This window comes from Hydractinia symbiolongicarpus, chromosome 7 (genome assembly GCF_029227915.1).
Source record: "Hydractinia symbiolongicarpus strain clone_291-10 chromosome 7, HSymV2.1, whole genome shotgun sequence".
Taxonomy (NCBI): domain Eukaryota; kingdom Metazoa; phylum Cnidaria; class Hydrozoa; order Anthoathecata; family Hydractiniidae; genus Hydractinia; species Hydractinia symbiolongicarpus.
In genome coordinates this window covers 9,463,278-9,519,089 of record NC_079881.1, presented here as the reverse complement: position 1 = coordinate 9,519,089, position 55,812 = coordinate 9,463,278, and the positions used below count along the sequence as shown (strand labels likewise).

The following is a 55,812-nucleotide window of genomic DNA, read 5'->3' as shown; positions in this document are numbered from 1 at the left end:
TCTGAAATCACTTCTTAGTTTCCTTGAAGTGACAAATTACCTCAAGAAATTCATTCCACAATACAGCACAATCACTCACCCACTTAGATGTATGACACAAAAAGATGCGAAATACGAATTGAGCCCAGAGTGTGAGACTGCATTCCAAACCCTGAAAACGTCACTGTCAGAACATTCATGCATTTCCGACTTAATGAGAATAAAGAAACATTGATTTATTGTGATGCCAGTCCAGTAGGCATTTCCGCTATCTTGTTTCAGAGAACGAAAGGAAAATCTGACACAAAAGTTGTAGCTTATTCCTCAAGATCGCTAACCAAAACAGAAATGAGATATTCCCAAACAGAAAGAGAAACATTAGCAGAAATATATGCATGTGAGAAAAAACACCTTCACTTATTAAGAAGACCTTTCGTACTTTACAATGACAATAAAGCTTTGACAAACATTCTTAACAACCCTAAATCAGTATCGCCTCCATGTATAGAAAGGATGTTACTCCGATTACAAGGATACAACTTCACTACCGAATACATAAAATCAGGAGAAAACGTCGCAGATTACTTAAGCCGACACCCAACTTCAAATATCAAAAACTTAAAATACATTGAAAATCATGTCAACTTTGGATCCGCCTACGCAAGCCTCAGAGAAATAACATTAGACTATATAAAGCTTGCTACACAACTAGACCTGTTCTTACAAAAACTCATCGACATCGCTATATTGAACAGCTGGCGCAGGTTAGATTAATTACCAGATTCAAATGAAACAAAAATGTTAAAGCATTACAGAAAATTTAAAGATACATTTATTGTAAACGAAGAGAACAACATTAGCTTTAAGGATAAACGCATTTACTACCTAGAATTGACCATCGAATATCGGTAAAACTTGGTCATATCGGACATCAAGGAGTTGCTAAAACAAAAGTAACAACTTTTGCGAAGCGAATTATGCTTCATAGGTATGGACAAACTAATAGAGGAACAAATCCAAAACTGTATACCGTGTCAAGCAACAGTAAAGACAAACAGTAAAACACCCTTACAACCAACTGAGATTCCAGAACATGCATGGCAAACAATCAACACTGATTATCTTGGACAACTACCAGATAACAAATTTGCTCTAGTCATGATCGATCAAAGATCTTGATATCCTATCGTCATATTTACAAATAATACAACAGCGATAAAATTTTGCAATAAGATATTGCACATTTTAGCTTTCCAGAAAAGATGATTTCTGATAATGGACCGCCATCTCGTTTAAGAGAGGTGAAAAAGTACACCATTGAAAAAGGAATCAAGCATCAACGAATAACTCAATTGTGGCCACAAGCCAACGGAGAGGTTGAAAGGTTTATGCTCCCTCTCAAAAAGTTATTTGCACTGCACACATTGAAAATAAAAAATTATATTGACGAAGTTAAAAAATTCCTAATGGCCTATCGTATCACACCACACACATCCACCAACGTACCACCATCAGACCTAATGTACCGCAGAAAAGTCAGATACACTTTTCCTGACCATACAAAGCACATTGACGAATTCATAGATCATAAACTAAAATACAACGACAAGAATTCAAAGATTAAAGCACAGATACGCCATGATCGGCATGCTAAAGGTCCAACTTTAGAAGTTGGAAACAAAGTACTTGTAAAACAAAAGAAAGTAAACAAACTCACACCACCATTTAATCCAAACCCGTGTCGTGTAACAGACCGATCACCGCATTAGACGCAATGTAACCCATGTTAAAAAAAATACCAGAGACAGCACTAGAGAAACATTTAAAAATAGACAATAAGGAGGAGGATGACATAGGAACCCAAGAATGATCCACCTAAACCCTGAAGTTGAAAATTCTCAGAACTTACCACCACCGTCATCGTCACAAGAACAAGAAGGAACCGCAGCACTATTACAACCGTGCAAGACTTACTCACGACGCACCCGACGCCCACTCGAACATTGGAGAAAATATTAACATAGCTAAACAGATACTTGTAGACAGACAGTTACTATGCTAACACCAGATTCTTTGATTTGTATCTTTTATTGTTTCAGGGAAAGATGTTACGACATACAGAACATCTACGATAGAGATCACTACCTATATTTTACCTTGGAGGAAAGAATACGGATCCGTATTCTTTCCTCCAAAATTTTACCTTGTACAGAAGATTTGAGTTTAGAAAATATAGGGACTAAAAGGATAAACACGTGTCTTATATGACTATCACACCTGTATACAAAGGATGTTCACCATCTAGAATACCGGCATCATCACAGAGGCTTTGTAAGGTATGTGTTACAAATTTAATATTTCCACATCTGGTGAACTCGGTGGGTTTATCACAATGGGATACTCGAAAAAAAAGAAGAGCATATGTGTATATATGGATGTAAATGCTAATGTCCATAGACAATGCTAAAGAGCATTTTCTATTTTCACTGCAGTGGCAATATAACCGTTAAACTCAGAATGTTTTATATAAATTGATGAGCAATACAAGAGTTCCAACGCATTTCCATTTTCTTTTGTATTAATAAATTTAGTATTAATTATCCATATTTTCTTGCTATTACTAGCAGATGGGATGCATGAAATAGCAACCTCACCGTTATTTCGGCATCCCTTTGATATCCATGCGTGATGTGCAGTTTACAGGATTTTTACAAAAAAACATAAGGTAATCCTTCAGCAGATCGTTCGTTTATATACAAGGAGAAAAAATGTGGCGACATGTAATAAGTATTTGGAAGTATGATGTGAAGTTGAAATAACACCAGAGAATGCTGCTGATATATTTAGCAAAATTTTGAAGTAGTGGAACCATACATGTGTATAGATAGCTATAATTTTAAATTGTAGATAGCTATAGTTTTGGTTTACATCTTCTTTTTTGCGCTTACTCAGTTATTCACCGGGCGGGAAATTTCACGTGATACTTTTAATCCAATTTTTCACGGTAGGCAATATGATTTGAGGGAAAACACACCGTTCACCCCAGTCACCTCTTTATAAATAGAGGCAAAAAATTTTCACAGATTCTTTGTTTCCTAACTTTAAACCTGTCATATTGTGTAGTTTAAGGTGAGTTTTTGCTAGTTTAGCTTTACTTTAATTCAGATACTTGTAGTTTTTGTTTAATCAAAGCTTCTCTTGTGAGAGTTTGACCGTGAAACGTGTGTGTTTTCTCTCAACCGAAAATTGTACCATGTGACAATCCCACCGGGAAAATTTTTGTAAAAGAAGGACCATGTAGTGTAAATTCCTTATTTATAGATTATTTTTTTATTATAACACTGAGATTGACTTTTTAACTTTTTTTAACTGGATTTTTCTAATCTATTGATCTGTTGTTTATATTTTCTTCTTGTGCTAATATACGCAAATGGTATATACCTATCAATTCATTAATATATATAATGCTTGAGTAGTTCTTATACAGTGATGTTGAAGTAATGTGACCTTTACTATAAATTTAGAAGTTAAATTTTGTCGTTTTATAAACTATTTGATTATTTTACAATATGAACCTTTTAAAATTTAGCCATAACGCCCAATGCAAGAATGCATGGAATGAACAGAAGTTTTTGCTGCTCATTTATTTATAATATAACATTAGTTACAATGAGAGAAAATGCTGCATTTGTTATAGTATATTAATAATTGTTTATCTTATGAAGTCTATTCCATATTTCTGCACGTTTTCTTTTTCTTGCATCCGCAGATTTTCATGACAATATTTTTGTTGATTTAAAAAAATTGATTGTGTGCTCAAACCGACTGGTTTTCTTGTTATTGTTATAAATGATATCTTCTTAAAAATGTTAACTAAATAATAACAACCTCGTCTCCATGGATATTGTGCACTGTTGTTTTTTAAATACTTCTTGGATCAGCAGTTTCTGATCAAGCATACAGTATGTTCCTTTGTGGCGGCTGTCGTATTTATATTATCTATCTTACAATTAATTGTACATTAAAAAAGTTTACGTTATTTTATTCTACCACGTGTAATATTCGACTGTTTTGTTTTCCTACTTTGTAAAGTCGTGCACCTGTGTCTCTATAGCCTAGTTAACTAAGCTTTCTTCTTCGAGTTGATATCAATATAGAAAGAGTTGCGGAGAGGTTGCCAAGGCAAAGGCATTAAGCACGGCAAGGAAAGGGCAAAGGCAGGCAAGGAAACAGGAAGAGGAATCAGGAAGGCAGGGGTGGGTAAGGCATGGTAGGCACAGGCATGGGAGGCACAGGCAAGGACATAGTAGGCAGGCACCAGAAAAGGCATAGGAAGGGTAGGCAAAGAAAGGCACGGTCATTGCTGGCAAGGAAATGGAACGGCAAGGCAGGGGTGCATGACTTTAATAGAAAATATCCACCTTACAACTCAAAGATTGTGTATACTCAATATATCTAAGATAAGTATCATATTAGTCCAGGAGTATAGAAAGTATTGAGGTGCAAATATTTCAAATTCAATATCTCAAAAAAAAGTCTCAAATTTATCTTAGGTCAATATACAGTGAATCATGTTAGCAGAATTATGTGCCATTACAAGTATTTAAACAATCGGTCATAACGCCATATGATTTTTTGATAAATCTGAGATTAACTTGATTCCAATGACAACAACATTAAAAAGTCAAGATATGGAAATAATCAGAGAAGTCCACGAGAAAGGCAAAAAAAATTTAAAAAACGCCTTTTTTAGTTTCTTGTGCCTACCAGGTATGTCAACACAAAACTTTTTACCATAAAGTGATAGATCTATTACAAAAAACAAAGCACTTTTGGGCTCTATAAATGAAAGTGATAAATGTATGCAACTCCCCCCCCCCCTCTACAACTCAAAGATTATCTATTATATGAAAGCCTGGTTGTTGTAGGTGCAAGATAATTATGTTTTTCCTAGCCCTGTCCAGGATTCGAACCTGGATTTCTCATTTGCATGAGTGTCATAGCCATTAGACCAGCAGGGCATAAATATATATATATACAAAACTTTACAGGTGAACATTATATACACTTAGGAACTTACAGCACACAGCCTAGTTAATTAACCTTTTGAGAAATGCTGGTTAAGCCACAAGTAACTGTGTTACCTGGCGTAAAACGCTTGGTGGAACAGTTAATACAAATTGAAAACTGTACCACACATTCAGGTGGAGCGCCTTAGTACAGATGTGCAGTATATCGTAAATCGAGTGAAACACACAACATTTAAGGTGTTTCGGGTGTAATTATATTTATCCTTTAGCTTGAATAAAAACACAATTTACATATTGTGCCATGTCATAGCGAAAACAGTCAGCAAACCTTTTTTATTTTTCACAAAATGTTCCCGGTAAAACTTAAAATATATGTACTTTAATCTGTGGTGCGCCATTAGTATAGGTAAAAAAACCCTTTCAAAAAAACTTTAGCACAACTTCTGTTAAATAGAAACACAGGTAATAGCTTGTCGTTAACACTAGGCTGAGTGATTAGTACAGATATACTGTGGCGCACATATACGTTTCGACATAATATCCCTTTCCGAAAAATATCCTAACTTTGGTTCAAATAAACAGACAGTAAACACCCTGTTGTTATCCTACACAGCTAAAACAGTCATTTACGTCGCTGTTCATTTGTTCATTGTCAAAAAGTGGTTCTCAGAATGGACAATCATTTAAGAGAATTCCATCATCTAGTCGGTGACATGTTTAAAACAAAGTTACAGGAATCGGTATTAGTAAATGTGGATGAACCGGGACAGGAGACAGGAGTAAACAATGAGAAGGAAAATGCGCCTGTTTGTCGAGAAGAAGAAGAAACACCTTGTCAGACGGAAGAGAAGGAAAATGCACCTATTTTTCAAGAAGAAACGCCTTGTCAGACTGAAAAGGATCTTGACCAAGCGGACGAAACTCCTCAGAGGGAAGACAATTCCCGCGGAGAGAAAATTTTAGCGGAAATAGAAAATTTGGAGGAAACAACCGAATTACGGTAAGTGTTTATCACTTAGCACGGTAGTAGATTAGTAAGATTTTTTATTTTGAATTTCGTAGTCCAAATTTCAATTGTTTAACTGCCTCCAATCTTTACTCGATACAGTTTTTTGCTAAACTGAGGTTATATTTCTACTATATTACTATTATAGTGACCAGTCATTGTCTGACGACATTGACGATGAAATTGACGTCGACTACGAGGATTATGACGAGAAAGTCATCATGACATCTAAGGAAGAGCAGGACCACATGAACGAATTCTATGAGTGGTTAAAAAGCGTGGATGGTGGATTAAGGCACCATAAAAAACAAATTTGGGCTCTGTGAAGATATTTTACGACTATGTAATGATAACTCAGCCTGAATTTGTTAAGGTGTCCACGAGCATAGTTACTTCCATGAGAAGTGTGATTAATCAGTGGTGTCGCAACTATCACAAAAAAATCATGATTGAAAAACATGGCAAACAGCTTGAAGACCTTACGAAGTTGCCCACTCCGCAGGAAATTGTCAATTCAGACCACAAGAAAGAATCAATTAAGATCTTATCGAGTGCGGCTTGTAGCAAGTTACCTCCAAGTCGCAGGTCATATTGTCATGTGCGTGATTATCTTATAACGTACATTGTGTTGGGAAATGCGAGCAGAGCAGGAGCCATCAGCAACATGACAATGAAAGAGTTTGATGCACAGGAAGTACAACCAGATGGTTCATACATTATCTCCGTTAAGGACCATAAAACTGCAGCGACTGCTGGGCCTGCAATGTTATCCATAGAGGAAGTAGTCATGCGTCATCTGCGCTTGTTTGTCCACCACATGCGAAATCGCTTAAGTGGCATGATTCTTCATGCTGAGTGTCCAGTTTTTGTGAGCTGTAGTTGCAAGAAAATGGCTGGATCAATGGTCAGCACGCAAATAAACAAGTTTTGGAAGGCCAGCGTTGGTGTTGACCTGGAAAGAAACATCACTACCACTCTGTTAAGAAAGATGACGGCAACCACAGTGCACCAGAACGCACCAGAGTTGAGACAGCCTGTCGCCGATTTGATGAATCACGACATCAAAACGACTAGAAAAGAATATTTTCTTGTTGAAAAAAAGAAGTCAGTGGCGGAAACAGGTGCAAGACTGCGAAACATAATTCGAACACATTTCCAACCCGAGCAAGAGCGTTTAGCTGAAGCGTTTGTTCAGGAAATAAGAAGTGGATCGGTCACCATAGACGATGTTAGAAAAAAAATGGATAGTCACGCTTTCTTGAAAGATTGGGACGAAATTAAGCTTCGTGACAAGGTACGTAGATGTCTCCAACTAATTTTATCAACCATGTCTCTTTTTGCTGTGACAATAATGTAATGAGGTAAAGTTAAACTAATTTTTTCTAAATGTGCATTAAGCGTATCACAAACTCCCCCACTTAAACATTTTAATACCGTATTTTCGCTACGAGGCGTCCACTTTTTAATAAGCGTACACCCATACAGGTAACATGCATATACCGCAATTTGAATTTGTTTTAGCAAACCTGTTTTTTTTTATAGGTTCGGTACATTATAATAACGGGGAAAGAGAAAACTAAAGGAGCTGACGAAAACGATGCCCAAAAAGATAAAGTTATGGATGAAGTGGTTCCTTATAACAACGACCCAGACTTCGAGCCAGATGTTGAGACCGAGTCAACGATTGAACCGCCTTCTACAATTGAACCGTCGTCTGACTTATTTAGTGAATGTTCCACAACGGGCCGTAGTCGGAAATGGTATACGGATCAAGATCTAGCGGTTATTCGAGAGGAGTGTTATCATGTTATCAACTCTACAAAGCCAATATGTTCTGCAGAGTTGAAGCAACTGTTTTCAACCAACGTAAGATTAAAGCCATTACTGCAACGTTTTGGTTTTAATTCTTTAAAAATTAAAATGAGGACAGAGAGGAACGCGAAGCTAGGTAAATAGTTTTATTTAAGCCTCTCCAGCATTATAATTCTTTTTTCTGCTTACAAAGAACGTAATTTACGAGATGTTTATAAATTAACGTTGCGAGTCATTTGTATGTAATGCTTGTAATAGGAAAGACATATTTCATACACGATACTTTTGCGGGATTTTCTACAATCGAAGATTGTCGGAAATCATGTTTCTTGAGGATTCTGCACGAATGTTTATCGCTTTCGCTACGCATGCGCAATAACTCTCATATATATTTGTAAATATTTTTATATATAACGATTTGTTGTATTATCAATTAAATTACGTGTAACTTTCAGCAATCAAAAACGAACAGGCAATCAAAAACGAAAGATATGCCATTATGCTACTACACTATTGTTATTTATTCTATCCCTAGATGATACTTGTGGAAGATTAGGCAAGAAGTATTTTATATTTTTAAAATGTCAAACTAAACATTCTTCTACTCCATCGTACCAAGTGTTTAATCAACTTTCTTGTCTAGTAAAACTTGCTGTGTCACGACTTCGCTTAAAGTTCTTAACAAGAGGTTTTGAAAAATCGCCTGGGAAATACTTAAACCCAGTTGCTACTTTAACACTGGTACTTGCACCCTGTTTCCCAATCTCTAAATATTGAATATTTACCTACACTGTTTTAGGTGCAATAAATTCTGAACCACAAAAGCTATATATATGAAACTTGGTCCATTTGTTACTCAATATTTATACATTACAAAAAAAAAGAAAAGAAAAAATGACGTCCTACTGAGACCACGAAGACATTTAGCCGCGATTGTATAACTGCGCAATTGCTAACAAGTTATTTTTATCTAAAGAATGATATCTAAGATCAACCTTGTATGTATTCCATCGCAAAATTAAAGTTTTCCTTTATTGATTCTATACTATTTCATAGATTTTCTGCTGTTCTCTGTTTACTTGAGAACGGGATATGAAATAATATGCGGGTTTTTGGCCTCACCACGCAAATTTATCTATTTTCAAGTAACTGAAACCACAATGTTATTGGTATTCCTGATTCAGGGCAAATTGGCTAATCACCTTCAACCACATTCAAACTGGATGGTTGGAACTAAATTAGAGAAACTTTCGAGTTTTTTTGGCCTAAATCGCGAAAGTTAGCCCCGCGAAAAATCTAAAAAGGTTCTGAAATTTCTCTCGTAAGATAAAAAAAATCCCCTACACCACTCTCATCCGTATTGTGTAAGGCTTTGTAATACTCGTTAACCGAGTCTTTTAATCAATTCATAATTATGCGGGTTTTTAAATCGGTGATGGTATTATGATGCTTTTACACGCTATTTCCAGACAGTTGCCTGTTGCGAAAGTTAATTATCGCAAAAAATCGTTGAAATGATCATTCGCAAAAATTATTTTTTGAAATCGCGAAAGTTTCTTACTTTAAAGCAATTAAAATATTAGTTTGTTCATGACAAACCCGGAAATAAGCATAATTCCCATAGCCTCTTGCGCCTGAAGCTATGATCAGGGGCGGATCTAGGGTTAGGCAGCCTAGGCAATTGCCTAAGCCTAAGCTTGGGCAAAAAAAAGGAAAATATGCCATATAGCATAACTTGTGAAAGTAATAAATATTTTTGTAAATTTGTCTTGTAGTGCTAACTTTGCTTCGCCAACCTGGATGCGCGTTGTTAGGAACTTTTTTTTTTTAAAAATTCAATAAGAAGTAAACCCGGGGCGATTTTAGGCAAGATACCGATTCGCCTAAAACGTCCGTGGGTTTCCAAGTTTTAAATGAATGAAAATCACGGGTGGAAGAAAAAACGCCTAAAACGTCCGTGGGTTTTCAACTTCAAATGAATGGAATTCTTAAATCGGAAGAAAAAACGCCTAAAACGTCCGTGGGTCTTCAACTTCAAATGAATAGAATTCTAAAACCGAGAAGACAAACGCCTAAAACGACCGCGGGTAAGTTTTACATAAATCTCTGTGCGGCCAAGGGTGTGTCCTTCTTTTTCAACATGGATTCCCTTGATCAGGAGTACACTGTTGAAGAAGCTTTCAAGTCAAATGATTTGAATAAATTGAATGAGTTGTATGCAAAATTGAAAAAAGAAATTCTGGATTCAGCTACCTTTTCGGATAATGAGAGGATTAATAATGTTGGAAAGAAGTATTTTCGCGATCTAGTTGCTGAAACCTTTATTCCAACCTTTGCTAAAGACAAATTTATTGCTTTGAAGTAAGTAGCTAGATAATTTTTGTAGCTTTTTCTGTCTTGAGTATTAGGTACCTCTTTGTGAAAAACATTAAAAGTTATTAAGCACCAGCACTGATTGTTATGAAATAATTAACCCCCACCTCCACAGATGTTCTTACAAAACGTGTTATTAAATCTTTCTTATCAAAACAAAAGCTTCAATTAATAACCTCGATCATATGAATAGTTTGTTTTTTTAAAAACAAGATAACTGAGACAAGTGTAATCTTGTTTTATGTTTTGATGAGTTTGTTAAGTTTAGTATGGAGTATAGCTAGCCAGCAGCTGCTTGTGTGATAGTTGGGAATTTTGTTTAATTTTTAACTTTTACTTTCTTTAGGTCACAAGCCTCAGGTAACTGTTTATACAGCTCTGTATCTTTGTTTTTGTGTGGAGATAACTCTCTTGTTCGAAAACTAAGAACTTTGACATCGTTAGAACTGTATTTAAATAGTGGCTTTTATATAAAGCATCCCACTATAATTTCGGCATATGAGAAAGGCAAAGGAGTTTATTTTAACAATTTCAGAAACATTTTAGGTGGTCTCTTAGTTTCACATGCTGCTTTAGATTCAGGTAAAACTGCTGATGCTTTAATTAAAGTAGAGGCAATGCATAATATAAAAAACTTTGAGTGGTGTAGTTTTGTTTGTGTTCTTGCACTGTCCTCAGCAATTTCGAGGAACATCATTACACTATATCCAGACTGTGGTCACGCAAAATTGAAACTTCTTTACAGTCAAAATATTGAACCTAGAGATTCTGCAGTTTCTTCTACAAGTCTTCACATTTTACTTTGTTATTGTGGTACTTTACCGACACAAATTGAATTTAAACATAATCATTTTGTGCCTCTATTATGTGGTGTACATCCAAAAAGAAAAATCAAGCAACCATTGCCAAAACCTGTGATTAAAAAAAATAAGCAGTCAAAATTGCCTTTCTGGGTAAATAGACATGGCATGAATGACCTAGGTATTGCTTCTGACAGACCTACAGTAACATTTCCTGCTGTCAATATGTCAACCAAAACAAAAAATATTCCAATGTCATCAAGTTCTACTGTTAAATCAGTGACTAGTATTAGTCCTGTAACTAAGCAATCCTCTGGAGGTGCAATAAGTTCTATTATTTCTGTGTCAACCGAAATAACCTTAGCCAACGATATAGCTTCGTATATGAATAAAGTTCAAAACATGGAATATTCAGAAATAATTAAATTAATAAACGAAGTTTTCATCCCTGATAATAACTATAAATTTCCTGTTAAAGATGGTCGTTCCTTTAAATTTGATTGGTTAAAACAATACACCTGGCTTTGTTATTCACCTGCTTATGATGGTGGTTACTGTTTGCCATGTGTTCTTTTTGGAAATAAGTTTCCTAATTTGTTAAAAAACATAAGAAATCTGGTAACACAGCCTGTTAATGCAAAACGTTGTGCTACAACGTTGTTCAAAAACCATGAAAAAACATCTAGCTCTGTAAAAAGTCTTCACCAGGCAACATTTTCACTGTTTACAACATATTTGAGCCAGCATTCTGGTAAAAGCAAACCAATTTCTGAACTTGTTGATCAGCAAATAAGTAAACAGATTTCTGAAAATAAAGCCAAACTTGAGCCAATCATCGATACAATTTTGTTGTGTGGAAGACTAAATATCCCTTTAAGAGGTCATAGAGATGATAGCAGTTATCATCCTGAAGTAGGCAGTTACTCATCTGGGGGAGTAGGTAATTTCATAGAAATTTTAAATTATAGAGCTCGTGCAAACCCTGTTTTCAAAGAAACTCTTGACAACAGTGCAAAAAATGCTACCTACATTTCAAAAACAGCTCAGAATGAGTTGATTAATTGTATTGGTGAAGTCATCACTGAAAAAATTGTTCTTGAAATAAAAGGCAGTAAATTTTTTTCTATTCTTAGTGATGAATGCATGGACAGTTCATGCAAAGAGCAATTTTCTCTTTGTATAAGGTTTGTTGACCAAAATTGTGATGTTAGGGAAGAATTTTTAAGACTGGTTCATTGTGGGGAAGGTTTGTCAGGTGATGGTTTATGTAAAATTGTCCTAAAATGTCTCGCAGAAGATCTTCAGCTAAATATAATGGATTGTAGAGGTCAAGGTTACGATGGTGCAGGTTCAGTGGCAGGTTTTAGAAATGGTTTGGCAGCAAGAATCCTACGCATAAACCGAAAAGCCTTGTATACGCATTGCCATAGCCATCGATTAAATTTAGCAATCTGTAAAACCTGTGGCATTCAAGCAGTTGAGAATGTTATGGGACAGATTAGAGACATTTCATTTTTTTTTAATTACTCTGAAACTAGGCGGTTGATTTTAGAACGTAATATCAAGGAACACTGTCCATCAGCTACAAAATATAAATTATTTAATGTTTGTGCAACAAGGTGGGTTGAGAGAATTAAAGGTATGGAGGTATTTAATGACCTTTATGTAGCTATTGTAAACACATTAGATGAAATGAATTTAAATTTAAATCATGTTTGTAATGCTGACACATCCTCTAAAGCTCTTCCTTTTTTAAAAGTCCTAACCTCATTTGATTTCATGGCTACATTTATGATCACTAAAAATATTTTTTTGATGACTTTACAAGTAACTGAGCTTTTACAAAGCAGAGCAAATGATATCATGGATGGTATACACATGATAGATGCTCTCAAGTCTCGTACTACCATGGTTAGAAACAACATTGACTACTACCATGAAAAGTGGTACAAAGAAGCTTCTGATCTTGCTAAGGAACTACATGTTACTGAGGCAAGTCCTCGAACCTCGGGTATAACACTTTTTAGATCCAACACACCATCAGAAAATCCTTCTGATCATTATAAAAGGAATATTACAATACCTATGTTGGATCATTTACATTCCGAACTTACTGGCAGGTTTGAAGAAAAAGCATTGTCTTGCTATAGTGGGCTAGCTATTCTCCCAGAAAAAATGCTGAGTCTTATCAAAGAAAATGTAGATTGGAAAAAAAGGTTCAATGCTTTCTTTCAATTCTATCTAGAAGACTTGCCCAATGTTCAATCTATCGAACATGAATTGGAACTTTGGGAAATTTACTGGAAATCATATGAAGGGCCTATACCTAACAACATTTCCTCCACATTGAAATCTGTCAATTTTACTGGGTTTGAAAATGTAAAAGTGGCCTTGAGAATTTTAGCCACTTTACCTGTGACTTCTTGCGAGTGTGAAAGGACATTTTCAGCCATGAAGAGGTTAAAAACATTTACTCGCACAACCATGGACTCAGATAGACTAAATGGCTTAGCCTTAATGCATGTACATCAAAACATCATTCCTAATATTTCTGATGTTATTGAGAAATTTTCATTGAAAAATAGACGATTAAACTTTAAGTGAATTACATTATTACCTTCTTCATAAAACCTTACTTCAAGTTATTGTAGAACACTTCTTTTATTATATATACATATGTACCTCTTATTTTACCATACCTATTCTTTTGCCTAAATTATACTTATATTAGTATATGCCTTATCATTGCCTAAATTATACTTACATTTTTATGTACTTATCTTACCTATTTTTGACAAAAATGTTTTCTGTAACTTTAATTCTCGAGTTGCCTTTGTGGCCTCTCCTGGAAGCAATTGACTGTAACAAAGCACCTCCAGAGTAAGGTCCAAATTTCACAATCAATTTACGTAATTACTTAAGTTCTGTTTTTCCTAAATTTTGTGTGTTTTTTATTATGATTGTTTTTACCTTTAGCCTTTTACCCTATCATTTTGACTGGTCTTGATGCAAATAATTGTATCTGTTGAGTGGCGCTCCATTCACTTCATGGTTTGTTGTTTGACAATTGATCATTTATTTTGATTTCAATGCTAGATTCATTCGTCCATTGGTATTACTTCTGTTTCTGCTTATATACAAGTGAAGAAGAAAGAAGAAAGAAGAAAAATTGTTTGCCTGGTTATTAGATTAACCTCAAATTTATAAAAAACATTATTCTGGCATATACAAAACGTCGGAAGATAGTAAAAAGACGGGAGTAGTTATCGCATTATGTATCAAAACTTTTATTTGTATTTTATATTATTATATAGCCTTAGTAGCCGAAAAGCACTTGTTACCACCTCGAAAACCTCTTTCTGGTCTTATGGTATCTCGTAAAAAAAATTGAAAAAAAAACAAAATTTGCCTAACCATAAAAAAATCCTAGATCCGCCCCTGATGATAAAGTTAATATAAATGAAACAAAATGCCGTAAGAACAAAGTTGATTTTTAGCTGAAATCTCGTTTCTCCGTCTTCGCGAAACAGACCTGCTCTAGCAAAGATCTTGTTGCAGAACAGATATATACAAAACCTCCTTATGCGATAAAATGCAACCTTACTTCATTTACTGCGAAATATTTTGCTTTTCGATCTACTACAATACCTTTTTTTGGTGACATTAATTTTGATTGGGTTCTAGTAAAGGGTGAGCAAATGTTGTTGAACAGAGCACTGTACTCAAGTGTCAAGAACAGAAACATCGAGAATCGTAAGTTCAGAGGTTGTGATTAAGCGCCTGGCGTACATTGAAACTGCAATTATTGACGGCGTTATTTAAAAACTTCAGATTTTTTGTCAAACTGATTCGTGTCATGAAATTTTGATAAGTAGATTTTATATGCTGATGTATAATTTCGTAAATTTTTAATGATGGGGCTAAACGCGTTATAAATGTTAACAAGAATCTTTTTGTTTAAAAGGCGAATTATTAATTCATATCACAGTATGAAGAGGTCTCGGAAAATAAACTTCGGTAGGTTCAACATTTTAAGAGAAAAATTGGATAGAAATTGTGTCCCGTTTGGGTATGCAGTCAAACTTTCGAAATAACTTTATCAAAATCAATTCAACAATGTCAAAAGTGTCACAAAAAATCCATAGTTGTCAAAAAGTCAATCTTTTACCTTAAATCAAGCAAAGAAAAACTGAATGTTTATCTCGTCCTAAGGGCCACAACACTTCAGTAATAATATATTGCCAATATGTTTCGATTTTTTCCGCGTCTAAAGGATTTCTAGGCCTAGAGTTGTTTTAAGTTATTTTTTACCATTTCACAGAGAAAAAAAACTAAAAAAAAAGTAAAAAAATGTAACAAGAGACCTGAAAGATTGAAAACACGACAAAATTTTCTCCGTGTAGCAAATATTTTGTCCGTCGAACAAAACAATTACCGAAGAGGCGGATAAGAATTGTAAGTCCTTCTTGTATTGTTTGCTTTGGAGGGAAAAAGAAGCTAATGTTCTAAACAAACATACAACTGCTGTAAAAAAATGTTGTAAAAATGAATGAATTATGCGATAGAGGAATTAGTCCCGGACAAATTAAACTGTGTGTCTCATGGTAGTGTCTGCTTTAGAAGTGGCCGCTTTAGGGAAACTTATTATTAGATTTATAAGAATATTTTTAAACGCATGCGTAATAATCACAACTTTCATGCAAGTCCTAGATAGAATAAATGACATTTCTCAGTGCATCTACTGAAAATGACGCTTTTGTGCGCAGGGTGACTCCTTTTACAAATTAATTTTTAGATTATCCTCTGAATTACGATTAATTAAAACTAAACAAACAAGCTTACTTCTTACATAGGTGATTTTTTTATCATTGCAGCACGTAGTGTAGTGGGTTTGTCTGCGACTACAAGTTCTGGGGACCGCGGATCCAATCCTCCTCGCTGCCAGGCAGTATGTTAGTGATGAATAAAGTAGTTCTTCTTCAATATAAGCTTATTTCTCCTTTCACTAGAACTCATTTTAAGAGGTGCAACACATATAGAAATGAGCTAATTCTAACTACCTCAAACCATTTTACATTAGCAATACGGCTGTAAGGTGAAGAACACTGCTACTTTGTACATCGTTGCCAGAAGAAAGTCTTTAAACAGCACCAGAACAGACGGTCGCCAATATTCAATATGAACCTCTTTTCTAAAGTCTTTCCATTTATGCTTTGAAACAAGAGGAACATTATTATCACGAAGTTTTAAATGTATAATGATATCGATTAGCAAATTACTTTTTATAGACGTGGGCTTTCGCGGATTTTACTTTTGATCGAAAATACAAGAAGAATTAAACAGTCTGTTACTGCCAACGTAATCAATTTGTACAATTATCTGGCGTTACTCTAAAAGTAGCAAAATTTTAGCAATTTGACAACTCGCTTTCAGGAATGTTTGCCCCTATTTAATTGCTCTCTGATAGAAAAGGCGAATAAGGCCCATGTGACCAGGTTAAGCAATTCACATATTCTTTGAAAACAACACGTTCATGGAGCAAATAAATGTGTTTTTTGGAATCAGAACATCAAAATTGACTTAAAAACATTAAATAATTTATAAAATATTTTTACATCCAAAATAGTCAAATTTTGCTCCTTTATGCGTCTTAATAGTAACATTTGTACCTGCAAAAATAAAAATCACAAAGATTTTTGTACTACCTTAAATTGTTCACTTTCCTACTAGGGAAATAGACCACTACCACATTTGTAATAAAAGTAATGCATTCTGGGTTTTTTGATTTCTTGTTTTTGCGCCTTTATGCTTCCTTTGTTAATTTTGAAATAATGACGTCACCAAAGCAGTATAGTGAGTTTGTGTAACATCACTAGTTACAACAATTTCAGGTGAGAACTTTTGCATTATTACGCATTTTAAAAAAAGTCTATACCAGCGCCTATTAAAAATAATAAAAATTTCGAGAAAACACGAAAATGCTCCTTTGAGCTTCCTTTAACTCCTAACTTACCTCTACTTCTATTTCCAGACTCCTTGGGCAATAAATTTTATTTTATGTGCAATGATAACATATGTTAAGAAGAATTAAATTCCACAAGACAATTTTCTGTAATGGTACATATGACTCCTCAAAATTGCTTGTTATAATTGGCCTTCATGCTTCCTTAAAAAGCCAATCTAAGCGCATGCGCTTTGACAGCCTTGCAGAAAACTTCTCAGCATGAAAATTTGTCTCCAAATCACATTTAGCGTCTATTTTTCAGATTCGTAAATGTTTATTGCAAATTATTTAAATTTCTTGTATACTTGTCATTTGTTCAGCGTGTTTCGACATATCGCGAGTTGGAGCCAGTTGGGTACAACAACTATAGATTATGACAAGATCTTGCGCGAGCCAATTTTTTGCAAAAAACAGTAGTAACAAGTTTTAACTTAAATGAAAAGTGATGTCTATAGGCTATTTTTGGAGGGAATTAAAAGGTCTTTCCAAGAAAATTTAGGCCGAGTCTCCAAATTCTCCCATTTGGTCAATTTTACCCTTGCGCCTTTATGCTTCTCAAAACACTTCATTAATACTATAAAACCAAATGTCAACAACTGAAAATTATTTTTTTCATTAGGTCACGTTAATTTATACAAAAAAAGTTAAGAAAAATGTTTAGAATGTATTTTTTGTTAAAAATTTACTTATAAGTCTGCCAGTGCTACGGGAAGCATAAAGAGCGCAGAGCGCTACAATACGGTTACTGTAGTAGTAGTAATTACTTAGTAGTAAAATTACGCTGGGTCTCCTGGCTACTGTGTCTATTGAAAAAGATGTTTTTCTCGCCATTTGTACTTTCTTTAAACATTCAGCAAATGTTAGTCGATTTGCTGGTGAATCCAAGTAAATAATTGCTCACTTTATCACAACAACTATTCAGTATAGGTTTTTTGGCGCTCATTGTAAAGAAAGGAAGTCGTTTGGTGGATACACAACAGTATTTCTGGTGAGTTGGATTGTAAATACGTTTTTGACTTTAATAAAAGTTTTTTTTTTGCTTTTTGAACGTTGCTGGTCATGGTTATATGGTTGAGAATGATTTAAATTTTATAAAACAAAATAAGAGCAGTGGCTGAAATTGTACTGACTTTTTCTTTTTACATATATAAAATGCAACTATATTAAAAAGATTTGACACCAAGTTCTCTTGAGTCCATGTCCAAAAAGTTGTTCGTAGAAAGTGAGAAAAGGAGAAAGATAGAAATAAATGAGATAGAAATGAAAGAGATACTTCAAAGCATATTAAGCTTGATTTTCACTTGCGTCAATAATTTGATTTCATTTTATCCTGCCTTTAGCAGGATAAAATGAAATCAAATTATTTTTTCTTTGAAGGAAGGCAAAAATGAGACAATTATCTTTGTTGTCCATGACATAAACAATAGGAATCTTATTTTAAATCTAAATTATTAGTATTAGTTTAGACCTTTTGCGTTTTTTTTTTTTTTTTTTTTTTTGGAATAAAAAATTTCTGGAAAAACTTTTATGAAGATTATCCTTAGAAAATCCCAAAATAACTTCATTTTATCAAGGAAAATCATTCTGTCAGGGAATCTAATTCTCAAAGAAATTTCACTATATTAGATTTTTAATCTAAATGAAAGATAATTTTTGTGAATATGGCTGTATTTTCTTTTAAGAAAATTAATTCGATACTTTCTTGTGATCCGAAGAATTCAAAATAAATTTATAGCATTTTAATCTAGAAGTTCTAAGAACAAATAAGATTCTTCTCGTTACATCACTTCAACAAATTACCGCATGTGTTCATTACGGAATATGTTAATTTGAACTATCCAGTTAATTTTGTGGTTGTTCAAACATATCCTAAGGCGCCATAGTGTCTCAGGATTAAAAACAACTATGCTTAATCCGTGATTAAGTGTGTAACTTTAATAAAGTATCTAATTCATTTTCTATTTTAGTAAGATATGGAGGATCCTATTACCACTGTCATAATAACTACAGTTCAGGCCCTCTGCTGGTTAGATCGAGATTCGGAGAAACAAACTATCGATAATCTGATAGCTAAGTATTTTTCAAAGGAAAAGAAAAAGTTAGATGAACTTGTTAACAAAGAATACACCGAGCTTTATGAAGCAACGAAAAATAAAGTTGTTCAAAATTATTTAGGTGAGATAGAGCAGCTAATGGAAAGGGAGAAAGAAGGAGAAGAATATAAAAATAAGTCAAAAGAACTGAGAGATGCTGTGAAGAGTAGTCGCATTAAAAAGGATGATGGAGGATTGGGTAAAAAATTTCTGATTATGAGCTTGAACATGGACAAAGGCAAATCGGTTGGCGTTGGACACGTTGAATTCGCAACAAGTCTTTTAAGGGTGGTTTTGGACCACGTGCCGATTGATGTTGTCTTTGTACAGGAAGCGCAAAGCAAGAAGAAAATGAATGAAATATGTGGTGAGACATATTCCTGGGAAGGAGTGGAAGGATCGCAAGTTATTATGTATAACCCTAGATTGTTTGAATGTGATCATAAGTCATTTGATACTAAGAACACAAATATGAAAGGGTTGAGAGACCGTAAATGTGTTAGTTTAACAGACCTCACAAGATTGAAAATAGTTAAGCTGACGTTGAAAGACAATCCGAATGTATCGTTTCTTGCATGTTCATGGCATGGTGCTTACACAGGACAAAAGAAGAAGGTTGAAAGAAAAGACTACCAAGATCTCCAAACATTTTTAAAAGAAGTGAGCAAGGCACATCAAAATATACCGTATGTACTGGGTGGAGATTTTAACTTTAACACAATTGGTGCAAATGAAAGAGAAGAAAAGTTAAATCCTGTGCAGGAGGGTAACCTTTTATGTAGCTACGCTTTATCACCAAGGGCTGAATCAAAATCAAAATCTTATACTCCATACAAAGATAACTTTCTGTGTAAGTATCCAGAGTTGAAACTCGAGTGGATCCAGGTCCTACCGTTCATCAACAACCAAAATCAAAATCAAAATGGTATATCTGAAGAGGAGAAAGGTGAATTATTAGGAGTTAATACATCCTTAAACGACTCAACAGGAACGATTGAGGATCTCCTAGACCACGACCCATTGATTGCTGTTCTTACTTTCACAACTAAAAATGATGCAGAAAAGAAAGAGTCAAAAGTTGAACAAAGAGATGTGAATAAGTTGGCTGATTCAGTAAAACAACAACTTTCGTTCAAGGATTGCTAAATTTTGCCGCGAAGAGTGCTCTCCGTAGTCAGTTTGACATGCATTTTTATTTTATAATTTTTAAACAAGCGTAATTTACCACAAATTTAGATAAACATATTAAGAGAGCCTTGCAAAACACGAGTATGTTAAGGACAAAATAATATCTGTTATATAATATTTAGCATTTTTTCCGTAGGTTATTTTAATTCTCTTTTTCGTGCATATTTTTATATATGAGCGTCTTCGTAGCAAGAGTATGATATGTTATTTCAACAGTTATTTGTCTTCTGGGAGTTTCCTGGTCTACAAAGGTGTTTAATTAGACAGCCTTATTACATATTTTTAATCTTGTAACAATTAAATTTATTGAATTTAATACTGTAACACTTTACTACTGTATATACCTTTGTTTACGAAAAATATCTATCTATCTATCTATTTGAGCCCTTTTGACATCCGACTGATAATTTATTTAAAAAGCTCATTTAACATTCAAAAACACAACTTGCATCTAAAATAGTAGCTATCCGATTGTTGTTTTAAAAAATAGGTTTTGGCAAACTTGACTGGTGTAAGGAGAAGTTTATACCCCTTATTTTCGCTCTACCAAAGTTGGAGTTACAGTTAGATATTTAGCAATGTCCTTTCATACTTTGTTGTTCTTGTTGCTTTTTAACAATAAAAAATGTGTAGAGGTCAACAATGCTTAATTTTGCTGATGTTTTTTCGTTTGTTGAAAATCTTCCTGTGCGCTACACTTCAACTTACTAATGAAAATTAAATTCACTTGCATTTTCAAAGAAATCTTGGGCGAGGTAAAAAGTTAGTCAGCATATCTTTTCTCGCTTTTGTCTAGCAAACTAGCTAGCTAATAAAAATAAAATATTTCTTACCTAATAAAATACATAAATTCTAACTCTTCCACCAAACAACAGCAAGAGTAAAAGCATTGACCAGATTAATAGTACTTGTTCGTGGTCTGTAAGGGGATCAGTTTTACAACCTGAATTTTTAGGTGTTTGAGACCATCATCTGGAAAAATTGATAGTGACTGTTTCAAACAATGGTTGATTTAACAAAATCTTATGGTAAATAAGACATAAAAAATTGGAAATAACATCAATAACACAATCTTTATCGGCGACATGTGGACAATTTTTTAAACAATGGCAAAAGGGCGGGGTAATTATTAAGGCGGGCTTGTGAGAGAGGCGGGAATAACAGTAGAGAGGAAATAATATAGAAGAAAAAACTTTGTGGTATTTCCTGGAAGCAATTAACAGAGTAGCTACATTTCTCAACATTAGTGACGTGAGGTAAACGAAATCAGATTTAGATGTTTTCCATCGTGACAAAGTGTTTCCAGACCTCTTACGCAAATAGACAGAAAATGCAGTGAGTAATTAAGGATCCTTTGAAAATATGACTTGAATTAAGTTTAGATTTAGAACATGGCAAAATGATTCTACTACCCACAAATTGGCTATTTAAACCATATCATTTATATTTATCCATATCATTTATTTTATTTATTTTTATTTATTAGCCGCCTTTTATTACCTGCTATTCGTCCGTCCGTCACAGCTTTTCTCTGGATCCGCAACAAAGTTACTTATCAATAAATGCTCGAAAATGACATTTTTGAATTTTTTAAAAAAACACATAATGGCGCCATTTTCGGCAAAATAACTAAATTTGCCCAAAATGGAGATTTTTTTCTCATCAGATCATCATTACTTTCTCTGTAAATGGTGTAAAATGTTGGTACAAATCATTATCTACAAATTTTATATATATTTATATTATATATTTATATTATATAGTCCTGTATGCGGGGAAAATCTGGTTCCTAGACAACGAACCTAAAACGATCCAAAATGAGCTAAAAATAGGGTTTCAGCCTAAAACAACTATCGTGAACCTCTTATCCTTAAAACTCTCCTTTCGTTACGCTTCTTCCAGTAAGCGCGAACGTCGGATGCAGCCCATCTTCATTACAGTTCCATTTTGGACTGTTGCGTACTGATTGGCTCAGCTAAGATGACATAATTAAAACATAATATAAAATCAAGTCCAGTCTGCGAATCTCTCCGGCTTTGGTCTCAAGTCAACCTGTTTGGATTCAAAGCTTTATCCAGATTTTTAATCACATATATTATAATGTTTGGTACTCCAGAATAAAATACAAAATCAAAAAACAGAGGAAAATTATTCAGGTATTGTATAAATCTTAAGTGTTCTAATATTAGGATTTTGGCTACAGATATTAATAGGAGTCAAACCAGCTGTAAACGAATATTTTTTGTGTCCAAAAAGTTTTTTTTCTAAGATTTCAGATACTAAGATGCTTTGTTTTTAAACAGTACAAAGACATGAGTTAGTTAGAGAATAAACTACCGAGTACAGAAGCAACATCACAAATAGCGTTGTGGTGATGCTTTTGTCTTAACCTCAAAAACAGCAATGGAGCCTCTTATTTTCAAAATTCATGCAGAAATATCAAGCAAGATTTCCGCAAGTGGTAGCTAAACGTTTCCGCAGAAATAGCACTCATACAAATTTAATAGCACTCATGCAAATTAAGTATACAGAAGACCGATAATTGTTAATTCGATGTCTCCGGTTGACAGATATATAAGATAGCCAATTAACAGGTATGGATCATTTCTGAAAACTTTGTAACAACTTAATTTTTTAAAAAGGTGACTAATCTAAAAGGCAAAGCAACTTTGGTGCTACAAAGCATCTTACTTGTAAATAAAATCTCCTCAGTTTATCCTTCATCTCGAGAAAAGAATTACAGGAATAACTTCGTAGTTTTCCCTCTCTAATTGGTCAACGAAAAAGTTAGAGTAGTAGTTTCCCTTGCCTAGTTTTCCAAGGTTTAACAGTATAAATGAGTGAAGAAAAATTTGTAATGTGAAAGAATAAAAGGCGTGAAAATAGAAGGGGAAGAAAGAAGAGAATTCTTATCTCTTTTGTTGTAAAACATTGTTGAATAAATTATATTAAAAAATATACCAGTTTAATTAAAAGAATTAGAATAGAGTCTTCGAATGATTCTTTCACATAGGTATTGCGCTGTTGATTTAACTGGAAACTAACTAGTATATACCAATCAGCATTCTAAATTCCTAGTAACGAATTTCGTGTTTCTTTTCATGATGAAATTACAATGCGTAATTCACGATTCCGTTTATAAGTGAAGGTGTCTTTGCAACATTCCCTTACAGTGTTGAGGAAGGCTCGATGTGTTTACAGTTAACCAAAATAATAAAGCACCAAATGCAGGTGTTAATACAGCTGTTGCTGCCATCACCCATGCGAATGGATCCAGTTTATCAACGCTAAATAAATAATGCACTTTTTTATAGAAAAATCAATTTGAATTTTAACTAAGTAATAGTATTTTTCCTAAAAAGGAAATTATTCAACTGAATTTAGTTTATGACGATATATCTGTATTTATTTAATTGTTTTGTGTTGTTTGGGACTTCTTAGAACGGAACTCTTGTATTACTTATTTTAACAATCCCACCATATGCCACTCTATAAACGTAAATGTTATAGAGTAGAAAGACGGGGGTATTTATGAGCCAGTAGTAGTGAGACTTAATCCTACAGAATCCATTTTCTGATTTTGCATGTTATTTTTAACAATCAGGCTGTAACGATGGTTGAATTTTTTTGGGTTGTTCGCAAATTTTGTTAGCTGTGAATAGCTTAAGTGCATGCTTAATAATGCAGATTAAGATTTGTTGATGACTTTTCCACCCATTACGCGCTGCTTTTGAAGGTGTTGATTTGTGAAGCGTTAGAAAAAATTGAACGTTACAGGTTTATGGAGAATGAGATTTAGAAATTACGTCGGTAAGACAGAAAATTGTATTTGGTATATTTTTTTTACGAAAAAAGATGAAAGAAGGATATCTACAAGCAAAATTAAAAAATTAAGTTAATTTTTTAAATCCTGGTACATGTCTTAATTTGCGTAGTTGAAAATAAAACGTTTATAGTCCAAATCCCTGCATAAAAATAAAAAAAACATTTTTTATTCAATTTTATATATATATTCGTTTTGTATATGATCTATAAATACAAATTCGCTAACTGTTCCAAATGTAATCTGTGTATTCTCATAACAAACTGATACTGATATCAGGTCAAATGTGTTGATGATGATATTGTTCTCACCTCGCTGCTGACAAAAAGTTTACAAAAGATCATCGACATCAATGTCGTGTTTCCTATACATGTGGCAACATCTGTCAAGATAGAAAAAATAAAATTTTCGGTATGTGAAGTTACCTTTGCAACCATCATTATAGAGAAACATGGGGACTAGTCAACAGGGCTGTTTGTATAAAATGGATGTTAAACATACGATTATTAAAGTTCTGTAGAATAAAACATACGTAGAAAACGCTGATGGAATTTGCAAACGTGAGAACTTTAATAAAAACATGATAACATTCAAACCTTCTTTGTGCAACAGTCAATACAATACCCAACCATACGTCAACAATGACTAAACCAGACAGTTCTCTAAAAAAAACATTTTTTATCAAAAGGCTTATTTCCATTTGAGTGCATTTTTCGCTTTCCGACTATACTTTAAATATGACATGGGTACTGTCAATTAGGATATATCTGAAGAAAAAAGAGCTTTTTGTCCATTGTATTCTTTACAACCTGCTAACAGACGTGACGTCATACCAAAAAATATCAACTCTTAAAACGGTATACTTTAGCAGTTGTGTCTAATTCACATAGGTCCAAAAAAAATTATTAAACTTACCGCCCTTTCTGCATTGTGAAGAATATTGATGTCTGTTTTGATTATCTCACCATAGTACAAAATGACGTAGAATATCATTGCTAAGCAAGCTGCGCAGTGAATCAACACAAACCCTTTCCAGAGGCTTTGTTCTACAAGAAATATAATTATGTAAGAGTAGATGAACTGCATAAGAGTAGCTGAACTACACAAGAGTAGGTGAGTTACATAAAAGATGAGGTGAATTACATAAAAGAAAGTAGTTTAGCTTCTACCATTAACATGTTTCTTTAACACCTCAAAGAAAAGAAGTTTTTAAAAATCGATTTTCCACAATTTTTATATTCTGAAGAATGTGAGAAACAATACTGACAATAATGCGATGATTTGTGAATATATTTTGAAAAAAATATTTCGCATAGAGGTTTCAAAAATCTTTATCGTGTACTTATACATGTCTTTTTATTTCCATATTTGTCAATAAAAACAATCTGTTTTCAATCTAGCCTGGTTATCTATAATATAATACCCGTATACGTCTGTCTGTCTGTCACGCAAAATGGTAGCTTAGCTGCGCAAGTAGCGAGACGCACGTGATGCGGTATAAAAAGGACGTGGATTTTTCCACGGGCTAACGACTACTTTATTTAATTTTGACCAGTTCGGTGTAAATTAAAAGCATGAAGAAAATGAACTTACTATTCAGAGATAATGAAAAATGAAAATTTTCTGCAAACTCGAAGTTATTGTAGAAATAAAAAAGAAAAACTTAAAGATTGTCTTAGTATTTTCAAACTTTTAAATAGAACTTCACTCTTTCTCATTCAAACAAACAACACCGCTCCTTTTCTTATTAAACCTAAAGATCCCAGCAAACAATCTTTAATGTTGCACTGTTGATGCTTAGGGAGCTTGCCACATTCTCAGTATGAATAGATACTATTCTACCTTGCAGTTGTGGAAATGTCAATATCGAAAAGGAGATGACACTGGCGATACCATAAACATACTAAAATAAGAAAAGGCAATAGTCATAGCTTAAAATCCTAATTATACTTACAACGTTGAAAAAGATGAAAATGAAACTTACCATCCATATGGCAGGATCGGGATCATTTAACTAAAACAAAATGTTTCCTTTGTTTAATGTTTGTTTTAAAAAAAGTGCTGCCAAATTTATATTCTTGTACAAAATATTGTATAGATGTAACCACGAAATACAATATATTGTGGCTTCACAAGCGTGTTTAAATCAAATCGGCTTAATTTGATGAAACTAGCAACAGGTCCTATTGAATTAATTTTAAAGATTTAACACCCCTTTTTTCATTATCAAAACGAAGTGAAGTATTTGTATCCTTCTTGCGCATAATTTTATAGAATTACGCTAGTTGCTACATTTAATTGTACAATATAGCATACAATATATTGTAGCATTGGAAACTACCCTTAACCCTGCTGGTGCCCGTCCCATAAATATGGGATAGCCACAGGCGTTTTACAGGCCCGCCCAACCACGTTACAAGCAATTTTAACAAACTGGTTTTGCTCAGATCTAGTAGCAAGACCAAAACAAAGCGCTTTTTGGTGAAATTTCGGCCTTTTAATGTTAATAATTCGTTCAAAAAATCTCTCTGCAAATTCTTCCAAGTCCGAGATTGTTGGTCATGTTTTGGTTCTTGAGTTATGGTCAATTGAAGTTGGTATAAAATTTGTGTCAAAATTGACTTTTTGACAAACGGACCGCACCACGAGGGTTAACAAGAGTTTTGTGATAAATTCATGCGTAATCATTTTTTTCTAAAAAGCTATTCAAGATAACACTAATATAAAATATTTATATCATGTCATTAAACAAAGCATTTACATTTGAAACCAATTCGAGAAATGATTCGACTTTGAAAGCTACTGTGTATTTAAAATTAGAACGGATGTTCAACAGGTCTTATCTATTTAGAAAATTTGTAGGAAAATGAACATCTATCAGATCGCCTGTTAGCTTTAAAAACTGTCCTGTTGTTAGCAGGATCCGAACTGAAACTATTAGATATCCGCTACACGGTTAAAACACAAACTTCGTATATTTTTGAACTTTCAGAAAGAACAAAAAATCGGAAAAAAGGAGCCTAATAATAAAATAACCCTAACCCTAACCCTAACAAAGCTTTTGTTGCTATTATAACACAATCCAAAACTGTTTTCCAAAACAATTTTGATGAAACTGAAACTACCCGATCTACAAAACCAGAAGCTAATAAAAATGAAGCTATTATGAAAGCACGAAATGAATATCTATCTAAACAACTCATTTGTTACAGTTGTGGAGTTGCTGGACATAAAGCGAGTGAATGTCAGCGACAATGGTGTACCGTTTGTAGATCCTCATCGCACTCGAACCGTAACTGCCGAAAACAAAACCGTGACCAGGCCAAGTCGATGAGTGATAATAATCAGAGTCATTTTTTTGAATTCAAGATTAATGATGACTTCAGTATGGAAATTAATGGTAGTGAGACACTACTCGTGGACTGTGGAGCAACAACCCATATAGTGAATTCTGAGAAAAATATGATTGACATTGATAACAACTTCAAACCAGCTGAACATTATATAGAATTGGCAGATGGGAGCAAATCAAACAATGTTGCATTGAAAAGAGGAACGTATGTCACATACTTACGTACAGAAAGTGGAGAATTAGTTAAAGTTAACCTTGAAAACGCACTGTATGTACCAACTTACCCTCAAAATAATTTTTCTGTTCAAGCCGCAACCCGTAAAGGTGCTGTTGTCAACTTCTCCAATGATCATGCTAATCTCATTGCCCCAGATGGAACAATCTTTCCAATCGAACAACGCCAACGACTATACTATCTGTACAAGAATAATGTGAACCATAAACGCATAGAAGATTTGAGAACATGGCACAGAATATTAGGACACTGTAATATTGATGATGTGATAAAATTAGAATCTGTAGTTCAGGGAATGCACATCAGTGAACAAGAAAAATTTGACTGTGAGGTATGTACACTAGCAAAGCAGACCAACACTCGTAATCGTCAGCCAGACATCCGTGCCACGACTCCTTTCGAACTTGTACACACCGACTTAGCCGGACCAATAGAACCAGCGTCACTGAATGGCTTCAGATATGCTCTTGTTTTCAATGATGATTTCACAGGATGTATGTTTACTTATTTTTTAAAACAGAAATCTGATGCGTCCCGTGCATTAGAAAAGTTTTTAGCAGACATAGCGCCCTACGGCAAAGTGAATACCTTTAATTTTGACGAAGAAATGTTTCCATTTGGTGATGTAAAACGAATGCGATCGGATGGGGGTAGGCGATACATATCACAGGACTTTAAAACTATCCTGACAAAACACTGTATCAAACACGAAATCTCTGCTCCACATTCTCCTCATCAAAATGGCACTGCAGAGCGCAGCTGGCGCACCCTTTTTGAAATGGGAAAAGCGTTGTTACTTGAAGCTAGTTTACCTAAACATTTATGTACATATGCTGTTATGGCTGCCACACATATCCGAAATCGTTGTTTTGTAGACCGCATCAGAGAAACACCTGATGGTCTTATCACGGGACTAAAACCTGACATCTCAAGATTACATGTTTTTGGTACAATATGTTATGCATACGTCCATAATCAAAAGAAACTGGACCCAAGAAGCCGTAAAGGAATTTTTGTCGGGTATGACAAAGAGAGTCTAGCCTATCTAGTTTACTATTCCGACAGCAGGACTCTATCAAGACATAGACTTGTGAAATTTACGGAAAATTTTCATGTCGAGGAGCCGAACACAGCCATCAGCAACGACTTATTTTCAACTGAAGCCAATACTAAACCGGCTTCAAAAATTAGTTTAGAACAAAATGAGAACCTAGAGAGAAATCCGGAGGCTCGATACCCAACTAGGGAACGCAAAGCTCCACCACGATATGGTGATTATCACTGTAGTGATTTTGAAGACACCGATTATGATTTTTGTTATCTGAATGTTCCAAACACATACAATGACGCAATTCAACAAGATGACGCAGATCTATGGATAAGTGCGATGAAAGAAGAAATCAACTCTTTAAAGCTCAACGATACGTTCACCGAAACACCACTACCCAAAAATAAGCAAGCAGTGGGGGGAAAATGGGTGTACACCATCAAAGGAAATTCAAGCAACCCAATTTACAAAGCGCGTTATGTAGCAAAAGGATTCAGTCAAAAAGAAAGAATAGATTACTCAGAAACCTTTTCACCAACTACTAGAATGGAGTCTATCCGTACTTTACTACAGGTAGCTGTTCAAGAAGATTGGAACATTCATCAAATGGTCGTTAAAGGAGCATATTTACACGCTCCAATAGAATGTGAAGTTTATGTTCAACCAGCTCCTGGATATGAAACAGCCAATAATGTTTGGAAGTTAAATAAATCTCTTCATGGGTTCAAACAAAGTGGACGCAATTGGCACCAATTGCTGCATGATTTTTTATGTGATATTGGTTTTGTCCAATCTCATGCCGATCCATGTGTGTTTGTTCGTAGACAATGTGGTGATACCATTGTATTACTTGTTTGGGTGGATGACATTATTATTACATCAAGTAAGGACGAAGTGCTCAACACTGTCAAGATCCAGTTGAAGAATCGATTTAATATGAAAGATCTTGGAACACTCTCATCGTTTCTTGGAATTGATTTTGAGAGAGGGATTGACTACGTCCCCATGTCCCAGTCCCGTTACCTTAAAGATGTCCTTATCCGATTCAGTCTCAATGATTGTAAACCGAGGAATACCCCATGCGAACAAAACCCTGCCGCATATATATTAGATGAGACCAGTGATACCGAGAAGACCGATAACGACACCAAACTATATCGTCAAATGGTGGGAAGAATTGTATATGCCATGACTTGCTCCCGACCAGATTTGAGTTTTGTTGTAACTAAGCTGTCTCAACACTTGTCAAAGCCTGAAAATTCAGACTGGATTATGTTAAAACATGTATTTTGATATATAAAGAATACTGTGGGTTATGCATTCACTTTTCGTAAACTAAACCATGAAGAATTTCGTCTCTATGCATTTTGTGATGCTGATTGGGCTTCTTCTTTGGATAACAGAAGAAGTATTACCGGTTATTGTATCAGCATCAATCCCAGTGGGCCACCTATCAGTTGGAGGTCTGTGGCACTTTCAACATGCGAAGCTGAATATATGGCCCTCTCACTAACAGCTACCTAACGCGACTTATCAAAGATTTAACAAATTTTGACCTCAAGCCGCCTGTGATTAAAAATGACAACCAAGGTACCTTAGCGTTATTGAAAAACCCCGTAAAGCACATGAAGGCCGAACATATCAATATCCGATATCATTATATCAGAGAATGTTTTTAACAGAATCAGATAGCTGTAGAATATATACCTTCCAGTGAAAACAAAGCTGATATATTTACAAAACCGCCAAAGAAACATTTGTTGACAATGTTCAAACAATATTTATTTGGAGAGTAATTTTTAATGAGAACTTTACGTCAAGTGGGGGTGTTAGATTGCCGCCATATTTGTTTTTGTTTGCTAGATTTCGGTGCCGTTTAACTAGAACGACATTAGGACTAAAGATGGTAGAGTTAAAAGTGTAAAAGAAGAAACACGTGTTTGTTGATTTTATATAGAAGAAAAACCATTTTCGTATTTGTTTATTTTATTACCCCCAAGTCATGGCTGAAATGTTCACAGACTAATATTATATTGTAAGTTTAAATTGTAAGCAAAATGTTTGTTTTTGAGGGTGGGAGGGAGGGAGGAAGGGGGTTGGGAGTAGGTGCTATGACATACTGTCGATCCAAATGGCTACATTTATTAGTTGTTTAAGTTTGCTAAAACGCGTTACCTGTAAAAATGTGGCAGTGACAAAGAAGATAGCCATCAATCCATTTAAACTTCGCCAAAGAAGCATTCCTTTTGATTGCGACGTCATATTATCTTGTAAATAAAGAAACATTTTTTAGCGAACCTTCATCACTGTAGTATAACGAAAAAGGCTATTGGCATAAAATTCTTTCCTTGACAGCTTTTAAGATAAGCTAGGTTTCCTATAAAAAACAAATTTGGAGACTCCTAAGGTGCTGGAAAAAATTATTTTACATAGAGAACAAAACGAAAGAAGAAAAAAATTAGCCATAGACTATAATATTTATTTTGGATAAAGAGAATCTGCTGTGGAAGCAAGAATTGACGGGAAACAAGGCCAGTTAATACTCATTTCCAACATTGGTCAAGACAGATACAAATTCTGATAAATAAAGAAATAACAAAATACAGATAGCTAGGTATTAAATATTTGTAAAAATGCATAACATAATATAACATAAAAATTAATATTAATAAAATAAAAATCGTAACCGTCAAAAAATTCAAAAAGGAAGCTTATGAGAAAAAAAAATTGTTAACAAGCTTATCTCTTGCTCACACATAAATCTCAATATTTCTATATACATTTTAACTTTCTTAAATATTGTTTTCGTGCGTTTTGTATAACTCGCCAGTCTCTATAATCAACACCGATTAAATTCACTGTTTTTTCTAGTCTTTATTCCACTGTAACACAAATTAACATCTGCGTCTAGAAGTAGATTGCAGTGAAAACCTAGATGCCAAATGCACAGACTGAACGAAAGGTATAAATTAGATCGAACAAAATTATTTGTTTTCCTCCCTTGAACACCTTTGTCGTCCCATACATTCGGCTAAATTAAAACAGTGTTCGAATTTGCGGAAACCCATGTTGATCCATAACCATGTTCCAATGCGAAATGAGCGATGAATGAACGATTACTTTAATTCCTGTGTTAACGGACTTAAAGGGGTGATAAAATCGGTCTTAACTTGAAATATTCAACAAATTTACCTTAATCTAAACGCTTCTGTGAACCAATAGGTAATACAAGGCCCAAAGTGACGAGAACTTTATGCAACCAAAAAACAAATATCCAGTTTCAATTAAAGTTAAACGAAAATATAAAATTCTCTTTTAGTGGGATGGGATTTTTGAGGGCGCTATGCTGTTTTAATTTAAGAAGTAGATGGCGAAAAGAACCATGTACTCCTGTCAGAGGAATGTCAGAACTCTGTTTTATCAATAAGAAAAATGCAACACAGGGTAAGGATAATACAGAACTGAATTATGAGCGCTCACCTTTTAAGAACGTTTTATACAACACTTGTTGTCTTTCTGCTTTAATAACACATGTGTAAGATATAGAAAGAATACATTTCTTTTTTGTTTTGATAACGATTTAACTTTTACGTCTCTTGTGTTTACGTACCGCGTCTGTGATGACAGCTAAGTAAATAAACATGATTTTTATGTGAACACAAGCTGAACGAAGATGCTGGTTCTAAACCACGATGCAGGTTTTTTTTTAATTTTTTTTCTTTTTTTTTGTGTATAAGAATTGGTAATCAGATTTTTGATACCGGGACGCCATGCCTTTATAAAATAATAAAAAAAACAGGGTCGAGGTTGGTAGTATGCCTTTAAAAGGCTTGTGTCTTAGAAATTATTGTCACACTCATTTGGTAACAAGCCGTGATCTTGAAAAAATAATAAAGGAAAATAAGGCTTTGCTAATTTGTGTTTTACCTAACTTAACCACATAATTTCTAGAATAGCATAAGGCCTTACTTTGAAACATGCGGACGCCCATACCTGTCACTATTGTGCGCAGTAAAAACAATTCTACTGCACAGTAGTCATAGTTCTACTATGCAGTAGTCAATGTTCCACTGCGCAGTTGTCCGAATTCTACTGCGCAATAGTACATGTGCTTCTGCGCAGTAGAACTTTGACTACTGCGCATTAGAAGTCTAATTCTACTGCTCAACATTAAATGGCAGATATGGGCTTCCGTATTAGCTTGATTTTTTACAAACACAATTATGAAGCTGCATCAACAAAAACAAACAAAAACCATAACCCAATGTTTGTACATAAACACATAAATTTCAGATAACTACTCTGGAAAGAAAAGTTACAAATGAGAACAAAATGAGGCTAAATTCCAAAGTTAATTCCTATTAAGAACAAAATAAGAAGAAATCAGACTGAAAAGGCTCGAAAAAATAAGAACAGCCTGCCTTAGATCAGATTTTATCGTTTTTTATAAAAAAGGGTGTACACTCTTTGTGAGTATGGCTGTACCGGCTTACCTGTGGACACACTTTTGCTACAAGTTCACCGGAATATGCCTCTTGTCTATGGCTGGTTAAAAATAAGGAAAAAAACATTGTTTATAATCGACGAATTAGTACTTTGTGCAATCAATAAATCATAATTTTATATTCAACATGTATTTCTGCATTCAACGAATCATATTTCTATACAATGAAATACATTTTTACATTCCTAAGTTGGTAATTTACCGAACGTGCAAATATGCGACGATAATCCCGCGATAGATAAAATTTAAAATACTACATTATTTTGATCCAACTGCGCCGCAATGAATCAAACCAAGGACTTGACACATGTGTACAACCTTTTTATTTATGCATAATCTGTCCCGACATCGAACCGACAATTTTTGTTCATAACGATAATATAATTATACGTTCCGACTATACAACGATCGTCAGAACCGACTCTCAGAATTACCATTCTGTTTTGGTCACTTGAATCTTCCTAAAAGTCGGAAATAATAGTTTTTTGAAGGAGTTGATATTTCAAAAAGTATATGTTAAATAATTTTTAATTATTGTATATTTATTCAAAAGAAACCGTAAACATATCCAAACTCAGATGCAGATTTTGGGCAATTTCACGCTTATGATGATGACGTCATACCTATAATGGTGACACCAGCAAAAAATAAAATTTCCACCCCACCCTTATCACTACTGTCTTAAATTTTTATTTGAAAAGTAAAAAAGGATTAAAATCTCATCTAATAAAACGGAGTATAAAAGCCGTATGAAATCACACCACAAGTAATGCTGAAGCATATCTTCTTATAAACCCTTTATCAACAACCAATCGTCAGCTTTGCGCAGTGGCATTACCATAGCCAATGAGGTTTAACCGAGGCGTGGTGATTGCTAATTGAAAACTTTTCCCAATATCCCGCAGGACGGCTTGAAACACAGCCGGCCTTGCAATATTTGGAGGTTCCCACTGGGACCATTCTATCAAATAGAATTGCTAGCAATAACGGTTACTGCTCTGAATGCCTAATGTTGCGTATTATAAAAAGTATATCCTCGTTAAAAATATTATATAATTTTCTGTTCTCAGACATAATAATAAAACACGTTAAAAGTTAATTCCCAACTATTACAAACATCCTAAAAAGAGCTGCAAAGCCCACCAAAAAAAAATCGGTTTCATATGAAAATTGTCTCTAAATCTTTTTCAAAATCATGTTTTGTTCGCTGCTCTATTAGTGCGTGACATCATGTATTTAATATTATAAATGTGGTGATGTTTTAAGGGTTTATCAAGGTATGTTTTCACCTATCCATTTAATATTTTGAACATAATTACATGGATATATATGTTTAGTTAAATGGTATTTAATATTTACTTTCAAGACCTATCTCGAAAACCAATAATGATTTTGAGCAAAACTTTTTTTCAAAAATAGAATGCAATATATTCCTACGCTATTTAAAAAGTTCGATGTTGTGAAGCCGAAGTAAGTTTTTTTGTGAATATATTTTCTGTAAAGTGGAATTCTTGCATTTTTGTAGATATGCTAAACACGCCACACAAAACAACCTCGTCGACAGGCCTTTTTATCTCTTTCTAAAGATCAGAACGTTCCAATATCAGGAAAAAAGTCTTGGAAAGGGGTTTTGTGCTACCATTTTAGAAAAAATTATTTCTTTGACTTAGACAAAACAAATTTAAAGACTCCATTGATTACTTAGAAATAAATTTACTATTCTATAATATATACATTTGATTCATTTACATAGCAAATATGTCAGATGTGTCAACCAGTGCTTTACATAAAAAAAGTTAGAAAAACAAATAAAGAATTTAGAAAAACAAAACAAAATACAAGCTTTCTCTTAAAGAATATGTTGTATGAGAATGTCAGACTAGAATTTAAGGTTGAAAACAATAGGTTTAGAATAAGAAGAATGACCAGTATGATTAAAATTTTTGTTTCTTTTATTTTTAAAGAACAAAACAAGAAAAAAAAAATAAAGAATTTCAGGCTAAACATTTCTTGGTTCCTTTAAAAAAAGTGCAGACGAATACAGTTATCTACCACCTTGACGGCACTTATCGGGTCGTCCCGATGACTGTTTATCTTTTACGTCACACATTACTGATGCTTTATCAAACTTATTGTCGTGAAGCGTTATAATTCATTACAGAATACACAACCCAAAGGTGAAAACTATGACATAATTACAGAAATAGAAGTTGTATCAAAAGCATTACACGTTTATTTATAAGAAAATGTTTTATAAGAACATCAGGCTGCGATTTCAGCTTGAAACTATAGATCTATTATTTAGAACAATACAGGAATAAGAATAGTGACAGCCTGGTGTTAGAATGAGTATTCTTATATAAAAAAGCCGGTAAAAATCAATGCACACATTTTAATAAGAAAACACGTACTTTTTTTAAAGAGACACGAAGCTTCTCAAAAATAAGAAAATTTTAGTATTGGAATTTTTTGGCTTTTAAAAAAATTAAGAAACTAATCAAAGTAATTTTCCATGAAATAGATCTTCGTACAACGCTTGTGTTATTGAACAACGTACTAAGACACCCGATGATATTTGTTATTCCATATATGTATAACTTTAAGAAACTAAATAAAAAACTTGCCAAAAATTTAAGAAACTGCCAGTATTAAAGCCTTTCACTGGTTTCTTTTGAAAAAAATCCACGTTCTCACATTTTAAAAATATACACAATCACGTTAACTTTATTAAATCTGATGATCAACTATGAATGATTCTTATAAAAAGAATTCTTACAAAAACAGGCCTCAGACTTAATTAATTTCCCTACATACATGTCTGTAGAGAAATTAATCTACACACGTGAAATGTATTTCTTATATCGTCTTTTTTCGTTGCTAAATTACACCCCAACCCACACAAAAAACTACAAAAAAATCTAAACTTTAATATCATAAACGTTAACAACAGACAAAATTTTGAGCTTATTATCAGATATTTTTACAAATTCAGAAACCGTGTTCACATGAATAACAGCGTTTGTAGCCCGAGATTATATTGCAGCCATTTGTTTGCTGTACTTTCACCACAAAAACAGGGTTTGCTTTGTCCACCCGTTGTGGCGATACATTCGTGTTAACACGGTGCACAAACACTAAGACTTTTTATGTGAGACTGATGATACAGGTAAACACACATTTCATTTTTCCATTCGAGATAAGGAATGGAGAGCGTGCATTAACTAATTTTTAACCAAGGAGGAGTGTTCACGTGCTTACAGTGCGTTCATGCTGTATTGTCAGTCCCGGCCAATAGTCAAGTTAGCTCGTCCGTTCCGGCGTCAACTTCCGTCATTGACGCCGTAACGTTGCTAGGCGTCGTAACTTGTGCACGCGTGGTGGACAAGTTTACGGAAGCGGAAAGCGAGTCCGCTGAGCTGTCACTACCCATCGGTGTTCCAGGCAATGAGACGTCCACGTGTTCACTTGGTTTTATTTCCACCACCTGTTTCGAATCAACCACAATATCGACAACAGCTATGAAAAAAAAATGCATTACTCGGAACAAGTTTCAAAAATTGATAAGAAAATGCATCCACGACTTCCATGTGTTTAATAAAGTGTGTGAACATTCATTTTCTAAACAGTGCGGAGGCCGCAGCAACAAGAGCGATTCGCAAAAGTAGGCGAATCAAGCCCCAGGGCAGCCTGCCACCCTCCAAATATTTTTCGCAACGAGTATTTGCGTAAACCCAGCGTCACCCGGGTTTTTATTTTCCTTACTCATAAGTTTAAGGCTAATTACGTCCTGCGAAGCAAACACTATTTATATAAAAATGCTTTCACACCACTTGTGGCGCAACATGTTAAAATTTTATTTAATTCCCTTTTTGATCACTTGTGGCGGATGTAAACGGGTGTTAAATGTAATAATATCAATTTTTAAAGAAGCAAACCTTTTCTGTTTTCTTCCTTTTCCTTCTTATCCATTGATTCATTAGCGCCTATTGAAAAGAAAAAAGTGTTACCGCCGTTTCGAACCTTCGCTACAAATATTTTTCCCGAACTCAATTAAATGCGCGCCTACCTGAAGACACTGGATTAACTGCTTGGCAAATTTTTTGTTTTTTCGTTGATTTTCGTGCAGATGATCGATGTTTTGAACCTACGACGAAATATATCATAACGCGGAGAAAAATAAGAGGCTGAATACATTCCTTACATCAATTTTTATTAAAATCGGTATGTTTGTTAGAAAATTCACATGTTGAACCTTTCCCTAAAGTGCCCCAAATTACGTCGATTTTAAAAATTTCTCGAATTACGTCCGGCAATACTATTTAGATTTTAAAAATACAGTTCTCAGCCTTGAGGGGGGATTTAGCTATGGTTTACTGGTGTAAATACCCCAGTAAAAATTTTTTTGTTGAAAATTAAGGTGTGTCTTTGTGACATCCTCGTCCCGGTAGCGCTTACTTGACGGCTAAACAAGATAATTTGGCCGCCCGCTATGATGTAAAAAGGGCAAAAAACCCTGGGGGTGAGGCTGTTTCTGTGAGCCTTTTTGAATTTTATGCCCGAAGTCAGGATAACACCCGTGCGCACTATCTTGGCGTATGAAACTGGTTTTCGAAGTCCTCACTCTTTGGCCCAAGTGCCTATCGCACAATTGGTTCTGCCAGAAAATACAAATCACCGCTCTTTGCCCTGCGAAATATCTGATTTTCCATGTCGGTGCTTTTTTTCGATCTGAAAACACCTTCCAAACCCTGCATTAGTGTTATCAACAAAAACCCAAAATTCAAAAACTAACATTTTTAATTCTTTTTATCTGTTTTTACAAAAAGTTTTAAAAGTTTGAATAATCTCCTTCGTATTATACCTAAGTTATTCAGATAAAGTTAGAAAATTTACACGGACTAAGTTGACTCATAAATCCGGATAAGTTTGTTCACGTATAAACGCGGTATTAAAACACGGTTGCAGAGGAATAGGCTAATACTTGATAGAAGAACCAAACGTAACAAAACATTAAAATGTACATCGTTATTACTTATATACATCATCAATTTCTTCACAAGAACACAGAAAAGAAACTTCATGTCACCAGAACCATGTAAGCTCACCAAATAAACCATGAAGCGTGTAAGCTCACCAAATGGTAAAAACAATCTCATTAAAACACCAAAAGCGAGTTACCTAGGTCGGGTAAATCTCCGTTTAATGCTTCTATAAGAGGGATTTCTTCCACATAGCTTGATGTGTTGTCTCCAGGCTAGTGGGAAAAATTAAATGCTAAAAACACAGGAGATTCAATCTTGCAGCCAGCGAGAAATATTGTCATGCCGTTTATTAACCATAACTCGTGACCACTCAACTTTGAGTAATCCAAATAGATTCATTTATGAAAATAAATGGTGAAAAGTGTTCAGTTGGCCAGAAATCGGGACTATTGGGGGAAACAATTGAAAGTAAAGGTTCTTGGAAAAACGGCTGTAAAATCTAATGGTCAAGTTGAAGAAAAAACTTGTATATCTTCCGCTGTTTTCGCACCTATGAAACTCTAATCGAACGCAGAGTTTAGGAAAATATTACAGTAAGTTAAATCTCCATCTTGCTGATGCAGGACATGTTTTAGTTTATTTAGGGATAAAAAATAATACTTACCCCAGCCTTTTTCTTTCTGACTGCTTTAATTTGTAACAAGGCATGGAAATCTAAAAAGCAAGGAAAATCTATGACGCGTAATATTTTACATTTCTGTCATATTTGTCCCTGAACAAGTTTAGTAACAAATACCACAAAAATAACCAACAGGTTAGAAAGTCATTTTTGTCCATCAAAAAAATGGGGGGCGTTACAACATACACCAATATGTGCCACAAAAATATCTTGCCTTTACTTTAAATCAGTATATTAAAAGTGATCGTTTGAAGAAAAAATCTAAGAAAAATATTGGCGTAAATTAAACGAAATTAATAAGATGCAATAAAAAATAACATACTTGCTCTGCATATTGGACATCTGTTTTGTTTTGTTCGCATTGCGTCAGCTGGAATATAAATACTACTAGTCTAATTTTACTTTGATCAATTTGATGCTATTTAGCTCTATTTTTGTACTCCTGTTAATCCTAATTTTGCTATTTTTGTACTCTTGTTAACTTATTTTTAGGGGGTCAAGACACCAAATTACAAAAGGTCCAAACTTTCTTTTCAACGCAAAAAATAAAGGAAAATCGCACAATATTTATCAATGTATCTTCACATAATAATGAATATGACATTAATCAATTAGGCTATTAAGAGTAACACAAATCTCCCAATAAACACGCTAAAACATTCTAAAATGATATAATATATCTCTCAATGCAAATTGTAGAAAGCTAAAAGAGAAGTTGGCTACTGACACAAGAAATCAAATTAGACACATATTCTTGTTCAATTCACAACTTGATGTAAAAAATGCACAAGGAACACCTACCGCATAAATTGCACAAACATAAATGACGACATGGTAACATTATAGTGTCTCTTAGTTCACTCATACAGATGACACATTCTGATACAGTACTAGCGTCGTCTGCATCATCATCCACCTGTAGACCAAAACAATAACATTAAATCGCTGTTTTAAATCATAATCAAATGAAAAGGATTTTCGTAAAAATATATTAACCATTGAAAAGAACAATGTAGTGGTCAGATCCATAGACTGTATTAAAACAAAGCTTAATTAATGCCTGAAGTTTGCAACAATTAGTTGTTTGGGCCAATAACACGATTAAACAACCTATTCTTGTTTCGAAAGTAAGATAACATACCCCTTCGTTAGTTTGTTGGTCCTTAACTTTATTCTCAATTCCATAAATTTCTTGTATCATAACACAAAAGCCATCAACCTACACAAACGCCAGAAAAGTGACAACAGGAAGACTTGAAAAAAAATTCATGGAAATAAAAAGGTCCAGGTACAATTTTTTTACCATTGCTTTCTGCTTCAAAAACTTCATTGTGTATAATCCATCTGATAACTATAATAATAATAATAAACATAATATTTTTATTGAAGATATTATTTTGTTTGTCTGTTCAGTATTCATATTTTCATGTTAAGAAATAATAAACTTTCCATAATAAATATTTTTAATAAAATTCATGTTTCCTCAAAAAATTATTTTATACTTTTTTCAAATAGTTTTTTGCAGTCCTTAATATTTCTGATTTAATCAATGACAACACAGTCCGTTCTTATTAGTAGTGCTCTTAACCAATGGTATTTATTTGAATAAACTTTGTTTCGTTCATAAACTATCGACTATAAACTATCGAAATTTTAGGCAACATCGATTTACTACAATTTCATTCATAAGCTACATACATAGCATTTTTATTGTCGAAACAGTTTACCTTTTCAATTCCTGCTATGGTAGAAATTGACTGTCCAAGAAAATCTAAAGAAAATGAAAATAAATTATTTAGAGGTGGTATATTTGGTGTCAAATTTCCAGGCTTTTCACTAGTCTCAACATACGAACTATGATCGAAGGCCTAAACAAACAATATTAGTTAAGCATTATTTTTCACATAAGCAAATAGGTTACCTGGATCTTCTACGGTAATCTGTATAACCAATGGTATTTCTGATGCGCCAGGTATAAAGTTTAGCTAAAATTTAAAACCAGAGATTTGGATATATATTAAGTTTTACAACCAATCAAAAATCTATAAACTACGCTACTACAACATAAGTAAATTCTCAAAACAACAACAACAATAACAACACAGTGCAACATTAACAAAGTTACGAACTGAAAATTGATCGAGGCTAAATAAGTTAATATGGTGGTTCTTCAACCAAGCCTTATTTAAAGTTAATGACTAAAGGCTAAGTAGTAAATTCTCAAAACAACAACACAACATTAACAAACTAAAAATGGTCGAGTCTAAATCAGGTTAATTTTGGTTATTTTTCTTATCAACCAATTAAAGTTAATGACTAAAAGGTTAAATTAATGTAAATTTGTTTACAAGACTTTTTCCTATGTAAGAAATTGTGAAATTGATATTGTGTGCAATTAGGAACAATAAAAAGTTATAATTAGATCCAATCAGTCGTACTTTAAAGTTTGCAAAAGCTAGAACAAAATTGCCAGACCATTTTCAACAAAGTCATTATTTGCAGTCAACTTACTTCAGATGGTTGGAAGTCATCCGGCTTTATGATAAAACTTGCACTGTTGTAAGTTTGTCCACATCCTTTCTTGAACATTACAGGTTCAGACTTCAAACTAGGAGAGCGGGCTTTATATCTACATTCATTAACAACATGTATCAATTAGTTGAGTGCTTCCTACAGTACTTTTACACTAGCAGGATTAATACACAAAACAAAAAAATGCTTTATATGGTTGAAAGATTCTGTGGTGAAGGTGGTCAAGTAGAATGAAATCATGTTTTACTAATTTAATATGATTTCATATACTTGATGATGGGTTGATTGATAAAAATAACTTCTATTTTATAATAGCCTATAAACATATTACATGACTCTCATTCACCTTACAGATCCCTGTTGGATCTCTTCCGTGGCCATCATGAATATTCGAACAGCACAATCAGTATCAGCATCAAAAACAAATTCCACACGATAATGATCAGAGTCTTCTGATCCTGCTACATTTTCCTCCCTAAAAAAAACATGTCAAAAAAAGCATATTACAAAAATTGGATTTACGAAATACAGGACAACCAAAAAAACCTAAAATCTTTTATGAACAGATGATAGTTAACAATACTTACTGGAAGTCCTAAAATTTATTTTTAAGTCTAACTTTTGATTTTTTAGAAACCAACTGTGTTAATATTTGGCATACAGATGTCAATGCCTTTAAGGTGACGGTATACCTTTTGAGTATGGTTTTTTAAATCGCGATTTTTTCAGCGATAATTATCCAAAGTTTATTATCATCAAGAAGCATTTTTTAATTACCTATCAAATAATATAAAAATAATTTGAAACTTTTTAACTTGTAGAAAGTACAGAGACATTTTTGAAACACACCCTGCCTTCGAAAAAGTGACTTCACTAACAAAACTACTTTGTTTCCAACTCTCATTCGATGTCCTCTAGAATCCTGATAGATGTATGTAAAACGATTTTTTAATTATTTTCCACAAAGTCCCCGTTTTTTATTTATTTTACTTTTTCCAAAAAAGCCATTTTTTAACTCAACCTTTGGTCTTTAAGATATAATATCTGAAGAATCCTTGATTTTTTAAAGAAAAAAAAAAGATAAACACGTTGGCTTCAGAACAGTAGCACTCTCCCTTGTAGAGATTCTGTAGTTTTGTAAAATAGATTTGAAATGTAATAGATGGTATACGCAAAAAACAACACTATGAAAAACTGTTTTAAAGATTTTTTAAAATATCACACCTTTCAAGCATACTCATAATAATGGTGATACATTCACATTTCCAAGGAGATAAATATTCAGAAGGTTGTCCTTTTAAATTTTATTATTCATAACGACATGACTGAGTATGCCATAGAAATCAAAGCAAAATCTTTTTTTAAAACACACGAACGACGTTTTACGATAACTTGACATTTTTAGAAATGAAAGATTTGAGGAGACGGCGTTTTTGAAAAATTATACTCACAAGGATAATAGTGTTAACATTCACTTGTAACTCCTATTCAATTTAAAGGTGTGAAAGACCAATTAGAAAGAAAAAGTTAGTTGTTTGGATAAAGTCAATATTCCCCTTCAAAAAATAAATAAATAGTTTCACCATTGGAAAGATCATCGTTTCTTTAGTATAAATGACTCGGTTTTTTGATACAATAAAGGTATACCGTCACTAAGTTGTTATACGAAGACAGGTTTCAGATTAAATACTTACTTGACTAGCTTTAAGGATTCTTTTCGTAGGAACACAAAACATTTTATTGTATTATTAGGTTCGTTATCATTGGGTGCGTTGTATGGAAACTAAAACAGCACAAAAATATTTCAGAAATATTCATATATATAATTTATATAGGTGCCTTTTTGAGGATTTGTTTTTGTGAATGTGGCATAATATTATGCTAATAAAATTGTTTTCTGACGCCTCCAATATGATACCAGTGACTTTTTTGTTACATCGTAGTGTTACACTGTAGTATTAAATTGCTACACAATAGATACATTTCCAGCAAGGTAGAAAATATTGGTACATCATACTTTTAATGTTAATTTTTTTCTTCGTAAAGTAAAATTTCATGATAGTTTTAGAACAAAAAATGACAATGATTTATAATAAAGCTTTTAAATTGTTTGTAATCAAAATATAACGCTGTTTAAAATTGATAAAAATCAGTAACTTAAAATGTTTTAAAACAAAATACGTTGGTGTAAAAAAGATTATTACTCAATTCTTTAGAGAATATAGACATTTTTAAGATTCGTAAGGAAGGTTTTTAATAGTCTCTTAACAAAATAAGACGATGTAAGATATCTTTTTATTTTTTTTTAAATAAAATATTAAGAAATTCAATATTTTGTTATAAAGATTTTTAGTCATTTCTTAATAAAATACGGTGATTGTGAAAACTACTACAGGAGAAAGTCTTATTTTTTCCTAATAAAACAATATTCATCGTTTCTTAATAAATTTTAGAAATGTTTAACAAAATATTTTGTAATTTTTTCTGCAACATAGAAATTTTTTGGTACTCTTTGGTAAACTAATGCTTTAAGCTTCAAGAAAATGTCATAATATATGTGCTGTATTTATGTCGTATTTCCAGCGTAAATATTAGCAGGTATTCCAAATGGCAAAACGTGTCACATATATGAAACTTTTTAACAAAACAAAACAAGAAACATAACACATACTGGTGCTGGAATATCAGGTAAATAATTCAAATCATTATTTTCACCAAATAGAAATGTTTCTGGATCCATGTTGTCAAACCGTTCTCCAGCCATAACAAAATGGTTAGCAAAAAAACAGCCTAAAAATAGTAAAAATCACACAATCTAAATATCAGTAGATACTTTTATTCACCAGTTCGTTTACGTACTGCAAATTAATTTTTAAAAGTGTTAGCTGCACTTTGTAACCAATGTAGGTTTCTTAGGGACATGACAGTAATAGTGTTTATTTTTTTAAAAGACCATTAAAGTTATGCACCCTAAGGATGCAACACATTTCTAAACAGTGAAGTTTACAGTACATATTGTTTTGCTTTGTAAATATTAGACTCATTTAATGTAAGTCTATAAATTGCAAGCTACATAAAAACACATTGTGCGAAAATTTAGAGTTTAGTTTGCAATAGGTTGTAAAACAAGTTTACATCTTCGTGGTCACATGCGAATATCAAACATGATACATAATAAAACATAAATAATAAAACAATTAAAACAATTAAACAAACATGAAAACCTTATTTACTGTTAATTTGAGAGATAGTTCTGCCTCTAGCCTAGCATAATTTTGAAATCAATTGAAATTTACAAATAATTATTTGTTCCCAGGTTACAATTCATCTACAAAAAAGAAACAAATTTTGGGAAAATGTAAAAAAAAAAATTTTTTTAGGTAATTTTGAAACCAGAGTTTTGCTGCATGTGGGAACAAATGAAATTTGTAAATAATGATCTGTATTAATTAACATTTTAAACCATAGAAAAATTAAAAGATAATATTTTGAAAAAAACTTAAAAAACCTTACTTTTGGGCCATATTTGCGTTTTTTGCAATTACGATTTGCAAATCCAAAAATGTCACTTTCTAGCATATTAATAAGTAAATTTGCACAATAAATCAAATAATTAAAGGAAAGGATCCATATAAAAGCTGTGACCCTAATTCATAGGTCACTTTGCATGTCACCAATAATATAAAAGGAAAAATAAACAAAAACAAATATAAATATATTGCTATTTGTTTCCTAATTTAATGTAAAAAGACTTTTATAAACATGTGTATACATACATAGTGGTGTTTGTTGAACGAAAAACTAATCAGAAATGAAATTTATGTACATTAGGTGCAACTTGTTCAATATCATACATATGCAAATTAAATCATAACAATCCATTAAAAGAAACTAATAATTTTGTAAAATAGGTAGACATTTCCCTAAAAACATTTTTTCCTCAAAACATTATTTTTCCCAGCAAAACATGTAAAGGAGTTCGAAGATGGTAACAATGTGGAATTTTTTTGACACCTATGATTCCCCACTAAGTTAAATGTGAACAGGTATGGAGATCAAGGGTCTTCAAAAACATTTAAGAGACTTGGAAAAAACAAACACATGATTGTTTATAAAGGTAAATTAATTACTTATACATTGATAAGTTTGAAAGTATCTATATTATAATACATGTGTGTATGTCTGTCCATCACGCAAAATGGTAACCGCCCAAGCGAGACACAAAGGCATTTTATTAAAAGAAGGACGAGTGAACCTGTGAATTTATCCACTGGCCACTGATTAGTATACCTTACCAGGTTTAAAATTACTTCAGACAAAATGTCAAAATTCACTATTCCTTAAATATAAAATCAAAATTGTGCAGCATAATTTAATCTGAAATTTTTTCATGCAAATACCTTAGGAAAAGAAAGTCTGTTTAAAAAAACTTAGGATTTAATTTCTATATTACTGAAACCTAACATCATTTCTTTGCCATAAGATCCCTTCAGAAAGTACCATTCAAAGACTGCCAACAATTCTTAATTCCAAAACAATAACAAAAGTTTTTTTCCTCAGAAACTTTTTTTTATAACGAGTTAGATATTTCCTTTATTCCAAAACAAGAACAAAGGTTTTTCCTCAGAAAATTATTTTATAGCGAAAACTATAAAGCTTGCCATATCAAAAAAAAATTCCTAAAAACAACTTACCAGATTTTGTTGCTGGAGGAAATCTATATGACAATGCAGTTGATGAACTGAAATTTTCCACATTGCCGCCAGCAGATCTTTGAAAAGGCAACCGGAAAGGCAAGTAATTACCCATAATCAATTAGTTTTTACAATGTTCGCAGCTGCAGTAACTATATTTTAATTATTTTACCTGAAAATTAGATAAATGCTGAAGACGATAATTTTAAGGCATAGTAGTGCAATTGTCAAAAGATATGATAAATACAAGGTAACCTAGTCGCTAAATTAGCCTGCATGACATAAAAATTAATGTTTACAAAGCAGTTTTACAAGACTTAACATCCGTAAACATTATACATAAGAAATTTCGCTCTGTTTTTACAATAATATTTTTGAAGGTGTGAAACATTATATTAGGATAATAACTTGTGGATTCGATTGTAATCAACAACAAATTGCATCTTCAATCAAAACTCATGAAAATAAGTTACAAAAATAAAGTTAACTATAAAGCCATCTATATTTGAATTATTGTTCATCACCAAGTGCTCATTTAGAGATTTTGGAAGTTATAATTTTCCTCTTGCAGGATGAAGGCAGAGTTTGGTCATTAACAAAGATAAAAATCAATCTGCAATGAATAAAGCAAAGTGCAAGGCAAAAAGTCAAAAACTACTTAATGACATACAAGTTCTCCTACTTCCATGAAATGTAAAGTTGCGGGAAAATAAGGTAAGAATCTCAATTTCCTGCAAATTATCCATGTATCAAAGGTTCCCAGATTATTTGAAGTTTAAAAATAAAGATGGATGAACTTTCAAATATGGATGGCTTAACACGAAGTAGTTATTAAGTAATTAATTTTATATTATATAATATTCTCAGTGACAATATTCTGTATAACATTCAGATAATGAATATCAACAATATTTTGCCAAATACAGTGCTTCTTTATACAAAACAGTTCAATTAAAAAAAGTCTATTATTCACAAAAAACAACATAAAAATATGCAATCTATGTTAATTAAAATATTTGACTATATTATGACGTTGTTTTCACTTTCAGTCAGCTTTACATGGGTTGGCAACACACGTGGTTCATCACCAGGCTCCGTAAAGTTCTGATCGTCCCACAATTCATCTTGCGTAGTATAGACCTCATCAGGATCAGGATATTTAGAGATGCTTTTATAGTAACTCAGAGGACTGCAAATCGGAACATATGGCGCAGGTACTGTTTCGTTAAGCTTTCTTAACATATACAAAATGCCTTGATCCTCATGCCAATCATCGTATGTTGCCTAAAAATATTTTTTAACAAAAATATGGTGAGTAATGTCTTTTTTCTATAAGCTACCAGTACGGTACGGTAGTGAGACATGGGCAGTGAAGCAGGAAGATCTTGACCGTTTAGAAAGGAATGATATGAGAATGGTTAGGTGGATGTGTAATGCCAGTCTGAGAGACAGAAAGAGTTCAGATGAGCTAAGAAGCAGGCTAAGTCTCCGTAGAATTAAAGATGTTATCCAGATAAGAAGATTGAACTGGCTGGGGCACTTGGAAAGAATGGAGGAGGATAATTGGGTAAGAAAGTGTAGAGACTTGATAGTTCCTGGGGCAAAGCCCAGAGGCAGACCGAGAAAGACTTGGCAGGAGGTTATAAGGACAGACTTGATACAGAGGAAGTTGAGTTTAGATCTAACACAGTCTAGATCAGATTGGAAGAGGGTCATTAATATACCCCGTCCAACCCATGCTAGCATGGAAAACAGACGTTAAGCCGAGAATGAATGAATGAATGAATGAACAATAATGGTATTTTAGTATCATTCTCTTAATTTATATAAATATTAACACTTGATTTTGTCTCTGGTGATTTTTAGTCTACGGATACAAGAAAAACAAACAGGCTAAACTATTCAGAATAAAAAAGATGCCAACTTTTAGATTTATTCACAGTAGAAAAAAAATTCACTTGTTCTTACCAAGTTCACTAAATCTCTTCCCCAATAAACCTCATTTGGCAAGTATGAAGTACGGGCCTGCAAGACACACCCAGTAGCTTCAACAACACCTTCCAAAATAACAACCAATTCCCAGTCTGAGTTTTCATACATTTCTTTGGAGACATTATAAAATGGACTCTTTCTATCAATAACATGGGTTACTGCACAAGGAAATAATAAAAAAAGGCGATCACTGTCGTCACGAATGTTATACCAATCCATTCCCACTCTCAATTGATTCTGTTGATTTTGTATTATAGTACCCTCAAGGGTCTTGTATGTTCTAAACAGATGTAAGCGTACATGGCACTCGCCAAGTTGCTTCTTTCTCACATCTGCAATGTTGAACATTAAGCAAAACTTATCATCTCGCTTCGTGATAACAGCATTTTTTGAAAACACAATAGTAGACTGTCTTTTTCCTGGTCGAGCCACTTTGGTGAATATCAAACCAATTATGCATGCTTCAATGATGCAACTGGCAAGTGACTGAATGATCAGTAAAATCACAGTTTCAGGGCACTTGCTTGTAACCTGTCTTCCTCCATAACCAATTGTCATTGATGTCTCCAAGGACAATAAGAATGCTTCAGTGAAATTTGTCACATTATCAAAACATTTTGTACCATGAGTTATCATAACAATCCACCAAAAAAATCCAAAGAGTAACCATGAACCTAAACCAAGCACAATAACCAAGCACAATAAGCATTATTTTATAATATATACTCTCTGTCTGCCTGTGACCCAGTTTAAAAACAAGGGGTTTTGTTGTTTAACATGCCACTATAATCACATCTATAATCTTAGTAATAACCCGTCCAAGTAAATTTTGTGATGCCATGCTAACAAACAGGCACACATGCTTTTAAATTGCAACTTAATTTTTTTCATATTTTTCTATTAGGACATTTTTTTTAATTCGCTTTTCAATGGATAACAAGTATACATCTTTACTTCATGCAATGAGCAGGATTTCTCATGATTCAGGTATACAATTTCAATTCTAAATGCAAAAATTTTTGTTTTTGCGAAACTTTAGGTGTAGTTTAGGTGCAATAAATTTGTGTACGCACATTATCACAGAACGACTGGGTAGTAATTCAATGCTAACTGGAACCATATTATTTTATATCTATCTCATAACCACAATTTTTTTTTGGAATTAATAAATTTGTTTGTAAAAATCTTGGACTACAGTGCTACAGTGCGTGAAAAAATGCATTTTAAGGGTGGGTTCACACTTCGTTCACCATAGTCACACCAAAAAGCAACAATGTGTCAGCAAAACATGCATGTCATTCTAAGTGTTTCCACAAATGATATAATTAAAACATTTTCTGAATTTTATTATTTTTTTTTTTTTATTTTAACAACCTATAGCGCTCAATTTTAAGTTACTCCTGTTCTCTGGTGACATTTCCAATCACATTACATTGTGTTATAACAAATGAACTTCTTCACTAACAACAAGACAAACCATGATCATTGAGGGCAAAGTTTTATTCAGGGCGAAGTTTACCATATAGTGTGCAAACTTGAATTTCGGAGGCTGTAGCATGAATGCTTCAGAATAATCATGCTTTGTCTAAATATCATGTTTTTTTACATAAAAACAAACAGCTTGTTTTTTGTAAAAATTTAGTAAAATGAGCTTCGCACATGGATATCAGAGGGATGCTAAAACAATAGCAATGTGAATGGAATTTTAAGGTGCATTGAGATTAGTTTAATCTCCTTATCTATTTCTACCTCCATGGTTTAAAGTAACATTTTTTAGATCATGGTTAGAAATTTTTTATTTCCAAGTTTTTTGAAGACCACTATCCGGATTCCTCATCATAACCCCATCAAATGATAATAAAACATACCTAGATAAAATACTACAAACAGCACAATCATCCACTTCCATTTAGCATCAATTATAGTCGTGAAAATATCTTGCAAATAACGATCTCTAGGAAACACTTTTGATCTCACATTACGCTTGCCATTCTTTTCAACTAATCGTCTTCGTGATGGTTTTCTGAAAGACCGAGAACGTTGTCGCCTAAATCTAACACCATCAACTATATTATCATAACTTTCCAAAACATCACGTTCACTTGCCACATCTGACACCTTCTTTGTGTAGTTTTCCTGTGTGAAAACATTACTCGAATCCAATGTTCCATGACTTCCATAAGTATTTTTGTTACCAGACAATGTCATTTTTTCACTATTTACATTCTTTGTTAAACTGTACATAATATTCCATTTCAATAAAACCTTAAGATAAAATAAGCCAAAATTATAATGGCGTTTAAAAAAAACAAAGAATAAACAAACAAATAAATACCTTTATATTTAATTAAAAACAATATAATCTGGAAATCGAATATCTTCAAAAATATGTAACTAGTTCGCAAGAGAAAAAGATAAAAATAATTGCAAGCTCAAAAACTTGTTTTTAAAAGTTATGCAGCAAGAATTTTTCTTGTGTTGTTTTAAATGTTATACAGCATTGAAAATTGTACAGAATATATACTTGTATTGTTTTGAAAGTTATACAGCAACTAATACTTGCACTGTTTTGAAATTTATACAGAAAGTTATTCTTCTCCTACTTAAAATAATAAACAAACAATTTCAGTGTTCTTTTAATGTTTTTTGCGCAGTATTATGGGAAAATCTAAATTTAAGTGCAAATTCATTTTTGGACTATGGTTGTTTAGTTAAAAAAATTTAAAATCTTTCACAGTGTTAAAATCTTCTTTTTGAAAATTCATAACGGAGGAGGGTGTTATAACAAGCATTTTCTATCTTGTTTTAATTATTTTTCCTAAATGGTATTGACTAAAGTCATGCTGTATTACAGTTCAGCTAGTGTAATTTTAAACATATATATTAATCATAACGAAGGAGGGTGTTACGACAATAATCTGTCTTGTTTTTCACTTGTATTATAACTATTTTAGCAAAAGTAGCTAATTTTTGTTATAAATCACATATTTAAATCACAAATTCAAAACTTCTGTTTAACCACGTAACTATTTTTATGATTACAAAATTAGCGCATCGCGCATTTTAGTTTTATCGCGACAAATTACCATGAACAAAGAATCAACTTCCAGTGGCCTTAACAACAGTAGTCCTAAGTAACGTTATTGATTCACCTTGATTAGTATAATTGTAGACTGACATTCAACCAACAAAAAATAACTTATATTTTCACAAGATGGGATGAGAAAATGTTTGTTTTTTTTTTCGTTTTTTTTTTCTTTAAAACTTTTTTGCTTGATATTATTATCTTTTTGTTTTTGTGAAAATTAGGGTTGGTCGGGCTTGTAGAACAACTAATTAAATTGGAGTTGCCTTACAAAAATAATTTAATTCATTCTTAACAAATAAATCCATTAATACAAATCACATTCCAGCACGGGTGTTACATCCACCATTTTGATTTCTGTAACGAATCTCTAGGAGTGTGTAATAAAAAGACCACGGAAAACATGGAGAAAGAAATCTTTGCTTAAATGTTTAGGTCTAAAAAATAAAAGTAAATTAGTTTTAATTTTAAGATTATATTAAACTTTAAAAACCTGGTCTGGCTAGTGATTAGTGTGAAATATTTATCATTTTCAAAAGAAAAAAATCTTTTAAATTACCCACGTGGGTAGTAAAAAAAAATGTAAAACATTATGCACAAAGTTTAATATATTTTTCAACACAATTCATACAAAGATAGATTTGGCTGTTGCCTTTAAACTTATATTTCATGAAAAGATCAGAAACTTTCTTGTTGGTGTTTATTGCTAACGGTAGGCAGTGAATTTTGAATTTTGAAACGTAAAACAGTTGACCTGTTATTAAAAAGATGATTTTAAAATCAGGTGAATATAAAAATAATTTTCATTTAAACAATAGTTTTGCTATTGGTATCATTACAACTTTATGTGAATAATAGATGACTTGCTGAGGCAAATTTCCGTAAATTGTTGTTTTGATTGTACTGCGCATGCGCAAATTCTCGGCAGGCAAAATGCATTGTAGCGCCAGCCAGCAGCTTACACTTGATAATCCTTTAAAGCCTCAAAAATGTTTCCATAGAAAGAAATGGGCTGAAAAAGACCTTTCTTTAGAAGAAAAGCTTACCGCGGAAAAATGTAAACATGTAAAAAAGTCTAATGCAGAACTTTGTACACATTCTTACTCCTCAACTCATCTATTACCTCTTGTTGTATCAGCTTTCTTAAAAAAATTAATAATAATACTTTAGGCTGATAGCAGAGGGGAAAAAGAAAGGCCAAGCATCAATTGGCCATATGTTGATAAAAAAGACAAAAATCATTTGTGTGGACAGAGCCTTATTTATGAGATAAATTCTCTAGAAGATGATGCATAGATATTTATTACATGGAAATACCACAAAGGAAAAAAAATTAACCTGTTAATACCTACGAAAGGAAATATGTATATTTAATTAAAAAATCTCTGGTGTTTAGCTGGCTACTGGCTAACTTTATCGTTAGTTTGTAGCTATAGGTAGCTAATTCCCTGCTGAATTTCCTTCCACCACGGTAGTGAAACTTCAATAATTTTCGGTATATTTTTTCGCATCGGCGACCGTTGGTTTTGGCCTTCCGTGGTAGATCGAGAAAAATAATTGCAGAGCTTTTTGAAACCGTTATTCGCGAGAACGATAGTAGGTATGACCAGAAACCTACCTGTACCTAGATTAACAAACTTTTTTGATCATCCGAGACAAACAAACATTTTGTTTCTGTGTAGTGCAGTTTGGATTGGGAAGGTGAGGAGGGAGGGAGGGAAAGAAAATAGAGATTTAGCCCCCCCCCTTTTCTAGTTGATACCACACTGTTCTATGCTTTGTGTATTATAGTTAGGTAGCTACAACTTAGCTAGCTAGCTACAATTTAGCTAATTTTCTCACATTTCTAGGATGGAGGCAGCATTGTTAGACCTACCCCCCAGCCAGTTGTTGCTATAAGGTTTATAGCTAGCTAGCTAGGCCTCAGATTGGACCGAAGTTAAGAAACCTGCCTCATATCCATCCCCTGAACACTTGCTGTCACACCACACTTTCGTTTAAAGGGGTTTTTGCCTCAAAAATAATTTTTTTATATGTTGTGGAGAATAAAAAGTTGTTTATCAAGTTTTTTGGAATTTTTTAAAAATCTTTTTTCGTCGTTTTTTGAGGATTCCCTTTAAGACTAATTTCTATCTCTAGCTAATGTATTTGGCAAATCCTAATGGAGATCACTTTTTAATTTTTGTTGTGTTTTCTTTTTCTTTTTACTTTTCACAGCAGATTATAAAATATGTTACTATGTTTGATTGGGGCAAGGCAGTCTAAGGTTTATCATTTTTTGTTTCTTTTTTGTTAAAGAACCAGAATTTTCAATTATCATATAAAAGTTGCGACATAGCTAGATACGTAGATAAATAAATAAGTGGGTTTGCAATTTTATTTTAATTTATAATCCTAGCTAGATTTTCTTGTATATAGCTAAGAAAAAACAAGAATTTTTGAGCATCATATAAAACCTGAAACAAAGATTTCTTTTGGGTGTTATTCATATGAATTTCACAACCTAGTGCCCAGGATTTAATTATTATATGGTGTTGAAAATATTGAAAAACGTTAAAATTAAATATATATATAATGATATTTTTTTTTATCTTTGCTACTTTCAAGCAACAGGTGACCACTGAAAATATCAAAAATAATTAAAAAATACAATATATACAAAAACACATGCAACTATCTCCTTGCTATTGCTGCAATTCATTTTATACATACCGTGATTCCTGATGTGTAAATGGAAAACAATTATTGGAAAACATTAAAAAAATTCCAGTACTTCGCTGTTACAGACAATCTATAATAGTTATTATATTGTTTATTTTTTTGCCTAAGAAAAGGCAGTGATATTTAAAAATTATACAAAATGGTGTCTAATTTAAAAAAATGATGATTGTTAAGGAAAATATGCAGAAAAAAGTCTGCAAGTGGTAATTGATCAACACAACTATAATTAGAAAAATATGCAAATGATTTAATATAAGAAAAGTAGCAAAAAGTATATAAAGTAGTAAATAGGTAAAAAAATGAAAGAACTAAATAATGTTTTGATGTTTTGAATTTACTTTTAACAAGAAGCCCTGGGGGCTCTAAGAATTTCTGCTTGCTACCAAAATATTTGATGACAACCTCCTAATTCGTTGTTATCATGCCAAACGTTCGAAGAGGTTTGGTGCTTGAAGCTCTGAAGATAAAACACACAAGTGACATTACATCTTACAATAAACGCAAACAAAACGAAACGTGTCATAATAAACTCACACTTTAAAAGAAATTGCGAACAAAAATTATAGCCTATCATTCATGGTTGAAAGTCTTCCGATTGAAACGGTTATGGTCTTGAACGGCATTTGGTTGACAAAAAAACAAAATTTTGATGCCACCATCATGTTCAGCATACTTTTTTTGTTAACTGTGCCAAATTTTGTGGAAAATAAAGTAGTTTTAATTTTTGGACCAATTTTGGCCTAAAATGACATTTAAGGTGGCCAAAAATAGAAATTTTGATGTCACCATCATGTTCAGCATACTTTTTTTGTTAACTGTGCCAAATATTGTGGAAAATAAAGTAGTTTTAATTTTTGGACCAATTTTGGCCTAAAATGACATTTAAGGGGCTAAAGAATCGAAATTTTGATGTCACCATCATGTTCAGTATACTTTTTTTGTTAACTGTGCCAAATATTGTGGAAAATAAAGTCGTTTTAATTTTTGAACCAATTTTGGCGTAAAATGACATTTAGGTAACAAAAAATCAGAGGAACGTGAAATCCCAGGGTCGATTTTTTCTCAAAAAATGCTCCAAAAGAAAAAACGACGGTTTTAAAGAATTTCCTACGCCTTCGGGCGCGGAAATTCAATAAAAAATGCTTTGTTATTAAATATTTTGTTAAAAGATGTATCCGAGGTACTTTATTTATTACGCACTCACGCTTTTTAAAAACTTGCTCTTGTTTATTATACTCGCACTCGCATTGTACGCTTACTCTCAATTTTATCACTTTCATTTGGTAATACTCATACTCTTAAAAATATGTGGCTTTACTTGCAATCAACATTGTACATGATACTCAGGATCAATGTTTTTAAATTGCCTTTACTTTTTGTCACTTTGATACATATTTATCCTCACAACTGATATTTCTGCCAACAGCAAATTTATTGTTGCTGGAAATTATATATTTTGCATATTTAGCAGCAATTACGATAGCAATTATCAGAATTTTGTATTGTTGTACGAGACCAAAAAAGAGTGTAAATCGGAGAAATAAGTTAGAAAATTAGTTTACCTGATATTTAAAATTAAAGAAAGAAAAAGCTAATCATACCTTCGTTAAAAAGATGCTTTCGATGCATTTTTTTATTTATCTCTTATAATAATACGCTGAGTGTGTCTGTCTGTATGCCTGTGTGTCTGTAACAGCCAAAGTGGATGTGTTCATTTTCCTTTGATGTTGCCGAAAAATGCATGTCTCAAATGTTAAATTTTCTGACGTTATGGCGCGACGAAAATAACGCTACTTTAACGTCAATATATATCCTATATTAAATTAATGAAGCCATTACAGTGCACCTAAAACTTCGATGCCAAATAACTTGGAAACGAG

General features: G+C 33.1%; 5 protein-coding genes and 2 non-coding genes across 9 annotated transcripts; 3 read left to right on the top strand and 4 right to left on the bottom strand.

Annotated features, from left to right (window-relative positions):
• Window positions 1–9,904: 9,904 nt before the first annotated feature.
• LOC130648910 (52 kDa repressor of the inhibitor of the protein kinase-like) lies at window positions 9,905–14,352 on the top strand. The gene is made up of 2 exons (XM_057455040.1): window positions 9,905–10,188; window positions 10,547–14,352. Exons 1-2 carry the CDS (start codon window positions 9,968–9,970, stop codon window positions 13,602–13,604), a joined length of 3,279 nt encoding a protein of 1,092 aa, XP_057311023.1. The 5' UTR covers window positions 9,905–9,967; the 3' UTR covers window positions 13,605–14,352.
• A 3,579-nt stretch (window positions 14,353–17,931) lies between these two features.
• LOC130649076 (uncharacterized) lies at window positions 17,932–22,013 on the top strand. Its single transcript, XM_057455277.1, has 2 exons — window positions 17,932–17,992; window positions 18,972–22,013. The coding sequence occupies exon 2, from the start codon at window positions 18,978–18,980 to the stop codon at window positions 20,241–20,243; it is 1,266 nt and encodes a 421-aa protein (XP_057311260.1). The 5' UTR covers window positions 17,932–17,992; window positions 18,972–18,977; the 3' UTR covers window positions 20,244–22,013.
• Window positions 22,014–22,604: 591 nt separating this feature from the next.
• Window positions 22,605–32,387, bottom strand: LOC130649234 (transmembrane protein 220-like). 3 transcript variants are annotated; one of them, XM_057455487.1, is made up of 7 exons: window positions 32,224–32,387; window positions 30,919–31,120; window positions 26,093–26,122; window positions 25,951–26,011; window positions 25,024–25,154; window positions 24,705–24,770; window positions 22,605–23,572 (listed from the first exon to the last, which is right to left on the bottom strand). In XM_057455487.1, exons 2-6 carry the CDS (start codon window positions 31,027–31,029, stop codon window positions 24,744–24,746), a joined length of 360 nt encoding a protein of 119 aa, XP_057311470.1. In that variant the 5' UTR covers window positions 31,030–31,120; window positions 32,224–32,387; the 3' UTR covers window positions 22,605–23,572; window positions 24,705–24,743. The 3 variants fall into 3 exon arrangements, with proteins under 3 accessions (XP_057311470.1, XP_057311469.1, XP_057311471.1); XM_057455486.1 differs by lacking the exon at window positions 22,605–23,572 and adding an exon at window positions 23,621–24,490 and having other exon boundaries at window positions 32,224–32,384; XM_057455488.1 differs by lacking the exon at window positions 22,605–23,572 and adding an exon at window positions 23,621–24,490 and having other exon boundaries at window positions 30,919–31,010; window positions 32,224–32,383.
• Window positions 32,388–34,064: 1,677 nt separating this feature from the next.
• On the top strand, window positions 34,065–34,203 carry LOC130649836 (U4 spliceosomal RNA). Its single transcript, XR_008983252.1, has one exon. It is a non-coding gene; the product is annotated as a U4 spliceosomal RNA (small nuclear RNA).
• A 672-nt stretch (window positions 34,204–34,875) lies between these two features.
• Window positions 34,876–46,334, bottom strand: LOC130648351 (probable E3 ubiquitin-protein ligase MGRN1). The gene is made up of 16 exons (XM_057454371.1): window positions 46,135–46,334; window positions 44,112–44,230; window positions 43,135–43,223; window positions 41,787–41,915; window positions 41,420–41,537; window positions 40,830–40,893; window positions 40,636–40,679; window positions 40,212–40,259; window positions 40,050–40,127; window positions 39,710–39,824; window positions 39,231–39,278; window positions 38,894–38,943; window positions 38,426–38,501; window positions 37,314–37,391; window positions 37,183–37,230; window positions 34,876–36,763 (listed from the first exon to the last, which is right to left on the bottom strand). The coding sequence occupies exons 1-16, from the start codon at window positions 46,247–46,249 to the stop codon at window positions 36,543–36,545; spliced, it is 1,440 nt and encodes a 479-aa protein (XP_057310354.1). The 5' UTR covers window positions 46,250–46,334; the 3' UTR covers window positions 34,876–36,542.
• Window positions 36,874–37,026, bottom strand: LOC130649661 (U12 minor spliceosomal RNA). The gene has a single exon (XR_008983085.1). It is a non-coding gene; the product is annotated as a U12 minor spliceosomal RNA (small nuclear RNA).
• Window positions 46,335–46,571: 237 nt separating the features above from the next.
• Window positions 46,572–50,407, bottom strand: LOC130648353 (G protein-activated inward rectifier potassium channel 3-like). The gene is made up of 3 exons (XM_057454372.1): window positions 49,995–50,407; window positions 48,103–48,800; window positions 46,572–47,418 (listed from the first exon to the last, which is right to left on the bottom strand). The coding sequence occupies exons 1-3, from the start codon at window positions 50,368–50,370 to the stop codon at window positions 47,155–47,157; spliced, it is 1,338 nt and encodes a 445-aa protein (XP_057310355.1). The 5' UTR covers window positions 50,371–50,407; the 3' UTR covers window positions 46,572–47,154.
• Window positions 50,408–55,812: the final 5,405 nt, after the last annotated feature.

What these genes read in the sequence shown, in the direction of transcription:
- LOC130648910 (XM_057455040.1), top strand. Translation starts at nt 9,968, where the DNA reads ATGGATTCCCTTGATCAGGAGTACACTGTTGAAGAAGCTTTCAAGTCA. An exon ending in GACAAATTTATTGCTTTGAA is followed by an intron (nt 10,189 to 10,546) that starts GTAAGTAGCTAG and finishes TACTTTCTTTAG; the next exon opens with GTCACAAGCCTCAGGTAACT.
- LOC130649076 (XM_057455277.1), top strand. Translation starts at nt 18,978, where the DNA reads ATGGAGGATCCTATTACCACTGTCATAATAACTACAGTTCAGGCCCTC.
- LOC130649234 (XM_057455487.1), bottom strand. Translation starts at nt 31,029, where the DNA reads ATGTTTCTTTATTTACAAGATAATATGACGTCGCAATCAAAAGGAATG. An exon ending in TCACTGCCACATTTTTACAG is followed by an intron (nt 26,123 to 30,918) that starts GTAACGCGTTTT and finishes ATTTTGTTTTAG; the next exon opens with TTAAATGATCCCGATCCTGC. An exon ending in CCGATCCTGCCATATGGATG is followed by an intron (nt 26,012 to 26,092) that starts GTAAGTTTCATT and finishes TTCTTATTTTAG; the next exon opens with TATGTTTATGGTATCGCCAG.
- LOC130648351 (XM_057454371.1), bottom strand. Translation starts at nt 46,249, where the DNA reads ATGGGTAATTACTTGCCTTTCCGGTTGCCTTTTCAAAGATCTGCTGGC. An exon ending in CGGAGATTTACCCGACCTAG is followed by an intron (nt 37,392 to 38,425) that starts GTAACTCGCTTT and finishes ATTTCGTCGTAG; the next exon opens with GTTCAAAACATCGATCATCT. An exon ending in AAAGGAAGAAAACAGAAAAG is followed by an intron (nt 36,764 to 37,182) that starts GTTTGCTTCTTT and finishes TTTTTTTCATAG; the next exon opens with CTGTTGTCGATATTGTGGTT.
- LOC130648353 (XM_057454372.1), bottom strand. Translation starts at nt 50,370, where the DNA reads ATGTACAGTTTAACAAAGAATGTAAATAGTGAAAAAATGACATTGTCT. An exon ending in GTTTGTAGTATTTTATCTAG is followed by an intron (nt 48,801 to 49,994) that starts GTATGTTTTATT and finishes TGCTTGGTTTAG; the next exon opens with GTTCATGGTTACTCTTTGGA. An exon ending in GAAGAGATTTAGTGAACTTG is followed by an intron (nt 47,419 to 48,102) that starts GTAAGAACAAGT and finishes AAATATTTTTAG; the next exon opens with GCAACATACGATGATTGGCA.